General features: G+C 38.9%; 4 protein-coding genes across 5 annotated transcripts in view; 1 reads left to right on the top strand and 3 right to left on the bottom strand.

Annotated features, from left to right (window-relative positions):
- The window catches only part of supt3h (SPT3 homolog, SAGA and STAGA complex component), a 16,686-nt gene extending 8,053 nt beyond the window's left edge, over nucleotides 1-8,633 (top strand). Inside the window, exons 5-12 of the mRNA XM_031316018.2 lie at nucleotides 300-396; nucleotides 750-889; nucleotides 1,031-1,106; nucleotides 1,910-2,022; nucleotides 2,138-2,242; nucleotides 2,355-2,483; nucleotides 8,085-8,174; nucleotides 8,526-8,633. Coding sequence (XP_031171878.1) covers nucleotides 300-396; nucleotides 750-889; nucleotides 1,031-1,106; nucleotides 1,910-2,022; nucleotides 2,138-2,242; nucleotides 2,355-2,483; nucleotides 8,085-8,174; nucleotides 8,526-8,567 — 792 coding nt within the window. The 3' untranslated portion in view covers nucleotides 8,568-8,633. The remainder of the gene's footprint in view (nucleotides 1-299; nucleotides 397-749; nucleotides 890-1,030; nucleotides 1,107-1,909; nucleotides 2,023-2,137; nucleotides 2,243-2,354; nucleotides 2,484-8,084; nucleotides 8,175-8,525) is intronic.
- A 161-nt stretch (nucleotides 8,634-8,794) lies between these two features.
- On the bottom strand, nucleotides 8,795-20,907 carry cdc5l (CDC5 cell division cycle 5-like (S. pombe)). The gene is made up of 19 exons (XM_031316017.2): nucleotides 20,679-20,907; nucleotides 18,147-18,250; nucleotides 17,411-17,572; nucleotides 17,077-17,204; nucleotides 16,626-16,725; nucleotides 16,335-16,461; nucleotides 16,129-16,220; nucleotides 15,694-15,838; nucleotides 15,397-15,588; nucleotides 13,767-13,915; nucleotides 12,995-13,166; nucleotides 12,561-12,725; nucleotides 12,272-12,352; nucleotides 11,266-11,517; nucleotides 10,948-11,055; nucleotides 10,751-10,840; nucleotides 10,250-10,381; nucleotides 9,808-9,888; nucleotides 8,795-9,219 (listed from the first exon to the last, which is right to left on the bottom strand). The coding sequence occupies exons 1-19, from the start codon at nucleotides 20,721-20,723 to the stop codon at nucleotides 9,106-9,108; spliced, it is 2,439 nt and encodes an 812-aa protein (XP_031171877.1). The 5' UTR covers nucleotides 20,724-20,907; the 3' UTR covers nucleotides 8,795-9,105.
- Nucleotides 20,908-22,104: 1,197 nt separating this feature from the next.
- napba (N-ethylmaleimide-sensitive factor attachment protein, beta a) lies at nucleotides 22,105-32,489 on the bottom strand. Of its 2 annotated transcripts, XM_031316113.2 has the most exons (10): nucleotides 32,229-32,489; nucleotides 30,440-30,519; nucleotides 29,115-29,231; nucleotides 26,665-26,711; nucleotides 26,496-26,573; nucleotides 26,325-26,380; nucleotides 24,714-24,798; nucleotides 23,918-24,022; nucleotides 23,735-23,803; nucleotides 22,105-23,296 (listed from the first exon to the last, which is right to left on the bottom strand). In XM_031316113.2, exons 1-10 carry the CDS (start codon nucleotides 32,324-32,326, stop codon nucleotides 23,144-23,146), a joined length of 888 nt encoding a protein of 295 aa, XP_031171973.1. In that variant the 5' UTR covers nucleotides 32,327-32,489; the 3' UTR covers nucleotides 22,105-23,143. The 2 variants fall into 2 exon arrangements, with proteins under 2 accessions (XP_031171973.1, XP_031171974.1); XM_031316114.2 differs by lacking the exons at nucleotides 26,665-26,711; nucleotides 30,440-30,519; nucleotides 32,229-32,489 and having other exon boundaries at nucleotides 29,115-29,222.
- Nucleotides 32,490-39,282: 6,793 nt separating this feature from the next.
- On the bottom strand, nucleotides 39,283-70,741 carry LOC116061747 (1-phosphatidylinositol 4,5-bisphosphate phosphodiesterase beta-1). The gene is made up of 32 exons (XM_031316088.2): nucleotides 70,353-70,741; nucleotides 67,304-67,381; nucleotides 66,828-66,896; nucleotides 65,177-65,317; nucleotides 64,977-65,056; nucleotides 63,318-63,371; nucleotides 61,798-61,873; nucleotides 61,132-61,232; nucleotides 60,069-60,232; nucleotides 58,951-59,097; nucleotides 58,042-58,199; nucleotides 57,375-57,457; nucleotides 57,063-57,147; nucleotides 56,773-56,938; nucleotides 54,371-54,426; nucleotides 52,113-52,209; nucleotides 51,588-51,672; nucleotides 49,996-50,120; nucleotides 48,120-48,274; nucleotides 47,799-47,966; nucleotides 47,603-47,702; nucleotides 46,721-46,825; nucleotides 45,078-45,190; nucleotides 44,858-45,002; nucleotides 44,652-44,705; nucleotides 43,463-43,640; nucleotides 43,097-43,229; nucleotides 42,463-42,539; nucleotides 41,572-41,661; nucleotides 41,331-41,388; nucleotides 40,403-40,489; nucleotides 39,283-39,681 (listed from the first exon to the last, which is right to left on the bottom strand). Exons 1-32 carry the CDS (start codon nucleotides 70,449-70,451, stop codon nucleotides 39,529-39,531), a joined length of 3,480 nt encoding a protein of 1,159 aa, XP_031171948.1. The 5' UTR covers nucleotides 70,452-70,741; the 3' UTR covers nucleotides 39,283-39,528.
- Nucleotides 70,742-71,654: the final 913 nt, after the last annotated feature.

Below are 71,654 nucleotides of genomic sequence, written 5' to 3'. Positions count from 1 at the left end.
TAAAAGGTGGACCTCGCTAATCCTCCTCCTTAATTAATTAATTAATTATTAATATGATATGAATTATCTATATGTAGTTCTCTCACTAATGAAACAACTACAAATCTCTACCAAATTCAAATCACTATCTCTGCTTATTTCTTACTGGTTTGGGTTATTGTCTGCATATCATTTTTGTACTATGTCCCATATATTTGAGTGTGTATTTATATATATATATATATATATATATATATATATAATATTATCTTTCTTATTCTGTTCTTCACTTTCTCTCTCTTTTTCTGTCTGCTAACCAGAGGAAGGTGGCTAGATTGTTAAAATATCTCCAGTTTAGAGATTATAAATCCAAACTACTCAAAACTGTGGAGGATGAAGAAACGCTGCAAGAAACAGGTATGTGCACGCTCACACATACACATCCACGGCAGCTGATGTTGGATTAATCAATCAAAATGTGATGACAAAATGAGATGTTGTTGTGAGCCTTTATTGGAAGAACAGCTTGATAATCAGATGAACATACAGTTTACTGCTTTTACAGCCTTGAAACAATATTCATTTCCCCCGTATTGCTAAGATTTGTGTTTTAATTCATTATGTTGATTCATTATGTTGTCAAACTGCAACCTGACCTCTGATTACTTTGTTTTACAGCACATCTGGTTTCAAATACATGTTTGAGAACCAAATATCAGATTCAAATAAACTTGGCTTTTATTTTATTTTTGTGTCGTGTGTGTTTGCAGACAAATCGGGTATTGCCGGCGGTACCCAGCGGAGGCAGCGATTGGCCCAGGATTTTCTGGTGTGGATGGATCAGACTGGCGAGCTCCTGTCATTGGCTGAGCGACACGAAGTAGATCCAGTCAAACAGGAGCGGATGGAGGTCAGAGGTTATCATGATGTCTTCAGCCATGACACACTGGCAGCACTAATTTGACTGTAGACAACAGTACATTTAACTCATTTTTGGGATTGATGATGATGATGATTTTAATTATTAATTGTTGTGTCTCTGTATCTTCAGCGTTTGGAGCGTCAGACTCGAACTATGGACCAGACTCAGTACTCTGAGTTCTGTGAGAGTAGACAGCTCAGCTTTGGTAAGTTTCTCTCTAATGATCCTAGATTTAGGAAGTTAATAAAGCCAAAGAGATATTGTTTGTAGAGCTAGGCTTTGCCCCATAGATAGGAGTAGGCCTGTCCTAACTGCCTATAATTACCAAATATTATTGTCATTAATTACAATTATACGATTAGTTTCCGGTGCAGATCATTCAAGGAACCAATCAAAAACCATCTCAAGTAATGTTCCTTGTAGCAGAACAGGCACACAGGAGTACAAATACTGAATGTCGAGCCTTTTTTTATTATCTGTTGATTACCTGATTGTTTAGTTTTTAAAATGAAAGACGTTTGAAGAGGAAAAAATGCCCAAATCGTCTTCAAATTACTTTCGTTATCGAATCAGCAGTCCAAAACACAAATATATTCAGTTTCCAATAATATAAAACTGAGTAAAGCAACAAATACTCACATTAGACAAGCTGTAACTGACAAACATTTGTCTTTTTTATTTGCTCATTGACTTTAAAAAAAAATCCATTATCAAAATTGTTCCGTCCCATGGCTAATTGATTAATCGACTATTTGTTTCAGTACAAAACCCAATGAACTTACTGTATTATGAGATATCACATGTCAAGATAAAAATATATAATAAGAAATGTGTCTCTTAAACATGACCCGATGATGAAAATCAATAGGGTAGTTTTATTTTAGTTAAGCATTTCAAAATAGTGCCAAAACTACACAAAGCAAATTCTGTGTGTGTGTGTGTGTGTGTGTGTGTGTGTGTGTGTGTGTGTGTGTGTGTGTGTGTGTGTGTGTGTGTGTGGCCTTCCAGCTAAGAAGGCGTCAAAGTTTCGGGACTGGCTAGACTGCAGCAGTTTAGAGCTGAAACCCAACAGCATCTCCATGGAGATCTTGTCATACCTGGCCTATGAGACTGTTGCCCAGGTAACATGTTGAACCATGACGTCGCACATATCCTGTTAATGTCTTTATTAACTTTCTACGTGTAGTGAAAAACCTCCCAGTGTTATAAAGTGGTTCTGTCATTCTCCTTGTTCAGATTGTGGATTTGTCTCTGTTGGTAAAGCAAGAAATGACTGCGAAAACAAATCCCGTCGGTCGTGTTATTTCTGCCAGCTACATCCACTACAACACACACACTGAGGTATGACACACACTAATGTCACTCTCACATTCTCACAAATGTTATCACCTAAACTGGAGTACTACAGTTATGTTTTAAGTAAGTAAATAACATGTGTCTTCCATCTTTCCAGGTAAAGAAGGATCCAGACTCACCTGAAGCCACTCCCCCTTCCACGCCTAGCTCCTCCCACTCATCAAAATCCCTCCCACAGGGTAACGGCAGTCTGGACGGCCGAGGGAGACAGAGGAAACGCAAAAAGGTGTGTTTGATCTGCAACCCTCTTAAGCGTTTCTGTTTTGTTATACACAGTGTCTGAGTCTAAAATATAGTGTACCAGAAATGTTCAATAAATTTCAATAAAAAAAAAATTCAACATACTATACTTTGAATTTTTTCGACATACTATACTATGACTTTTAATAAACTCTTTTGACATACTATACTATAATTTTTATGACTTTTTTGGAAATACTATACTATGACTTTTTTAATTAATTATTTCGACATACTATGTTATGACTTTTTTTAAATTAATTTTTCCGACATACTATACTGTGACATTTTAATGATTTTTTTTAAAACATACTATGCTATGACTTTTTATGAATTTTTCCAAAATACTATACTCTGACTTTTTTAAGACTTTTTTCGACATACTATACTGACTTTTTCAATATACTATACTATGACTTTTTTATGAATTTTATTGACATACTATACTATGAATTTTTTCCACATACTATGCTATAACTTTTTGATGACTTTTTCGACATACTATACTATGACTTTTTATCACTTTTTTTCTACATACTATACTATGACTTTTTTTATGACTTTTTTCCGACATACTATACTTTGATTTTTTTCGACATACTATACTATGACCTCTTAATGATGTTTTAAAACATACTATAGTATGACTTTTTTATGACTTTTTTCGACATACTATACTAAGACTTCATCATGATTTTTTTAAACGTACTATAATACGACTTTTTAATTATTAATTGTATTTCTTTGACATACTATGCTATGCTTTTTTCGACTTACTATACTATGACTTTTTAATACATTTTTCCAAAATACTATACTATGACTTTTTTATGACTTTTTTCGACATACTATACTGACTTTTTTTAACATACTATACTATGACTTTTTATAAAAAAAAAATGTAAATATACTATAGTATGACTTTTTTATGAATTTTATTGACATACTATACTATGAATTTTTCCGACATTATGCTATGACTTTTTGATGACTTTTTTTGACATACTATACTATGAATTTTTTCGACATACTATACTATGACTTTTTTCTGACTTTCGACATACTATACTATGACTTTTTGATGACTTTTTTTCGAAATACTATGCTATGACTTTTTTTTATTGAATTTTTTCGACATACTATACTATGATTTTTTATAAAAAAAATGTAAATATACTATAGTATGACTTTTTATGACTTTTTGCGACATACTATTCTTCGACCTTTTTCGACATACTATACTATGACTTTTTTATGATTTTTTTTGACATACTATACTATGACTTTTTTATGATTTTTTTCGAAATACTATGCTATGACTTTTTTATTGAATTTTTTCGACATACTATACTATGACTTTTTTATGATTTTTTTTGACATACTATACTATGACTTTTTGCAACATGCTGTTCTATGACCTTTTTGGACATACTATACTATGAATTTTTTCGACATACTATACTATGACTGATGACTTTTTTCAACATACTATACTATGAATTTTTTCGACATACTATACTATGACTTTTTGATGACTTTTTTCGACCTACTATGCTATGACTTTTTTATGACTTTCGACATACTATACTATGACTTTTTGATGACTTTTTTTCGAAATACTATGCTATGACTTTTTTTTAACATACTATACTATGACTTTTTTCTGACTTTCGACATACTATACTATGACTTTTTGATGACTTTTTTTCGAAATACTATGCTATGACTTTTTTTTATTTAATTTTTTCGACATACTATACTATGACTTTTTATAAAAAAATGTAAATATACTATAGTATGACTTTTTATGACTTTTTGCGACATACTATTCTTCGACCTTTTTCGACATACTATACTATGACTTTTTGATGACTTTTTTCGACCTACTATGCTATGACTTTTTTACTATACTTGGATTTTTTTTAACATACTATACTATGACTTTTTTCTGACTCTCGACATACTATACTATGACTTTTTTATGACTTTTTTCGACATACTATACTATGACTTTTTTATGACTTTTTTCGACATACTATACTATGACTTTTTATAAAAAAATGTAAATATACTATAGTATGACTTTTTGCGACATACTATTCTTCGACCTTTTTCGACATACTATACTATGACTATTTTTAACATACTATACTATGACTATTTTTAACATACTATACTATGACTTTTTTTATGAATTTTTTCGACATACTATACTATGACTTTGTTCTGACTTTCGACATACTATACTATGACTTTTTGATGAGTTTTTTTCGAGATACTATGCTATGACTTTTTTATTGAATTTTTTCGACATACTATACTATGATTTTTTATAAAAAAAATGTAAATATACTATAGTATGACTTTTTATGACTTTTTGCGACATACTATTCTTCGACCTTTTTCGACATACTATACTATGACTTTTTTATGATTTTTTTTGACATACTATACTATGACTTTTTGTTGAGTTTTTCGACATACTATTCTATTACCTTTTTCGACATACTATACTATGACTTTTTGATGAGTTTTTTTCGAAATACTATGCTATGACTTTTTTATTGAATTTTTTTGACATACTATACTATGACTTTTTGCAACATGCTGTTCTATGACCTTTTTGGACATACTATACTATGAATTTTTTCGACATACTATACTATGACTGATGACTTTTTTCGACCTACTATGCTATGACTTTTTTACAATACTTGGATTTTTTTTCGACATACTATACTATGACTATTTTTAACATACTATACTATGACTTTTTTTATGACTTTTTCAACATACTATACTATGAATTTTTTCGACATACTATACTATGACTTTTTGATGACTTTTTTCTGACTTTCGACATACTATAACTTTTTTATGACTTTTTTCGACATACTATACTATGACTTTTTATAAAAAAATGTAAATATACTATAGTATGACTTCTTGCGACATACTATTCTATTACCTTTTTTATGAATTTTTCACAACATACTATACTTTGATTTTTTTCGACATACTATGACTTTTTTCAACATACTATACTATGACTTTTTGATGACTTTTTGGATATAGTATACTATGACTTTTTTCAACATACTATTCTATGACCTTTAATCCATCCATCCATCTTCTTCCGCTTATCCGGTAACGGGTCGCGGGGGTAGCAGCTCCAGCAGGGGACCCCAAACTTCCCTTTCCCGAGCCACATTAACCAGCTCCGACTGGGGGATCCCGAGGCGTTCCCAGGCCAGGTTGGAGATATAATCCCTCCACCTAGTCCTGGGTCTTCCCCGAGGCCTCCTCCCAGCTGGACGTGCCTGGAACACCTCCCTAGGGAGGCGCCCAGGGGGCATCCTTACCAGATGCCCGAACCACCTCAACTGGCTCCTTTCGACGCGACCTTTAATGATTTTTTAAAAACATACTATGACTTTTTCTTGACTTTTTTCAACATACTATGACTTTTTATTAAAAAAAATGTGAACATACTATAGTATGACTTTTTGATGAATTTTTGCGACATACTATTTAGGGGTGCACGATATTGACAAAATGTGATATTGCGATATCGATTATGAATATTGGTTTATCTATATTAATTTCGATATTTTTAAACACATGTAAAATTACAAAAGTTACGGGAAAACGCATCAAAATAGATTCATAACAAATTAAACAAGTTTTCTTACAACACAAGGGTTATTTCAACTGACTGTCATATTGACTGGTACAACCTGAAGAAATAAATAAGGACCATGTCTACAGAACAGGACATGTTTTACTGGTTGGACAGGATAAAATATATAAATAAAGAGAACAGGACACAACTTTTCTTTCTCTTCTCTGATTCGTTTCGTTTTGTTGTCTCTATCTATTTCTTCACTTACACTGTCACTCTGTTGAAATATGCACACACGTGGTACGCTCCATAGGGTTTGTCACGTAGTAGACCCGTGCGCTGACGTGCACTAACATGTGCAAGTGGCACGCTAACTGGCCAATGAAACATGATCATTATAGCAGTTCAAGTTGGTTCTAAATCGAACACAACTAAGCCACACAGCCAACGGACGGGACACAGCGCTCCACAAAATAAACTAAATATTGCATACTTATTGCAACACTTTCAATATAATATTGCGCTACGTGATATTGCGATAACGATATTGAGTCGATATATCTTGCACCCCTAATACTATTCTATGACCTTTTTTTTTTACTTTCTTTTTTATGACTTTTTTAACATACTATACTATGACTTTTTATAACGTTTTTTGACATATACTATGACTTTTTTCGACATACTATACTGACTTTTTTCAACATACTATTCTATGACCTTTAATAATTTTTTAAAACATAATATAGTGTGTATATAATATAGTTTTTTTCGACATACTAATCTATGACTTTTTATAAAACAAATGTAAACATACTATAGTATGACTTTTTTAGACATACTATACTATGACTTCATTATAGTTTTTTTAAACATACTACACTAGGACTTTGTAAACAATTTCTTCGACATACTATACTATGCTTTTTTCGACTTCTATACTATGACTTTTTATGAATTCTTCCGACATACTATACTATGAATTTTTTCCACATATTATGCTATTCATTTTTTCGACATACTATACTATGACTTTTTATAATTGTTTTAAACATACTATAGTATGATGTTTTATACATTTTTCGAGATACTATGAATTCTTTCCCGACATACTATACTATGACTTTTTCATGATTTTTATGACATACTATACAATGATCTTCATGAATTTTCTTATGGCATACTGTACTATGACATTCTTTATATACTTTCTTCTTTATTGCTTTTCCATTACAGAAATATCACATACACACAAAAGAGAGGAAAAAAGAACATGACATGATCTGGATTGCCCTTTTTTCACAAAACCCATTTATTCTTGTGGTTCATTCTCTTATGTTGTCGTTGACATCGTCCATTTCTCTCAACATTGCTTATTATAATTAATAATATGTATATATAAAACCCAATGTTTCAGCCATCCATCTTGAGTTGGTGGCTCTGACTTCGTAATGGCCTTCTTACAAGATTTTCAGCAGATATTGGTCTTCTCTTAACAAAGCAAGGACAAAGCCAAATACATGGGAATGGTCTACATTTATTACCCTACATCTTCTTCAACATTGTTGTGCTATAGACAAGTTATAGCTCATAATTTTGGGTGTCATTAAGGATCTAATTACATTCTTCATGTTCTCTCCAAGTATGTAAGGATGTTGTAGACTGTTGTGATCCAAATATGGAACCAATTATCTTCTGCAACTAGGACATTTTCATGACATATTATACTATGCCTTTTCTTATGACGTACGTAGACTTAAGAAAGTCATAAAGTCATAGTATGTCAAAAAAACGCATAGTATGTCGAAAAGTCATCAAAAAGTCATAGTATAGAATGTCGAAAATAGTCAGAAAAAAATCATAGTACAGTATGTCAAAAAATGTGAAAAAGTCATAGTATAGTATGTTGAAAAAAAGTCATAGTATAGTATTTCGTAATCGTTATCAATACAGTATTTGTTTCAGAGTTGTCCGGCTATAGTGGAACCTCCCAGTGGAGCCATCCAGCCCTGTCACATCAGAGAGGCTATTAGAAGATACAACTACAGACACACAGTATGTACACACACAAAATATGTCAACACTGTAAATGACTTTGATCAGGCTTTCACATTTTGGCAGAGGCACACTACAACATTCCATATTTCATGGATTGGTTTGGAGTATTTACAAGTCTCTCAATACAATACTCACATCATATGAAAGTTATTGGTTAAAATCATTCCTAGGCTGAAATAAGTGTGATCACACTGTAAGAGATGGGGAAAACAAATAAGATGTTTCAGCAGTCTAGTTCGCTGGTAGAAAGTTAGTATTTCTACCAGAAACCTCTTTGTATTCCCCCAGTGTTTTAAGTTTGTTGATAGAGGGAGTAGTTTACAACAAATCTCTCCCCCCCTCTCTCAGAGTGCTTATTGGAGAAATGGGATGGCCTTCCTCGCCTGCTGAAGATGCAGCACATTCTTCTTATGTACGTGCATGAATATTTTCCTTTTTTGTTCCATTGTTGTAATATTTTCCTTTTTTGTTCCATTGTTGTAATAAAGACTTTTCAGTAAGCCGGTGTTTTTGAACCATTTTGTTTTTCAGAAACAAAGAGTTAGCACCAGATTTCTTTTTTACACTTGGGTAAAATCTAATCCTCATCTAAAAAAAAAAAAAAAAAGACAACATTGTCATTGTTGAAAAAAAAAAAACTTTTATTGGTCACTAATACAGAAACACAAGAGACTACTGAGCATGCTCAAAACTCAGCTTGTGACGACATAGCAACATGAGACGGGGCTTATCTCTGAAATTACCGCAAATGTTGAAAAAAATGTCAGAATGGTTCATAATACGACGACTCTGAAGGCGGAGGAGCATGAAAACTTGTTTGTGTTTATCGGTGTCTGTTTCTCAGAGCAGCTGTTAGCTTGATATCTCCATGGTGAGTATTTAAGTGTGTGTGTAGCATGTGTGTATGAATGATTAGCATTTGTGTGGCTCAGTATTTCTGAGCACTGTTGAGCAGTGCCTCCCTCTCCATCAGCAGCTCCCCATATCTCTGCTGAAGTTCTCGTTCTCTCTCCATCTGCCTCTCCACGTCCTCCCGCAGGGCCTAAAACACACACAGAAAGATGATAAACAGTCAGGCTCAAAAAAAATCATCTCACACCAACATCCAGAGCTTAGTCTCTTATTTTCCAGGAGTTGCTGAGCGTTGACACAACAGACATCTATAGACTGTGAATGAGGTCAGACACATTGTCATCTACTGGTGGTTTTTATATTTGGGCTACTCAGCCTTCCACACATTTAATTCTCACAAGCTATAGAGCTTTAACAGAATATTTATTATATAGGGGAAAACAATTAATCTTATGAATTAATTGTTCAGTCTATAATAAGTCGGCATTATTGTACATTTTTTTAGTCCCAAGGTAAAGCCTTTAAAGTGTTTTGTCTGAGATTCAATTTAAAATGATATGAAAACAAGCATTTTTTAACATCTGAGGAGCCGAAATCAACAGTTGTTAAATACTTTTAGCTGACCTAAATGATTAATCAGTTATCCAAATTGACCGATTGTTTTAACATTGAAATATTGTAAACTTATTGGTTAATGTGATCAGGGTTAAGGATGTTGGAAACAGCTAACTGAATATACACTTGTACAGTAATCATGTGTGTGTCATAAATGTATTGCCTCTTTTCTCCTGGGAATGGCAGTATCCTCTTGTTTCTTCAGCTGATTGAAGGTCTGGAGCTCTGTGGCTGACTGCTCCACCTGGTGGACACCATGAGTATAACATTATTATAACAAAAAAAAATGCATTAATACAATACTCATTTATTATAATTTCCAAGAATGACAGTGTTTAGGACGCCACTATAATCTACAGTCTGCAGGAGAACTGACTACAAAATAGGGAGCTTATCAGTTCACTCAATTTCGGGTGAATATTTAATATTCACAGATGCATCTTTTAGCTAATTCTTCACTAATAAGCCCTGTTAAATGACAATAAAGACAAGGCATTAATGTCTGGGGACCCAACAACAAATCTATTCTGATTAAATATGACTATGCACTCAATTACGCTAAGAATTTAAGGGGGACTAATATTTAAAACTGTCATGTTCAGTACCTGTTCCCAGAGTTCATTGTGCTGCTTCAGGAGCCCCAGGGCTCTGGACTGAAAGCCTCCCAGCAGGATTTTGAGTTTCTTCTCCAGCTTAGCTGCTCTCCGGGCCTCTGCGGTCATGTGGCCACGGTTCACCTGGAGGCAGACAGACACACGGACCACAGAATTTAGATCAGCGTTTTAAAGCAATACTAAAGCACTTTCCCGCTTCGGTCCCCCTACAGGTTGGAAGCAGAATTGTCCATTATCGCTGTCGTGATGTCTCATTTTGTCTCATTCAAACTACAGATCCGCTACCCGATCTGGCAAACTTGCCCTAAAATTATGATTCCAAAATCGTTTCAGTGGTTCATCAGCGGTAATGGACAATTCCGCGTCCAACCTGTAGGGGGACCGAAGCGGAAAAGTGCTTTAGTGTTACAGAAAGATGTTAAAAAAAGAAGAAAAAATGACCAATTCAGGGTCTAGTTGTATAACTTCCCATGGGTCTGTGTGCTTTCTCACCTCTAGTTTTTTCTCCAGGCTCTCGATACGGTCTTTCTTTGATGCCAGGTTGGCTCTGGTGTACCTGTTCTGAGCGGGTAGATATAACACCTGCAGAAAGAGAGAGGCAGACCAGACGATTCAACAGCTGCTGACCAAAGGCTGGTTTTATGATGAAGGAAGCTGAAGGGAGTCTTCTTAAGGGCTAGGTGACTTACCTGTCCGTAGCATTCCTCCCACACCTGGCTGTAGGCCTCCATGCTGAGATCCCCGTGGCCCATTCCCGCCTTCACCACCTCCATTTCTGCTGCCAGTGCTGCCTTTGCCTGTTAATTAACACACCACGCGGGTGCGCAACATCATTTATAACCACTTCTTATAAACAGAATATCTGCATACAGGTTGTATTGCAACTAGACATCCATCACTGTCAAGATCTCACATACATACCACGTTTTTTTATGACCCAACAAGCAGTCGATTAATATGTTTGACTCCTGAAGTGAAAACAACAGTGTTGGCGCTGTGTGCGTTACCTGCTCCATCTCCTCCGTGCTGATTGGCTTGTAGGAATGTGATTCCAGGTATGTTATATGCGAAGCGTTGTTAGATGTAGAGGTGGGGCCTCTGGTTTTGCCGCGCTGCAGTTGACTGGCTGCGTTGGCTGACGGGTGGTGCAGGCAGTCGTAATGCAGCATGGTAATCATTTCCTGTTTGATCAGCTCCTCGGCCAGCTGGAAGTCCAAGAGAGGCTCCATGGAGGTGGGACGGAGGACGGATTCGTTTACCTGCAGAGACAAACCGTAACCAGCTGAAATCATCCTGCTAATACAAATAATACTTATTCATACTCATCATTAGGGTTGGGTACCGAAACCCGGTTCCACTATGGTTCCTACGCAACCGGTAGGAATCGGACCGGATTAGAACGCAAATTTTGGTTCCTCATTTCGGTTCCACTCAATGTGTTCCCTCTGTCGCTCCGAAACGGACGTAAAATTATCACACTTTCTCTGTAGTCTACCGTTGGCTGGCTACCATAAATGTAGGCTACTTTTAAAATGCCATATTTTCCCTCTGGGCTCACCAAAACGGACGTAAAGGCATATTAACCATTCACTTTTTCAAGAATCGGTTTAGGAATCGGAATTGTTTTAAAAGTACCGTTGGGCATCGGAATCGTAAAAATCCAAACGGTACCCAACGCTACTCATCATCCTCCTGGATTATCCAAATAATGACACATCATCCCACAATGACTTACACTTCATGACGATAAATTAGAGATTTTGAAAGAGCTTTTTATTATTGCCAGCTGAAGTTAAGAGTAAGATTGTTTTTTTTTTACAGTTGACACAAACTTACTTGAGGTGTCAGAAAAACACCAGAAAATCTCTTTAATCATCATCTGATTAATGTCTTTGCAGTTTGGAACTTGAGTTTACACAAGAAAATGAAAAATTATTGTTTCTTTGTCAAAGGGTCAGTGGTGTTAACATTGTCAACTTGATCAAACCCTCAGAAAGTGAGTGTATTTGTTACCTCAGTGGGTCTGGGGAGATTCCTCTGAACAGCAGTGTGTCGCAGCTTCAGCTCCTTCTCTCTTTCTGCATCCCGTATAGCCTGACGCACACACGCACACACACACACACACACACACACACACACACACACACACACACACACACACACAGTGAACCTTTGTTCGACTAGCTTTATTTGAATTACAGGTATAAACCTAGGCACTCACAGAAAGCCTGTTATCCCCTAACCAAAACTCTAAAGTGCCACAGCATTGTGTGTGTGTGTGTGTGTGTGTGTGTGTGCATACCTGCTTGCGTGCCTCTACTTCTGCAGAGTCCTCTATAAATCCCGACTCTGCCTCCGTTTCTTCGAGTTCCATCTCTGCGTTTTCCGGAAGAACAATCTCAAAGTCGTTCTTGGGAACAGGAAGTGACATCAGGCCCTGCTTCAGCTGCTGCAGGCTTTCCCTTTGCTGTGTGACAGAGGAGAGTGAAAGCACTTAACTATCCGTTTTCTCATTTTACTTAAAAAATGCACAACCAGAATGTGACAGTGGTGTCTTTCACAATATTTAATGTTTTTGTTAAAAAAAAAGTAAATTGACAAAGCAGCAGCGGATTTAGTTTTGAACATTTACAACTCACAACATACAGCACGGCATCAGAAAACAGACGTTACAGTTGAAATTCCATATATTCAGAAGTAAGTGTGAGTGTATGTGTACAAGGAGCGTGTCATTACCAGGTGTTTAGAGTATGCGGGGTCAGCCAGTTGCTCCTCACTATTAATGTTCAGTTTGTCTCTCAGCGGAGTGCGCAGAGGGGTCAAACCTGGGGTCACTGCACCGCGCGGGGTCAGCGCTCCTACAGCTTGAGGGGTCATGCCGTCCTGCTCCTGACCCTGTCCTGGAGTTCTGTTAGAGATGCCATCACATTGTGAAGGTTAACATCTACAGTACCAGCTGCTTTGTCCTTTAACCCTTGTGTTGTCTTCCCGTCAACTATGAAGTTGTTTTCCACGTTTTTGTCCTTTAACGCTTTTTTCCCCCACTACCACCAATATATAAACCACTAATACCAACTTGTTCACACGAGTTTTACACTTATTCTTGGAATTCGTGGTCAATAAACCTCATTTATATGAAATTGTATCAAATTTTTGAGTTGATAAAAAGCAAAAATTATGATTTATTTTGACTAGTTAAGATCAGACCAGAGGATGTTGAGTGCATCACAGACTGGTTTATGTGAAAGTTTAGTCAGGATACTATTTTGAAACCATCCTATGAAACTGAATAAAAGACCCAAAATTCAATAAAAGTAGCCATTCATTTTACTTGTGGATAGTGTTGAATGAAACCAACCATCTTATTTTGGGGCAATTTGGTTGATGCAAACCCAAATTTCTGACACGGAAACTTATAATAATAATAATAATAATAATAATTTGACTCGAGGAGAACAGGAGGGTTAAGTGCAGCGTTGTATCAGTACAGAGTCGAGAGCATTGTTACCTGAATGGTGTAGTGAGAACTGTGTTGGGTGTTTGTATCTGCTGTCGCTGAGGCGTCACGCCACTGAAGTCGCTCTCGTGCAGCGGAGTGTTGAGGCCTCCCTTTAGAGGGGTGTCAATGTTGGTCAGAGCCATCAGGTTCTGGGCTTCCTGAAAACACAGACAGACACAGATAGAAAACCTTAAAGAAAGTTTATTTATATCCAAAGATGTGTATGTAGACTGTGTAAGATGGTATATTTCCAACATTTGTATTCGTATGCAATAAAGCAGTTCAGAAAACAAAGAACAAAAATCAAAAGATCAGAGATCTAAAAGTGCCGTTTGGATTGTTTAGTTTATTATCAATACTATTATTTATTATGGCTGTTGGAACAAAATGTGGGAAGTTGAATATAATTTGAATAGTAAAAAAAAATCTCGGCCTTCTTGCTTTGGCCAACCAGCATGTGAAAACAAAATGTAGATGGGTATAATTCAAATATTTTAAAAAAAATCAGAATGAAATTCAAATGGTATAGGAGGAAAATTGATGGCTCTATTATGAATGCATTTATTTTTTGTTTAAATGTCTGTTCATTTCCATGTCTTTGTGCCCCCTTGAAAAAAGAGATGGTTCATCTCGAGGGCTTTATCTTCAACTCAATTTTGAAATAAATCAGTCGATACTAAAAATAATAACACATACACATTTGAGTTGTGACAGAGATACCTTTGTTTTACAGGATAGCCTACATGTATACTGATTCTGCCTTTATGAGCTGTACATACATTTGTAGCTCACATTGTAACTGTTAGTTTAGATCTTATTGATTAATGACAGGTTAGCTTAGCATAACTGTCATGAACCAATTCAATTTAGGAAACATCACTGATAAAATACAATGCACTCAAAAAATCTGAAGTATCCCTTTAAAGTGCTGGTCATCTGACTAGAAACACTTTCACTTGAGAATCTAAAGACTTCAGTGTGTGTGGCATGTCAAGTCTTTAAATAAGTGCTCATGTATTCAGTGTGTGTGTTTAAAGTATCCACATGTTCAGAGTGTGTGTTTGTGTGTGTGCGCTTGTTTAACTATATTCGTGGGGTCCAAAAACCGGGGAATACAGCATACTTGTGGGGTCCGGACAGCTTTGTGGGGCCAAAATGCTGGACCCCACAAGGTTAAAGGGCTGTTTGAGGGTTAAGACTTGGTTTTAGGATTAGGGTTAGAATTAGGTTATGGTTAGGGTGAGGGTTAAGGTTAGGCATTTAGTTGTGATGGTTAAGGTTAGGGTAAGGGGCTAGGGAATGCATTATGTCAATGACGGGTCCCCACAAAGATAGTGAAACGTGTGTGTGTGTCCGTTACCTGCAGTATCCTGTGTGTGTGTGTGTGTTTGTCCATTACCTGCAGTATCCTGCGTGTGAGTATGTGTGTGTGTGTGTTTGTCCGTTACCTGCAGTATCCTGTGTGTGTGTGTGTGTGTGTGTGTGTGTGTGTGTGTGTGTGTGTGTGTGTGTCCGTTACCTGCAGTATCCTGTGTGTATGTGTGTGTGTGTGTGTGTGTGTGTGTGAGTATGTGTGTGTGTGTGTTTGTCCGTTACCTGCAGTATCCTGTGTGTGTGTGTGTGTGTGTGTGTCCGTTACCTGCAGTATCCTGTCCTGGGCAGCAGGGGTGCGTGGGGTACGAAGCCCCGTGGACATGGCGTTGGTGACGCTGTACTCTGACAGGAGGGCAGAGGAGGCCGAGCTCCCGCTTTCGCTCTCCTCGGCAGCTTGACGGGCGACCTCACTGGCGACACCCAATTTGACGACTTCCTCCAGCTCAGCATCACTGATCTATAAAGAAGATCAAATGGGATATGAATGAACATGATGCGTTTTTGAACCAACAACATTGGCGAGAGATTGTTGATTTGCAAGACTTTAAAGTAGCACAGTTACCTGTGGTGTAGGTAAAACCAGTTTGGAGCGTTTCTTGGTGAACTCAGCCACTCCGCTGGTCTGCAGGATGGCAGATGGGAGATCACTCTCTTTCTTCTTCTTGATCTTCTGTTTATCTTTCTTTCTGTCCCTCTCCTCTTGCTCACTACCCACAAACACACACACGAAATGATTTATAAATGAAAACCATAATTTAATTGGGTGTGTCCCCTTATGATGTACAATGTGCATTAATCACATAGCTTTTCACATAGCACAAGTTTTTCTGTTTAACCTTTAACATTGTATTCATGAAGTTGAACAGTACTAACGCGACTGTGTTTTTTAAAAAGTTATGGTTTGTATTTATCGTACTTTTGTATTTGTGTAAGCCTCGTGTGTGTTCCTGTGTTATCCAAACTGTGTGTATAAAATATGGTGTATACTGTTACTGACTTGCGTAGTTCTCCGTCCAAGTGCTGTTGTCGGAGTCGTTTGAAGTTGGGCTCCAGAGGGTTGTACTGCTCCATGCTGGTGTCATAGAAACCCTTAAAGTGAACACAATTAACAATTCATAAATGACAAGCTTAAGCTGAGCCCAAACGCTGTCCTGGAGTTGTGAGTTCGGTTTAAAATGGACAGAAACAATCAACAGTCATTACCGATGCCGGTTTCTTTTCAAATGGGATTTCAGCGTTGTAGTCTACTCCTCTCTTCTTCTTCCTCTTCTTCTGAACATCGATTCCTGCCGCCCTGAGCTCTCTGCGCTTCTGCAGAGCAGCCAACCGCCTGCAGCAGAAAGTGAGGGACACATTAAATGATATAATTGTGTACAACTAAGATCATCAGGCATTCAAAACTGATATTTCAATTTAAGTTAAAAATGTTGAATAAAGAAATGATAACCCAGTATTTGTAAATACTGTGTGTGTGTGTGTTTGTGTGTATCTAACCTGGCTTCCTCCAGCTGTTTCTCTCTGGCCTTCCTCTTGGCTTTCTTGCCCTGGGTATTGGCCAGTCGAGCCCTGGCCTCTGACAGCATCTCCAGCTCATCTGCAGACAGTGACACAGACAGACACTCGCAATTAATTGATTTTGTTAGGACATTATGATGCTGTTGTTAAGTTTAAAATGCTGTCTCCTACAGACACAAACAGAAGAAGTTGGTTTTTATTTATTTGAAATGATAAAACCTTCCAGATGGTGACTGCAGCAAGAATAGCTACTAAATTCTTCTTAAAAGAGAAATGAAAGATATAACAATCACTACAAGAAATGTAAAAGACAAGAAAAAAAGACAGAGCACATAAGTAGAAATGCTGTCCCTTGAAACGGATTACGTTCCATCAAAGGTTTCTGGGAAAAGTCAGTCCCTCCGTCATTGTCTGAGGTGTGTTGACATACCTTCGTCCATGTCCACAGGGTCGGGTCTGGCAGGTTTAGTTTCAGGATTAGGGTCGATCTCTCCTGGTTTTAACTTCCTGGGGTCGTCTCCCACTTCTTCCTCGTTGTCTCTTTGTGCTGCCTTGTCTCTAAACACACACACGTGTACAAATATACATAAAGTATTAATCAACAACATTTGCAATAATCGTAATACACTTAATTAAAATGCTCCAGACATTGTGTTGCAAAGTATCCTACAATCAAGGTCAAGGATCTGGGAGAGTCTAATATTAGTACAATATAATTTTAAATGTGAAGCATAAGTAGAGTATAAAAGGGTTTAAAATCGTACAGCAGGTATTCATAGTGTTCCAGGCACTGGGCAGCAGTGCGTCCTATGATAGGAGCAATGGTCCTCCACTGAGTGGGCATCAGCTTGGCCAAATGGAGCAACTTCTCCTCCTCTTCTCTGGACCATTCTGTTTTCTTGATGCTGGGGTCCAACCACTCGTACCTGCAGACAGACACAAAACCCAAGGTATAGAACCGTTATTTAAACAGGAAATCTAATGAGGATGAAATATCTCAGAGATAGGATATCTACAGAGATAGGATGCACAACAAAACAGCCAGTTACAACAACAATTACATCAGAAACATTCACTGACATCTTTAAAAGTTCCAAAATTACCGGTTTAAATTCATCCAACGGGAGTTTTACAATCCTCTGTAGTTGATTCCATTAATATAGTGTGTTCCCAAGTGCAGGGCTGTTAATACAGATAATATCTACTTCTACAAGTCCTGCCATCACCTTGAAAACTCAATAAAATCCAATAATATCCTAATAACTCCCATCACTAGTGATGGCCAAATGAAGCCTCGTGAGCCATCTTCTTTATTTTCTGAGCCCACTAGATGGCGCTCTCTGTTCAACAAAGGGTTGAGAATACACTGAATTGCAATGCCTTAGGCCTTTCTCTTAAAACCAAGAGCGCCATCTAGTGGGCTCAGAAAATAAAGAAGATGGCTCACGAGGCTTCATTTGGCCATCACTACCAATCACACGTCTTTGTATCAAGACTCACCATCGGGCTTTACACTGTTTGGCAGACTTGCGGTGCAGCAGGGAGGCAATACGAGACCACTGGTTCTTCCCATATTTCATCACCGCTGCCTTGAGGATCTCATCCTGGAAAAATGGGCAGATTAGAAAAGTGACATTTAACATTTATAAAACACTCTGTTGTTGATCACAGTGATCAACAACAGATACCGTCCAGTATCACCACAATACAAGAGGCTCTTCCTGCCATCTGTACAACCAGGCTGTGTCAGGACAGGAGGGGTCGGGACATGAAGCTTTGCCCTAACGGACTGGACTGATACGAACACTCTCACCCTGGACTAATACATCTTGCACCATCATATTTACACTACTAGTATTCATATATTTTTTTTATTATTACACTACACATTTGTAATGTATGCATCTTGTCTTGGATTTTGTTCTCTACCTGTTTTTGTATTCGGGCTAGGGCTGGGCGATATGGAGAAAATCAAATATCGCGATATTTTTGACCAAATACCTCGATATCGATACTGCAACGATATTGTAATGTTGACTATTGATGCTTTCACAATGAGATTTTTGATAAATAATCATCAGTAATGTGGATATCATGACTAAGTGGGTAAAGGCAAATAATAGAACAGCTAGAACAGTCTGGTGTGTTCAGAAAATGACATCACTTTACTGTCATGCAGCCTTTAAAACCAGGAAAAGACAACACGTATGCCATATTACGATATCCAAAATCTAAGACGATATCTAGTCTCATATCACGATATCGATATAATATCGATATATTGCCCAGCTCTAATTCGGGCTGGGTGGTATATCGACTTTTTAAATTATATCGATATATTTTCAAACCAGACATGAGTTGAGACAATTCCGTTTATATTGATATAGTTTGATACTGCATTACATGACCCATTTCTTACTTAAAGTGCAACTCATAACAGGGTCCAATATAAGGATGCCCCAGAGCCAGTTAATAATCAGCCAGTTGCCCGATCAGGCCAGAGCTTGAAAAAGTGAGAAAGCGAGCGGTGTGTGTCTGCTCTACCCTCCGAGACTTCTCTCTGCTCTCAGTGCAAAGACAGACAGACGTGCTTGTTTACTTCATAAATGAAATCACGCTCAATCCTAAGACAACATACAAGGTGAAACACAAAATAACATTCATTGTGTCTTACGAGACAAAAACACGACTGGATTAAGAAAGTCAACTTGTGTTATAAAAGTAACATAGCTCCTTTGGGGAATGGCTCAGTGTGTAGCCAGAGAGAGAGCCAGTGAGAGTTGGTGGATGCGCTCAGAGCAGACAGCTGTTGACTATTGAAGCAGCGGAATATTTAACAGTCAAGTTGTAATTGTACAGTGTAGGTTTCAATGTTAAGCAGGAGAGGAAAACCTGTTATTGGACTCAAGTCAGTTATTGTTAGAGAAAACAACTGAATGAGCATTCACAGAGACAGGTCTGTTTTTATTTAATACAGGCTATTTGTTTTAGATCATTTTTCATTTACAAATATGTATATTTTCAAACAGGGAAGTAAACAACGTATTTGCATGGTATTTGATTAAAGTTGTTTTAAGTGCTTGTGACATTTCACGTGGCTTAGACTTACAACTGAACATTTAGCCCACTTTGTAGAAAAAAACTGATATATATATTGCCATTCAGCCTAAAAAAAATGACAGACGATTTGTGGTACATATCGCCCATCCCTATTTTGTATCTTGTTGTTTGCACCATATGTTCATTCATTAATTTGTTTTTTGCACCAAGACCAGGTTAACACAATGACGATAAAGTCTCTCTTGTCTTATCTTTCATCCTCTTTCAATAATCTGATCCATTGCTGTCCTATAACTTTACAGTATACTTTGCATTTAATTTGACACTAGACACCGACATATTCATGTTATTGTTGATAAGTATTGTATAGTTTTTTGCTCGTGATTTGATACATTGCGTATTGTTGAACAGTTTGATTTGCTCTTTTGATTTTATCTGTCTTTTTTGCATTAAGCTGTTGTAACAGTGACCCGCTGTGATTAGTAAACTACGCATTCATCTATCTATATCTATCTCCCTATCCATCTATCTATCTATCTATCTATCTATCATCGCCCTATCCACCTAACGTAATCCATTATCTATCTATCTATCTATCTATCTATCTATCTATCTATCCCTCCATCCATGTCTCTATCTCTGACACATTACTATTGCTAACAAGCAGCCTTACTGCTAATCTCACTTAATGTTAGCTTACTTGATCACATTTGCAAACTCTTGCAGGCTGCAGTCATGCTTGCTAATGCCGTAGCCATGTTTTCTGACAAAATACGTTACAATTTACAAAATATCACACAAGCAGCGACGTTAGTAAACTTTTTCGACATAGTTGGCAGCAACACAAATAAACTAAACTTGCTACATGGGATAAATCCCGTTAAATGAGCAGCTAGCTTCGTGCTAACTCCGACTCGCGTTTCTATTAGTGGTTAGCATTATGCTAACGTAGCTAGCCATGTAAACACGTACCTCCGTGTTGCGCCAGACGCCTCCTTTAATCATAATTCGCGGCATCTTGGCGGCTTGTTGCTCTCTCCTTCTTCAGTAAAACTGTTATAACTGTTTCTCAAGCAGTTATGGAAAAACTTCACAATTTACACTCAAACTAAATACAATGCGAGGGAGCAACGAACGTGCATCACACAACACACCGGAAACTTGTATGTGTGGGTCCGCCGAAATGTATTGTGGGTATTATTGTACAGGTGTTGCGTCGAAATCGTCCCCTCCAGCGATTCATGTTTCTCCTTTACCACATCCTGAGTCTGCCATGCTTAAACCACAGACTGTAAATAGTAACAGTTTATGGCTTAAACTAAACCTTACTTTTAACCCAACTGTTAACCCAGGCCCTAGTAACTGTTCTGGGGACATTATTCGAACGGGAAACTTATTTTGCCGTTACACCAGAGACGAATCTTTGCTTGCACTAATTAAAATCAATCTGTACCTCGTTTTCAAGCTTTTTTTAAATGCAAACATAGAGAGTGCTACACCTGCAAATGTACAAACCAGATAGTGAATTACAAAAACCTTGCTCCTGTTTGGTGTTGACAAATATTAGGCCTAGTGAATGCACAATCATGATATATTTAAGAAATAGGCCGAACCCATGCTCATAGTTTAATAGTGTCCTATGCTACTGGTCGTGTTGTTGTAGCCTACTAGTAACAAAATACAGGACTTAGCCTAACTATGGCCATTTATCATATTGTTTATGTAATTATCCTAATGTAATATTCAGTAGCACTCATTAGGACACATTTATGTTATTCATAGCTGAGGTTATTCAGCATAATTTGTTAAATGTAATAGCACCCCCATGTGGTTGGGGGATACTGGTACTTGCAGATAACATATTTGCTTGGAGCTACGCAGGATAAAAAAAATCCAGATACACAAAATATTTAGACCAAAGATGGGCATCATGTGCCTTGGACTGCTGAGTCTGCAGGATTTCATTTAAACAAAAGACTCTACCTGCTGTCACCACATGCAGGCACGCCATAAACAATCACATTATTTGGTTACCAAAGGCACGAGACTAACCCTAAACTCCCCATCTATACAGGCTAACCCTAAACCCCATTTAAATGGTATCAAAAAGTGAATGGAATAAGTCATTTTAGGGGTTAAAAAAGATTTAAATGTTTATTTTGTCCCAAAGTCAAGCACTGATTTTGTCCAGACTGATGTAGTTTGGGAACAGTCATTGCTGCAGAATGACATCATAGCCTGCCAGTTGTTGCCTTAAACAAAGCACGTTCAGTGCTACAGTCATGCTGTGACCTTGGCTTTACAACCAGTCATTGCTTTATACCCGCAAGCAAGATCCAACCACATACTTATATTCATACTAAATGCCTGAAAATACACCAAAAAGTACTATTAGATATCTATAGTGATGATGTTTTTATTTCAACTCGGTATCAGAGGTACATATTTACTGATTTCACACAAATGATACCAGGCTACATGTATGTTCTTCACACGGTAGCACGACACGGAGAACACTTACATCAACATGACAAAAAGACATGCACAAACGAGGCAGCGGTGGTAAACACTGTTGGCTAACTGCACCGACTGACCGTTGGCCAGAACACAAGGAAGCAACCGATCACAATGGGTGATATCACTGACTTTGACGATGTGTAGGGGTGAGGAGAGGATGAGGGGAGACGGAGGAGGAGGAGGAGGAGGAGGAGGAGGAGGAGGAAGAACAGATAAGGGACAGGAGAATAAGAAGAAAGGAGAAGGGCTAATACCTAAAATATTAAGACAAATCGTAACACTGAGTACCATAACAAACATAAATAATATTTTCAGTATTGACAATAAATATCAGTTATCTCATAAATAACATTATTATCCCTTTGTAATAACATATATCCTTAAATCTGATATGGCCTGCACACTTTCCCATCAAATAGTGTATAATTTACCTTACTGCAGTGGACGGACACACAAACACACAAACACACAAACAAACACACACACACACACACACACACACACACACACACACACACACACTCTCTCTCTCTCTTTCACGCACACACCTTTTATTTCTTTCTCTTTAAGTACAATTCTGTCCAGTGTTACGGGAGCAATACTGTAGGACCAGGGACACAGGGTCATCTAAAGGGGGTTTAAAGGTAATGCTTAGCTATTTTGGGGTCACATGCAGACTGATATGTACAACTGTAAACTCCCTCAGTCCCACCCTCCCTCCCTTTTACCCCCCTTCATATGTCTGTCTCTTTGCATCTCTTCTTGTAGACCTTTCTTCCACCAAAACACATCTTTACACTGCCCGTCATTCTCCCTTCCTTTGATTTAGTTACTAATTTCCTCTATCCTGATAATTCTTCTCTCTTTACCCCCCTCCCTTTTCCCTTGTCTCGCCCTGACTCCCCACTCTGTAAACATGTCTATTTCAGGTCCCCAGCGTCTCCCTGGATGGTCTTTTTGATGCGGAGCAGCATCGTGGTCAACCACTGGTCCAGACGAGACACCGAGTCAAACTCCTTAACGGCCTCCGTGAACGCCTCGCTGTTCTGCTCCTCGTGGGCATCTAGGAGTTTCTGTGGCAACACAACATGAGACTTTTCTAACACCAAGGGATAGTGAGCGATAGTGTGTGAACAGAAAAACGCAAACACAGAGTTTTAAACCCTCATGATTTAGCTATATTTCTGTAAATTACTTAGATGACCTCCAATTTTGCTATGACATGGAAGTTCTCAAATGTTTAATCAAATGTTGAATAACTGAATTTTTGTCAGACCAGTTGTCTATATTATTGTTAATATAACTAATAATTAAAACTTGCATGGGCTGCTGATAACAGTAGCAAACATGACCTTAAATACGATATGTATGGACACTCATAAAAAAAAAATTGTCTTTTTAATGACATAATAAAAACTCTTAATGAGTATTTGACTAATCAAAATCATATTTTAATATGAGTATTATGTAAGAAATGGAGAGAAAGAGATTAAAAAAGAAAAGAAATATACCTTTAAGAGTTTGAGCTCTCTGGAGTCTGAGAAGGCTGGAAACATCTCCTCGTACTTTTCTATGGCCAACTGCAACACACACAAAGAAATCATTGTGTGAGTGTGTGTGTGTGTGTGTGTGTGTGCGCGTGTGTGTGTGTGTGTGTGTGTGTGTGTGTGTTTGCGTGTACAGGTGTGTGTTACCTTGGCGTTCAGTTCATCCACTATGAAGTGACAGAGTGAAGCCTTGAAGAAATACTCTTTAGCGTTGTACTTCAACAGAGGATTGTCCATGGTGTTCATAGCAACCTGAAAAACAGGTGTACACACACGGACACACACACGCACACACACACACACACACACACACACACACATAAACACAAAAAAAACCCAGCAGAAACACACTAAATTATTGACTTTAAGGCAGAATGTGATCAGATGGAACATTAAAAAAAATCCTATGGACTTTCACATTTGTTTTTACTGCGTGTACATTTTTGTATGGTTGTTTGTTTGTTGTTTTAATTTTTGTTGTTTTACTTGTGATTGCTGCTATCGTTTGAAAGTTTGCTTTACACTGAAAAGTTCTACATAAATAGCTAATGTTTATTTCATATTATGGAAGTTTTAACTATCCCACTACACCTCACAGTTGAATGCAATCAAATAAACAACATCACAAACTACAGTCCCTGACAACAAAAACGTAATAAAAAACAGAACATTTTATTATTTTCCAATGTAAAACGTCATTTTCAATTGTTTAGAGTCATTTCACTTATTTCCTGGCCCTTGCATTTGGCTTGTTTTGTGTGTTTCTTGGTTCACTGATTGTTATTTTAAATTGTTAATTGTTTATCTTTTTTGGACCATAGAAGACTAGCGACCACTTTGTGCAAGCTAATGGGTATCCAAATAAAGAATTTGCATCACCATATACATGTGTGCTGATAATTTTTTATAAAGACTTTAGAAACTGTGTGCACTCAGCGGTTACCTGTTCATAGATTTCAATAGCTTTCGGGTACAGCTCCAGCTGAGCGCTGTAGTGTCCCACCTTCAGAAGACATTTGTTGGCTGAGCTGAAACACACACAAACACAGAAACCCAGAGTTAACGGCTAAAATGTGTATCACCATTGTTTCCACCAGTGGTGTAGTCTACATGATACGCAGGTATACGCAGTATACTCAGTAAGAAAGCTCCAGGATTTCCATATACACACTTAAAAATGCACAATGACCCACAACAACATACTTTCCATTATATTTTTGACATATTTTAAATTGTCATCTGTGTTTTTTTTCGTTGCTTAGGCTAATAATAAATGTATTTTAGCTGTGAATTGCTGCATACAAGTGTATCAAAATTCAGGAAATGAAGTCTTTGACGCTGGAAATTTCCCTGGGGAAGGGCACCCAGACCCCACCCCGCCAAACATATACATATACAGTACAGTATACCCACTACAATACATTAGACTACACCACTGGTTTTCACCATTATGCTCACAGCTAGTGGAAGTATAAGGAGTGATATTTTCCAGGCCGAGATTTTGTAGAGAAGTCTCATCTAGATGATGGATGATGTGTTGCCCTACTGTAAAGGCCATCGGGCTTCGCTGTAATAACTCCGTTGGAGTGGGAGTCAGCATCGTTCATGGACCACCTCATCATATTGTTACAGGGCTGCACCTTTTATTGTGACTCACTGCCACGCTGTCAACAACATTTAGTGCACTGTTACCGGCAAATTTCAACGCAAGACTATTCTACATATTCTATGTATGAACAAAAGTAAGCTACATAGTGAAAGTATTTATTCTTACACTCAGACTCAAACTTTTGCAATGAATCAGTTCAGAAAACAAAGAAAAAAAATCTAAAGTTTAGAGATTAAGCTGTGCTGTTTGTTTTGTATTTATAATCATTACTATTATTTATGGATTTCTTTGTTTAAATGTTTTGTGCCTGAGGAGGACCTCCTTAAAAACAAGATGGTGCATTTAAAGAAGTTTATCCTCAAATTAAAATGCGAAATAAATCAGTCAATACTGAAAATACTTGTAAAATACTTGCTAATAAACACATTTCTTTTAGAAATTTAGCTGAATTTGGTTATGAAAGAGTTCTTTTGAAGAATATGCTGTAAATTAGTTTTTTGCATGAGCCTACAGGTATATTGTAAATACACATGTGATCATATACTTTTTGAGATTTTCTTATCGCAAATCTTTCTATTTTATATTCCTGATTCTTGACTTTTGTAGTAGGCTACTTGTTCTTTTCTTTTATAGTGATGCACCAACCTACCAATGGAAATTCCTTGGCAATAAACCTGATTCTGATTCTGAAAATTATTTTCTTAATTATACAAACATTTTTGGAAAAAAGTGAAAGATGATCTACACAATTTCCCAGAGTCCAAAAGAACATCTGAAAATATATTTTTTGTGTTCAATGTTCAAATGTTTTGCTAACAAATGGACTCACAAACGATAAGTATATTATCAAAATAGCTGCAGAGTGATGTTCCGTTGACATTGATTAATCCACTAAACGTTCCCGCTCCATTCATGTGTGTGTTAGTTTCAGCACATATACTGTACCTGTTAGATTCTTCTCCCTTGTAGTAGTCTGCTGCCTGCTCATAGTGGGCAATGGCCTGAAAGCAAAACAACAGAACAAGCAGTTTAGCACAGAATATCATAATGTATATTCAACAAAAACATAATAACAAACCTAAAAGAAACTGAAAATCATTATCCCCCATCACATACCTTCTCAATATCAACCAGCTCTGCCTCATAAACCTCCGCTATAGTGATGTGATGTTTGGCTGCGATGGTAAAACGACCCTGTAACCAACACACACACACACATACGAGGTATTACTCAGATAAGAGTGATTGTCACAGGGAGCTGTTCAATGGTTGAGGCACAGCTTACCATGTCAGTGTAGATGTCAATGGCTTGATTTAGACAGTTGATGGCCTCTGGAAGGAGACAGATTAGAGCGAAAGAAGATATGTTATAAATACAAGGAAACTAGAAAGCGTCTGCTGAAGCCTTCTGAGCCTGCTCAGTGAAATTAAGACTCCTTCAGTTTCCTCCCTCTGTGACTACTAACCTGCTAACCCATAGCATTTTATTAAGCTTCCTCACAAGGGGGCTGTTGCAGCATAACCCAGATATCAATTTTCCTAGAGCAACCCAGAGACCCAGTTTAATCCTCCAATAATACCACCTCAAGGTCCTGACTCCGACTGTGATACAGAGGCTTCCCCTTTCATCATGGCAAGTAGTAATACCTCAGTGTAGAAATACTCTGCTACAAGTAAAAGTCCTCGTTCAAAGTGTTTTTAAGTTAAAGTACAAAAGTATTAGCATCAAAATATACTTAAAGGAGACCATGTTTCAGGTCCATACTGGTATTTTCTACTAGAACATGTTTGCACGCTTTAATGTTCAAAAAACACTTTATTTTTCTCATATTGCCCACGGCTGCTGCACCTGCATTCACCCTCTGTCTGAGAGCGCCTGTCTTTTTAACCCTTGTGTTGTCCTCGGGTCAAATTTGACCCGTTTTCATAGTTTTTTTATATCAGAAATATGGGTTTCTTACAACCAAATTGCCCCCAAATAACGTGGATGCATGCATGTACATTGTATGGAACCTATACAATATTCTTCGCAAGTAAAATAAATGAATACTTCCATTGTCATTGCCATTTCAGAGCATTTGAAAAACATAGGTATGAAATGAAATTCCATTGAAATCGTTGTTGAAATTTCAACATTGTTTCAATATTCCTGATAATTGAAATACCATTGAAATTCCATTGATCTATGGACAGGATTTCAACATTGTATCAATATTAAAACATTGTGCAAAATGATGTAGAATCAACATCAGAGTTCGATGTTGATTCAATGACTTAATATTGACAAGGGAATGTTGATTTAACATAGTTTCAATGACTGTTTGCTATCTGGGCTCTGATTGGTCAACGTTTCCGGGTCTCCGCATCTGTGCTCCACCCATGGATGCATATTAAAAAATGGATATCGGATCCCAAAATGGCTCCTCTTTTATTCAATGAATTTGCTCGCCCAGCGCATATGCAAAAAAAAAATCCCCCTGGGTTTCTCTCTTTTACAAAGGAGCATGGTGGAAAATCCTTTTTGGGCCGCAGGTGGAATTTACGCTGCAATACCACAAGTGGCAACTGGAAACATCACATTAGAAGTAAAAAGTGCAGAAATGCAGTAGAAGTATGAAGTAGAAGAAAATGAAAATACCCAAAAAATTGTACTTTAGTACAGCATGTTAAAGCCCTCTGCTTTAAAACAGATGGAGTGGCAAAAATGTGGCTTGAAAAGTAGATTAACACACCATCTGAGAGAAGAATCCTGTTTGTTACTACATCTGAGATTACTGTAAACAAAGAATTAAAACTGGCGTTAGATAAAGTGAAACAAATACTCATTAAAACTAAATCAACAGTGACTATGATCAACATCCTTGATATGTTCTGGCGTATATCCCGGGTTCACTCCACACTTTTCAGCCACAATATAGTTCTAAACCACAGACCTCAAACCTCTCATATTACTCAAAAATGATATGAAAACAAGACTGCCAAAGAATTTACATCTGACTTTAAGCATCGCCAAAGTTGGGAACAGGCCTGAAGACCACTGACACTTTCAAAGACCAACACAGCACACATAAAGAGGTTTTCTTCTTTAGAGGAAAGACAGCACAACGAATGACAAGTAGACCACAATTAGAGATGTGCTGAACACCAAATCCAGCAGGACGAAACTAATTCTCACATGTGCTTGTACCAAATCAGATATGGGCATCCATTGATAAACACTTTACCTTGTTCATCTATGCCATAATTTGTGAGAAAATTATGTAGACACTGAAGAAAAGAAAGCAAATTTGGGTGAAATGGTGGATGGAGAATTTGTATTATGAAAATGATCCTACAGGAACCACTGGTCTGGATCGGAAGGCAAATTAATTAAACAACACACAAACATATTATTTTTGCTCCCAGATGATATGAATCTGCCAAGAACTCACAAAGTCCAACTAGGTCTGATAAGATGTATCAGAACAATAAGCCCAATTATACACTCATTAAACACTAATGCCTGATGTTTCATGTTTTACGTCAAGTACCAATGGTGCTATTTGGGAAGGAAGAGAAACAATAGATATATAGACTCTTTTACATCTTAGATGAGATACTGTGTGTGTGTGTGTGTGTGTGTGTGTATGTGTGTGTGTGTGTGTGTGTGTGTGTGTGTGTGTGTGTGTGTGTATGTGTGCGTGTGTGTGTGTGTGTGTGTGTGTGTGTGTGTGTGTGAAAGACAGCAGTGCTCACCCTGTGGGTCTGCCTTCTTGTAGGCGTTGCCGGCATCGACAAAGCTGGTGGCGGAGTCCAGTTTGTTCTGCAGCTGCATGTGGAGCCGAGCGGCCTGACAGAAAGCATTCCCCGCAGCTAGAAGCAAACACAAACACACACACACACACACACACACACACACACACACACACACACACACACACACACACAAGCATACACACGTGCACACGCACACACACAGTCACAGTTTGAATGGGACACAAGTTCAGTGAATGCAAATGTAATCCAAATTCAGTTTCTAGTTGCCCTAAACATGCCTTTGACCAAACACTCCTCATTTTTTAATTTGAACTATGTGACTGTGTTAACGATTCCGTCTGTCTGTTTGCTTTGTTATGAAGATAAAGGTTTAAAACAGTATCTCTGCATCTCTGCTCCTTTCTAACAAGACTGGTTACTCAACTATGAATCAAATTGAAAAGTATAAGACTAAATAGGCTTAAATATATTTTTTTTATGGTTTTATTTTGTGTTGTGGTTATTTATATCTTAGGTTTTCTGTAATCAGAGCTGGTCTTTTAGAATGGAGCTCTGTAATTTCCATGATTTTATGGATGAATAAATTGAATAAGGACTGCTAATAATATTTTCATTATCGATCAATCTGCAGATTATTTTCTCAATTAATTGTTTGCAATGTCAGAAAAAGGTTAAAAAATGTCTCAAGGTGAGATCTTCAGATATCTTGTTTCGTCCCCCAACAACCCAACAACCTAACATTAACATAATGACATTAAACAAAGAAAAGCAACACAACAAAAGCTGTAAATGGGTAATGAATGAATGCAAATGTAATTTAAATTCAGTTTCTAGTTGCACTAAACATGCCTTTGACACTCCTCATTTATTAATTTGCACTGCGTGACTGTGTTTACGATTCACTCTGTCGACCCACATCAGGCAGCAGAACCATCACAACACACATCTAAACAGCCAAATACTGCATGAGCTATTATCAGCACATCATCTGTTCTTTCTAGGACACACACTGGTTTCTGCAGCCTGAAACGTCTCACTCATTTGTCCAAACTGAAATTTCATATATGAATCCAATGTTTACATGAAAGCTCTTATGTGGCAATACAGTATAACTCTCTCTGCAGGCTGTTGAATCATGTATATCCTGTTAAAATGTGTGTGTGGGGGTGTTTAGTGTGGGAGTTTGGTTATTCATGCACACACATTTTTTTGTTTTGTTTATTATGCAGTATGAGTATGTGACATATATATGTGTGTGTGTGTGTGTGTGTGTGTGTGTGTGTGTGTGTGTGTCTGTCACCTACCACTCCAGTTCTTTGCCATCTTAAACATGTTGGCTGCTCTGGCGTATATTTCACAGGCATCCTCCACCTTATGGTTCCCCCTATAACACACACACACACACACACACACACACACACACACACACACACAAAATTAATCATTTCCTTTTCTTTTTTTCTAATTTTATTTCGACTCCATGACTTTTGCATATGCATTTTAAATTACAGTATTTACTTTAATGTTGCAAACCGTCACTCTGACTTTGTCCTCCGATATAAAAGAGTATTTTAAACTAGCATGCAGTGTTGTCCAGCTGAATAATAATAAACTTTATTAATACTAAACTTTATTTATATAGCACAATTCATAACACATAGTGCTTAGCATTAAAACAATCATAACATTTATGTTTAATAAAAACATCAAATTAAAAGGCAGAAAATGATAAGAGCAGAATGATGTCATTGTGGAGGTCATTCACCCTGGCGCTCAAACTCTCTTAAATTTAATATTTTCTGGCATGAATCTGATGTTTTTTTTAATGCAGTATGAACAGAGATAAAACATAAATGGACTGTCAGAAAAGGTTCATAAATGCCCCAAGGTTACATCTTCAAATATCTTGTTTTGTCCACCATATTATTCTGTTTATAATCACATTAGACAAAGGAAAGCAAAAAATTAAAAGCTGTAAATGGGTACCGCTTGTTATATAAATGACTTAGGTGTTCAATAGTTGCCAATTCATTTTCTGTAGATCGAGTAATCAGTTAATCAACTAATCACTTCAGCTCTAGCCTCTAAGTTGAGTTTTGTATCTTGTACTTTGGTACAGTTTTTAGATACTGAATATTTCCTTTGTTATATCTACATTGTGTGACTTTTACATCCACTACATTTATATAAAACTGCTCTACATGCAACATTTAAAACACATTGCCAATGCTATAATATATAAGGCTTTACTATTGAAACTACTCAACATAATGATCAAATAGATGCACTCTCAATTCAATAATGTATTTCCATAATCTATCTATCTATCTATCTATCTATCTATCTATCTATCTATCTATCTATCTATCTATCTATCCTATGTCAGGTTACATCATTTCTATTCCAGTGTTTCCATTTGACATGTAAACATCCGCCCCTCCCATCCACGCGCGCGCGCGCGCGCGCACACACACACACACACACACACACACACACACACACACACACACACACTAAACAACCCCCGCATCACCACCGACTGATTCCTCGCACACCGTCCTGACTGCGCTGCTCTCACCGCCCTCCTGCGTCTCTTGCCCGGCCTCACGCTCCGTGCGATCCCGCTCACATCCCGCTGTAGCAGCAGCATCGATGTGACACATTTACATTTATCTTGCGCGTGACAGGCCACGTCACGCAGGCCACATTAGCTGCGATGACAGCTCATATTTTCGGCATGCAACAGCTGATTAAAAAAAGGCGCTATGACAATCTTTGGATACCCTACATCTTTCAGAAGGACACAATGTCACAGTGAACGTTATCATCTCCTATAGGGATGTAAAGAGTAGGCCTAGATTATAGATTATAGGAATAGCCTATAAAATACAACAATAATACAACAATAGGGTTGATTACGCCTCTACAGCTGAGAAGCACAGAGAAGCAGTAGGGCTATTCTTACAATATTAGAAGGTTTCTCAGTCAAGGAAAGCAGAAGCAATTAACAGGCTTTGATAGGCCCCGCGTGCAGAGATCTCTAACCCATACCAAAACGAGAGAGAGGTAAACAGAGAATGAGAGCCTTTTTACCCGAACATCCCCCCGAGGAAGGATCCGGACGCTTTGACTTTCTTGTCGGCTTCAGCCATCAGCTGCATGGCCTCCTTCTCTTTGCCGGAGTTGTCCATGGCGAGCTGGGTCTGCCGCTGGCGGAGGGATTGATGGAGAACAGGCCGATGTTCCGCAGTGGACGGAGAGGAGGAGAGCACAGATCGGAGGAGGGAGACGTCTGGTGCTGATGCTGAGAAGCTGTAGCTCTTCTTCTACGGCGAGAGATAAAGCCCACTTGCGGCTCAGTCTCGCCATCTGCTGGACACAGTATGAACTGCAACGGTCTTGCTCACGTAGAAGTAGAAAACAAACTAATAAAAAATGTATATTTTCTCACTTAGCCTACCTTTAGTAAGCTATCTAGCAGTGGTGGAAGAACTTTTTTACTTAAAGTAAAGCAATATCACACTGTAGAAATACTCAACTTAATGCAGGACTTTGACCTACATTGTGTAATTTTTTGAGTTGATTCTTAGCAAAAAACCCTTTGTTCTTTCACAAATATGTGCTCATTCATGTGTAATTACTTCCTCCAATTAATCAAAGTATTCTTGTAAGTGTAGAATCTGCCATTCAGAATCATTCAGAATACATACGAGCGACTCGCTCGAATGATGGCCGCCATGTAGCGCCTCCATCTTTAGAATACATTAGCCAAAGAGGGACATACCTCCGCATTTCGCCCTCTTACACCTATGGCACCATGACGAATTCAAGGGGGAGATTACTCGCCAGGGAAGCGAAAAAGAGAATTAAAACGACAACGCGACAGGCAACGCAACAAGACCAACGTTAATATTAGCTTTAGAAATTAGGCTAGAAAGTAATATTCAGTTGGTTGTCATATACAATTTCACCGCTAGGGAGAAATTCTTACACAATGTAGCTTTAACTAAATGTTAAAGGTCCTATGACATGCTGCTTTTTGGATGCTTTTATATAGGCCTTAGTGGTCCCTTGGTGCAGAATTACAGCCACTAGAGCCAGTCCCACAATGAGCTTTCCTTAGGATGTGCCATTTCTGTGTCTGTAGCTTTAAATGCTATTGAGGAGGAGAGAGGGGGGGGGGCAAGGTGGAGGGTGGGGGTGTGGCCTTGACCAACTGCCACTTTGCTCCTTTGCAAGCCATGATGTCTCTCTCTTTCTCATGGGCGGGCCAAATTCTCTGGGCGGGCAAAGCAGAGAAAGGGGAGGTAACCTTGCTCCTTATGACGTCATAAGGAGGAGATTCCAGATCGGTCCATCTGAGCTTTCATTTTCTCAAAGGCAGAGCAGGATACCCAGGGCTCGGTTTACACCTATCACCATTTCTAGCCACTGGGGGACCAAAGGCAGGCTGGGGGAACTCATATTAATGTTAAAAAACCTCATAAAGTGAAATGTTCATGCCATGGGACCTTTAAGTCAAAGTCCTGCATTTAAACTTACAAGCCTAAAAGTACAATAGCCTAAAAGTATTTAAAGTAGCCTATCAAAAGTAAAAGTACTCATTAAGCAGCAGAATGGCCGCTGTCATTGTAATGCCACTCCATCATATAAAGTATAATCCTTGTAGTCTAGTACTTTAACTTTAGGCTAGTATTTATGTTTAACAATATTTCATTTTAGAAACTCATTACAGGTTTTTAAATTTTAATCTGAGAAGTAACCATTGCAGTCAGATAATATAATAGTAGAATAGCTAAAATGGAAATACTCCTACAAATAGATCTATATTGTATTTAAGTATAGGACTTGAGTAAATGTACCCTACTTAGTTACTTTACACCTCTGGTATCTCATGCAGATGTTGATGTTTGTTTTTCTAGTTTTTATGTTTCCAGGTTGTGAGATATCGGACTCGTAGATTTAGCCTCCACTGAATTTTGTTTGTGGTGCACATCAAAATGTCAGCAACACCTCTTTCCAAAAACATTGCTCCAGTTACTCTGGGTTATCACAGACCTCATTATGAACAGGTTTATAATATGAACAATTTCTTCTGTATAAAGTAAAAGTTATATTATATTATAAAGTGTAAAAGTTATCAAATTTCTTGAACTAACCTTTAAAAGCAAATAATAAGCTTGAACAGTTGAGCATACAATTTTAATCTATAAAATACCACAATTTTTTAAATTTATTTATAAATCTCTGACATATCACCTTAAAGTAGCAAAAGAAATTATAGTAACAATGGATAACATGATTACTTGGGTGGTGATGGCGCATGGACATGACACATGCCTTTGGTGTGGGAGATCTGGGTTCAATTCCCACTGTGATACACCAACCAATGTGTCCCTGAGCAAGACGCTTAACCAATAGTTGCTCCAGAGGCATGCGTCCTCTGATATATATATATATAGCAATTGGAAGTCACTTTGGATAAAAGCATCAGCTAAATGACATGTAATGTACTTGCTTGTGAAAGGGGACTCTTGCATTGTTTTGGTTTTCTGGCCCACAACTTTACTGTTTTGGTTCCCTCTCACTACTCATCATCATCATCAGCATCATTTTTAGTCACAGCAGGCAGCTGTTTTCTGTGACAAAGCTCTAAAAAGCCCACTGTACACTACCTGCTCTTCACTAACCAGAAGACAGACAGACACAGTTAGAGACTAGCTGGTGAAGAAAGTGAAACATCTAGCAGCTAAAGAGCCAGATATTCCCCTCAGGATTTACTCTAAAAGACCAAAAAACAGAGCTAAAAGAGAGTAAATACTGGACGGATAATATGTCAGTGTTGTGTTTACAGCTTGTCTCTGCTGCCCCCAAGTGGCCGTTTGGTAATTCCATCAACCCTCTTCAACTGAATCGGAATAACAGTGAATGTGCAGTAAAACCAAAACAATGAACTAAAAGAGGCTAAAAAATGTGGATCTGCAGAGGTGGTGATAACGTTCTGTGGGGATGAGGGAACCCTTTCACATTACACAGAGTTATTGATCCGTTGTTAATAAGAAAAATATTGATTCCTGGATGCAATTTCCTATTGGCTGTACCGTCACATTAGATTTACAAAATTGCACAAAAAAAGTTAATATGCATAACTGTATAGCTTAACTTACCATAACATATCTGCTACCTTTGGAAACATTGTGGCCATGAGTAGAAATGAGCAAGTAAAATGGACTTTTTATAGAAAATATGAAAGATAGTGAGAATAAAGCAAATACCATAACAAAACAAAGGTAACACATTGTGCAAGATGGATTGTACTGACAAGGTAAATACATAGACAAAAAAATAAGCCACCCGTAATAAAAAAGAATGAAAATCTTAGATGGCATATATACATATAACAATTCATTAAATTTCCATACTGTCAGTGATGTCGACAGGCAGAAACTTCATCATCAAACAAAATAATGACAGACCATCTCTCAGCTTGAAAACCCTCCTCCACGTTCCTCCCCCATGACGCCTACAGTTCACTGCCTCCCTGTGAAAGCCCACATCACCGTGCTCAAACACAAAATGATGGCAGAGTTTTGTGCATTGCAGTGGGTTTGTCTTGATGTGGATGACAACAATAATTACCTCCTCTCATTCGCCTCATCAGTGCATCTTCTCTAAAAGGTTAATACAGCTGCGATGTTGGACTATAACATCCGGAATATAAACTGATAACACCTCAGTTTTAGATCAAATATTTTTAATTTTCAATTGATCTTAAAATAGCATTCAGTAAAACCAAGAAACTATTAATCTGGTGGAGAAATCCAAGACAATAAAGCATGCTCAGTTTAATCACTAAAGCAAGGGTGCGTTCAACAAGGCATTTTGTTGGAGAACCACTTTGCAGACTTTAAACATGTTTTAAACACATACTTTTAAGTGGTAACATAATTGTGAGGTACTTTAATGTTTGCAGCTGAGTCTAAAATCTTGCCATTAAAATTGCAGTGTAGGCTACCTTTACGAAGTCAAGTACAGGCCGTGGCCAAGATTGTTTAATCTTAAAGCTATAGTGCGTAGTTTCTGTCGCCCCCATGAGGAATTCTAAGTAATGACAAAACTGTCGGCGCGTCCACATGATGCAAGCCTTCCGTGATCGTGCACCACCCCCACATCCTCCTCCACGCAGTTGCTAGTAGCCAAGGAGGACATGGAGGATTAAAAAAACATGATGGACTCTTCAGAAGAGGTTATTATCTTCACTTGAGTTTTTGCGTGGGAAAGTCGCCAGACGACACAATCTTCTGAACATAGCCACACTGAGAAATACAGAGAGAGTTGTGTGGAGCTGATAGTCTTGATTAGCTTTGTAGCAACTCATTTTGCAATGGCTTGAATGTAACGGACGTTCATTAATATCAAAAAGTTACGCACTAAAGCTTTAATCAACAGCGGCTTAAATTTTAAGGAACGGTTCCCTGCAAAAAGTTTGTTGAACACAGCTGAAGCCTTAGCGCAGAGGAAAAGCAAAACATGGAAAGTGTTCCAACAAATATTTTTGGGAAGATCACTGTACAAAGAGAGACAAGCTCCATTCATTTTACATTTTTTTTTACAAATGGTTTATGTTCTTGATCCCTAATTATAAGGAAAATAACAATAAATAAAGAAATAGCATATCAGAATGATAACTGTGCTAACACTGTTTTCACATCAAATCAAATAAATCATGCAGCGGCAGTAGACTTTGAGGCTCTTCCACCTCTAACAGGACATCCAGCTGTCAGTCGATTAGGGTAGCAGTCGGAAGGAACTGATGGGACGTTGCTGCTCAGAAAACTGATAATTTTTTTAAAGAAATAAAAAAACAAAACATACTTATCCCGAAATGTTTCTGTGCAAATCCTCTTCCTTCGATTAAACATTATTAAAATTAAAGTCCATTGGTTCATAAATGTCTCAGGCTAACGGTCATGCTATGATGTATAATTTTAATAACCTAACAGAAATTGCTATTGTGATTAATTCTTCTCCCAAAATGTCATGAATAAATAAATAAATAAGTAAGTAAGTAAATATATGCATAATCAAAGTATTTGAGGACTCAATAAATGATCCAGTGGTTGTCTAGGCATAAATCTTGTAAAATACAAAGTACAGATAGTTATTTACTGAGCCTTTTTCTTTATCAAATTAAACTAGTTCAGATGATTTCCTCACTCAAAATTAAGTGTCAACATACTCATTAAAGGGATAGTTTGGATTTTTTGAAGTGTGGTTGTATGAGCTACTTCTCCATAGTCAGTATGTTAAGGCGCTGACACACCAACCCGACAATCAGCCGTCAGACAGTCTGGCAAGGTCGGTGACTCGAGTCTGTTCGGTGTGTTCCGTGCCATCGTCAGTCGGAGGAGCTGTCGGCGTTCATTTGGGCCGATTTGACTTGTTGACTCGGCCAGTGGGCAGTCGGACTCAATGACCAATTACCGGAAATGACGCGCGGGATGAGCGTGACGAACGCTCTTTTAAAATCTTTTAAACTGACCTTTGTCGATCTGAAATGAAGACAGATTCAGCAACTGCATGTCCTATTTCTTGCTTAAAATGTTTTCAGAAACACGTTTGGTGAACTATTTTCGTAAAATACGAGATTGTATTCCAAACGAGCTGCCATTATGGTCGGTTTTGAAATTCGGGAGAAGCCAGACCCACGTGACGCATTCGTCCAAACCAGTCGGTTTAAATTTTTTGAGGTGACAATACAGAATAGCACCGCCTGCTGTTATGGAGACGTATTACGTCTCACGCACGCGCAGAATGTACGTGCTTTGGTGTGTTCCGAGGCACTTTTTTGACCAACTCGGGGAGACTGATCAGTCCGACTGCCTTTAGGCAGGAGTACCGACATGGAAGCTAAGCTATGTCCTGCTGTGGACGTATTTTAGACACCTAAAAATAATCTATATCAGTTTAAGTGTTCTACTATAGTCATGATATTTTTACAACTTTACCTTTCAGACGGGGAACTGAAACCGTTGTCTCTGCTCTCTTCAAAGCCACCGGACTCCTTTGACAAAAACAGTTACCGCTGCCTCCTTTGGTTAGTCTGTTTGTGTTATTGTGTGACTTTGATGTTTTAAAAGGGTTAAAACTAACTGCTAGCTAATGTTTAGCTGCCGCTGTAGGTAATACACTGACAATTATTTGTAATAATCTGTACAATAATCTGTAACTATTTATTTGCTTGCTTTGTTTTTATTGTCTTTGGAATATAATTTCTTTTAAATTGGTATTATTATCTCAAACTATTTATTTGGTTGTTTTTTGTGCGCATTATTTGTCTTTTACTTGTAATGTTAATGTTGCTTTAATATTCTTTATGTATTTTTCACCCCTGTAAAGCACTTTGAATTGCTTCATGTCTGAATGGTGCCATATAAATAAAATTGCCTTGCCTTGCCTAAGGATAAGTACCCTTACTTCAAAATATCCAAACTATCCCTTTAATATTCTGAATATGGGCTTCATCCCTGTTAAGGTCTTACTTGTAACGTGGATGAACAATCATCACCCCCAAAAAACGCCACATAATACGCACTTGAAATATTACATGACATTAGATGCAGTGAGATTGATGTAACATAAAATAACATTAAAATCGCTGTGTGTATTTTCCCATATCCTGAAAAGTATACAGTTTTCACATTACACGATGGTATGTGTGTGTTATCTTATGCTGCTGTGCACATCATCCTGGGTTGTTATAATAATAATAATAATAATAATAATACATCATTTCTTATTTTCTCGATTTTCAAGATATATCTGCATGGGGAAAAGTGAAAGAAGAGCATGTGCATCTCACTCATTACTATCACCAAAGTGCTCTTGAGCAAAGTAAAATAACCTCCAGCTGCTGTTTATAAGTGCATTATTATTGCAGTTTTTGATTCTGACCATTGTAAAAGTTGTCATGGCCATAGCTGCTTGGAATTGACTAAAAACACTGCTGAAGTGATTGTGTTATATTGTAAAACATCTCTCCATGTGCATATAAAATAATATGTTCACGGCACAAACTGTCAGATAGATGGATAGATGGATAGATAGATAGATAGATAGATAGATAGACAGATAGATAGATAGATAGATAGATAGATAGATAGATAGATAGATAGATAGATAGATAGATAGATAGACAACAAAGTGCATGCTTGAATGGAATTAAAAAATAAACCAATAAAGCATTCTTCCATTAAAAAGAAAAGAAACAGTCTTCATAATCTTAAAATCTCCTCTCACTTCCCTTTCCTCAACGTTTCCCTCTTACTTCCTCTACTTCCACTGATTCATCGACTCTTCATCTTCATCACTCCTGGTCACATGTTCTTCTTCCTCAGTCCTCCTCTGACAGCGTTTCGTGTGGGGTCGAAGGTCGGGACTTGCTGTGTCCTCTAACCTCCGTCTTCCTGTCCTGCAGGAAGTCTTGAATCTCTCCGGGCAAACACTGGAACTTATCCTGAAACTCCGCCTCCACGGCCCCTTGCAGCTGCAGAAACACAAGAGAATTATAATTCACGTTGATTACAGATTGCTTTCGGATGGATTCTTTCACCATGATTAGCCACTGCTGCAAACCAAACTGAGATTATGTAAACACAGAATCAGTGGGCGCCCAGATAGCTCAGTTGGGAGAACGGGCGCCCATATATAGAGGTTTACTCCTCGACGCAGCGGGCCCGGGTTTGACTCCGACCTGTGGCCCTTTGCTGCATGTCATTCCCCCCTCTCTCCCCTTTCATTTCTTCAACTGTCCTGTCAATAAAGGCCTAAAAATGCCCCAAAAATAATCTTTAAAAAAAAACCACACAGAATCAGTGAAGTCAAAAACAGCACAGAAATATTCCTTGTTTATTTCGTACTGTTGAGACAGATGGGTTGTACGTTAACAAAATATGCAAGCAGCTGTTTTCAGCCATTACTGCTTAAAGTTGAGCAGCTCCAATATGGCTGCCAAAGGGCATGTTACATCACTCAAACGCCCCGCGTTGACATCAGTACTCTTCCTCAACTGTGTGGGTTTGGAGCCACAGACAGCAGCAGCAGCTTGGAGTCCTGTGAAGAGGACATTTCTTGCTATGTGGCGCATTCAAGCGTGAAGTATAAGAAGGGCTAGGAGGTGCATTACACTGAGGCAAGACAAGTACCCAAAGGAGCTTCATAAGGAACGGCAGTTATGGGAGAAAGACAATTTACATATTGTATTTTACCTTTGGTTTCTGGTCTTGTATCTCCTGCAGGAGCTCAGTGTGCTGTTCCACCAGCTGATCGTGGCGCTTTGTCTGAGTCTCCTCAAGCTGGAGACAGAAAAACAGACAGTCAAATGAAGTCTTATGAAGCGCTTCATGACTGCAGAGAGACTGAGCTACAGCTAAGCAGAGAGTTAGTGTTGCAAACAACATTTTCATCATCATTTCTGCGGCTTTTATAGACTATAGAAAACATTTTAAAGTGCCCATATTATGAAAAAAGCACTTTTTCTGGGATTTGGGGTGTTATGTTGTGTCTCTGGTGCTTCCACACACATACAAACTTTGAAAAAAATACATCCATGCTGTTTAGAGTGAGATAGAGTTTCTGAATGTGTCCTGCCTTCAGTCTCTGGGTGAGCTGTTCAAAATTGGCACGGCTTGTGACGTCACAAGCCGAAACGAGCATGCTAACGCTAGCATGCTAACTCGTTCGCAATAGCAAAGCACTGCTACAACACACACAAGTTCACCATAATCTACAAAAGAACTACTTCCATGTGCGCCCTCATTTAGAAGTCTCCCAGCTAATCCTGCCTTGTAACTGACCGAAGTTGTAGAAACAGCCTTTTTACTGTCTATGGAGCTAGCTAGCTGACATGATCTACATCTGAGCTACTGGGCATGTGCAGTGCAATCAAAGATAGTACAGAAGAAGAAGAAGAAGAAAAGAGGTCTCACTCTGTAGCTAAAACAGAGACCAGCTGAAAGAGGATCTGCAGCAGTGAGAGAGAGCACTGCAGTACAACACAAATATGGTGTTTTTTGAAGATTAAACCATGTAAACCTATTCTGGTACAACCTTAAAATACAATTATGAACCTGAAAATGAGCATAATATGGCTGCTTTAAAAAATCCTGTAACCCAAATTCTTCATCCTCTGCTCACCCGTTTTATATTCTGGACGACTTCATTGACGTAGGACTTATTGATCTCATTCTTCTCCCTGGAAACACACATGCAGATGAGTTCGAGCTAAACATTGTTTCTCTTCTGACAAAACCAGCTCAATGGATCAGTGTATGAAATAGTTGAGGGAGCTATAGCGGGGAGGTACAGTAGATTAAAATGTGTCTGTGTGTGTGTGTGTGTGTGTGTGTGTGTGTGTGTGTGTGTTTATGGATCGTACTCTTCAGCCAGATGTTTCTCTTTGGTCTTTGCTTGGTTGATCTTCTCTGTTCTTCTTCGATCCATCTGTCTCTTCAACTCTTTTTTCTCCCTACGGCACCAAGAAAAACATTAGAGCTAATAGTGGGAGGGTTCGGTGAAAAAAAACAACTGAAAAAGTGGTTCAAAATATACAATTGATTCAATTGCTCTTTATTCTGATGTAATTGATTTATTATCCAGGTTAACGTATATAATTATCTTGTATAATAGCTGGGTGAGAGAGGGTGAGCAAGCAGTCTGTATCTGTGTACTTGTAGTGTATGTTTGTTATGTAATGCTGCTCTGTTTGTATGAGTTTTATAATTTTGTATTTGTGTTTATAGAACACCCTTGAAAATGAGATGCTACATCTCAAGGGGCTATCCTTTCAATAAATTCAAATACAAACATTTGGGGTTGAAAATGGTTGTATCTGCAGCAGGCAGTGGTTTTAAAAAGTGGCAAAAGATGCTCACTGGCTAAGATGTTTTACGAGGGATCGCCCCAAAATATCAAACATAAGGCATCGTATTGAGCAGATTAAAAAGGCCACCTCTTGTAGTAAAAGCATACCAGATTATAGCATAATTTTATAATGTAATATGAATACAAACTGACTACATAAACAAACTTTCTGAAATCCTTTTCTCCGATCTCCGCTTTTGAGCAAAATTGAAATTTTGAGCATATCAAACACTTAATTTCCTGCCTTTTGGTGAATTTTTCTGCAACAATTTGTGCCTTTTCTGCATCAATTTCTGGTGTAAATTTCTTTCATTATGTTAAGTTATGTTAGGCAGTTTTGATTATTGGGGGGTTGTAACCCCCCCCCCCCCTGTAAATTACGCCTATGTCCAGATTTGTAACTCACTTGTCACAGATGTCTTTGAGTTTCTTCATCTGGCTGTTGTGACTCTCCTCAGCCAGACTGCTCAGTCGCTCTGTCAGCTGGAGAAAACAGAAACATTGGTTCACATATAAATTGTTCAAAGCACGCCTGGCCAACGTAACACAGGGCCTGGCCAACGTAGAACTATTTACTACAGAACCTGGACCATTGGTGTGGAACTTGACTATAAATCCTAAATGTACAACATACCATAAAACCGAATTTGAGAGCACAGAATTATTTTTTTGTGGAAATCTTTTATTTTGTTATTTATATTGTGTTACATCCACCATTCAAAGACAGTTATTAATTTGTATTTGCAGTTTGAATTTCCTGTCTGCAACAGAAAGGGAGCTTTAAATTAGTTCATCCAAATATAGATAGATAGATAGATAGATAGATAGATAGATAGATAGATAGATAGATAGATAGATAGGTAGATAGATAGATAGATAGATAGATAGATAGGTAGATAGATAGATAGATAGATAGATAGATAGATAGATAGATAGATAGATAGGTAGATAGATAGATAGATAGATAGATAGATAGAAAACTTTAGAGACATCGACTAGGGTTAGGGTCAGCAGTAGCAGTTGGTTTTGTTAGACTTTACCGTTTTAATATGTTCTCTCTGTAGATATTTCTGACTGTAGTACTGTTCCTGCCTCAGAGCCAGAAGCTGCTGCTCTTGCTCATCTCTCAGCTGCTGGAGGCGCTCATCTTTCTCACCGTCCGAACACGAAGCCCTGATGAACGTATACACATTTGAAAATGAATACAGATGTGCATTATACAAAACACAGAAAACATTCTCGACTACTGATAAGTTCTAGACTTTGACGTTACAATAATTAAGTATATTTCACTTTACACAGAACAAGACAGGGGTAATGATAATTTTAGTTAGGCGACAATGAAATTATATTTTTGGCTCGATATTAAAGTAATAAGATGAGAAGGGGACTTTATGTGTGTGTACCTGCTCTTGCTGCACTGTCTGGCCACTTTCTTGTGCTTGTTGTTGAACTCTCGGAGGAGCTCGGAGGTTTTCTTCTGGTGCCTCCTCACTAACTCCTTCAGCTCTTTAAACTGACGCCTCTGCTCCTTCTGGTAAACCTTTGACTGCTGAAGACTCTCTATGGTGCACACTTGAACATCTGTCACCACAAGGGATAACACAGCATTGTTATTGAAGCTTATTCTTTCTCTGGTGTATTTTTCTCTCTCTCTATGTTATTTCTGTTGAAGCTTGGACAATGGAAGTTTTTTTATCATATAATTTATGATACGTTTTTAATGTCATTTGTAGTCAATCACCACAAAAAAAGTTCTGTTAAAGCTTTAGTGCGTAACTTTTTGATATTAATGAACGTACATTCAAGCCATTGCCAAATGAGTTGCTACAAAGCTAATTAAGACTATCAGCTCCACACAACTCTCTGTATTTCTCAGTATGGCTGTGTTTAGAAATTGGTGTCTTCCGGCGAATTTCGCGCGCAGAAACTCGAGTGAAGATAATGACCTCTTCTGAAGAGTCCATCATGTTTTTTTAATCCTCCATGTCCTCCTTGGCTACCAGCAACTGTGTGGGGGAGGGGTGAGGGTGAAGCACGTTCACGGAAGGCTTGTATCATGTGGATGCACTGACAGAATTGTTGTCATTACTTTGAATTCCTCATGGGGGCGACAGAAACTACGCACTATAGCTTTAAATAAGCCTTTCCAAGATGTCCTGCTACAAGAAGAATACTTTTTTTATTATATAGATGGATTGTAACATCAGCACATATTAACTGTGTCCCCCCGAGTTACTGCAGTGGGGCCACCAAATTATTGTTTGATCATTTCTTGATAGTCTTTTCTTTCTCCCAAAAGTTAAAATATGTCTGAAAATATAAATAAACATGAATCCAACATATTATTAGCAAAGATAAATCTGCCCATTTGTGATTTTTTCGTAATCATTATTTACACAACAATGATGATAGGCTTACTGTCCTGTAGGTAAGATCCAAAAGCTTAAGTATTTACTGTGCCACATGTATGTTTAACAGGAAAACATGATGTATAAATATGTGAATATGTCAATAATTATTAATTTAGTATTTGTATGCACCATAAAAAGGTATGTGGATAGTTTTTCCAAAAATGATTAGAAAGCAGCTGACCTATCAAAACACTTAAAACCAGATCTTCACTCTTTGCTGCTGGTTTGGCTGCTTCTAAAATGCAGAAAAGACATAATCAATATCAATAACAACAATAAAATGAATAGCACTTTAAGTGCTACAGCTAAAATGATCAATACTAGCATATTTAGGATGCACTTTACACATTCTCTGAATGAGTGCCTTTGTTTGTAGGTGGATGCTACCTGTGGCAGCTGCTTGCTGATTGGCTGCGGAGGCTTTGGGCGTCATGGGGGCGTGGCCTGCAGGACCAGGGGCGGGACTGAGCCCATTCTCCAGAGGAGCTGATTTAACATCGTTCTTACGTTCTGCACAGCTGTCCGTCTCATCCTAAAAAAACCCACATCAACCAGAATTACAGTTCTGCTTTCAAGACAGAAACATAAAAACAGCGGGGGGACGGACCTCAGTCTGTGTGTCCTCCTCCACGTCCTCCAGAGTCAGAGCCGCCAGCTGTTTGGACCGCTGCTCCAGGAGGTTGACGTATCGAATAGGGTTGGACAAAGCCTCTATCACATCTACAGAGGAAATATATAGAAACAGATAAATACAGAGCTGCCAGTTGTGCTTCAGAGGGTCCGAAGACATAGCTAGTCTCGTGGACTTACTGACAAACAGGGTAGATAGGCTAGGCTACGTACGTTTGTACAAGTTGTAGTGCAGCAGTAGTTGAACTGTTTGTAGATGGTGGCTCAAAAACTGAGAGACTGAAAGTATAAAGTCTAAAGCAGTGGTAAAAGGTAACTGAGTACATTTACATGAGTACTGCACTTAAAGGTGCACTATGAGTACCTGCATGACGTCACTTCTTTTGACGTTCCAAGTAAATTCCAAACAAAACAGAGCAAGCACGCCCCTCCCCCATGTTTCCGTAACTGTCATGACTAACTGACTAACTCCCACCCCCTCCCCCAACCATCTTGTCCGTGATTGGCTGGAGTGATTTGTTGTATTTTGGTGCACAGCCTGTGCACCGAGACCGGGCTGTTTCACAGTGTGTTCAGGGGGCAGGCAGCTAGCGGATAAAGGAGAGATGCCCACGATTTGAGACAAAAATGAAATCGCGCTGAAACCATGCAGGAACTCATAGTGCACCTTTAAATGCAATTTTGAGGTACTTGTACTTAATTTTCTGCTACTTTATACTTCTACCTAACTACATTTCAGAGGCAAATATTGTCCTTTTTACGCCACCACATTTATTTGATAACTTTAGTTACTTAGCAGATTTAGATTAATAATACAGAATATAATCTACAAATAAATGATAAACATTATACTTCACAAGCCACCCAGCAGTATATAAAGTCATTAAAATTATATCCACCTTTACCAGCTGCAACATTAAAGTTATGAACACATTAACGCATTATTATCCAATAATATAAAAAAAAATTGTAAAATGGGCCATTCTGCATAACGACTACTTTTAGTTTTGGTACTTTATGTATATTTTGATGCTAATACTTTTGTACTTTTACTCAAGTAGAATGTTGAATGCAGGGCTTTTACTTGTAACAAAGTTTTAAGTACTTCTTTCACCACGGGTCTAAAGTCTCCCTTGAAGCTGATATCTAGGATAGAGTCATCAAAATCAGGAAAAGTATGTTCTATTGAGATCATAAACGTGCCCAGGAAACCTCTTAGTATTCTGTGTATACTTCACCGGCCGAACAAGTGCTTAAACACTCAAGAAACCTGTGAGAAGTATAACTTCTGTGTATTATTTATCCTGTGGTGGGGGAGCTGGGGAGCATGAATGTGCTCAATACATTTAACAGCAACCTGCACATTTGACATTTAGATTTCTTTTGGCGATGATGCAACAGGTCAGAGGTCAGAAAAAAATCATCCTTGCATGACAGTGCAGCAAATCTCTTGGAGGCTTTAAATGTCCTTTTTTCATGTTATTTTATGTCTTACTGTTTACGTTGCACCATGTTTTGTTTTGTTTAAATAAAGAACATTTTAAATCATGGAAAGGGGCCATTAAAGACCGAAGTGTTGGGAGAAAGTGGGGGAAAGTGTGACTTGACAGAAAGTCGTACCTGCAAAGGTGTCTGGGACGTAATCTTTGACCTCAATGTAGACGAACACAGCTGGTAGAATCAGAGACTGGTTTTTCTCATTCCTCAAGCTGATGTAACGATAACCTAAAGGAAACATTTACCAACACAGAGTCGGATATTACATCATTTGAGTTATTTAGGGTGAACAATAATGTAGGAATCTGGCAAGAAAGTTAGAAAATAGAGATGTGTGCAGTTGAGTTCACACCAAACATCAGTCATGAACATTCATGTAAGGACAAAATCACAAGACAAAGAATATCATTCTAAGTGGTGAATGACATTTTTCAAACCAGCAGCATGTCTCTGCAAACGGTTTCAAATGGGTTTTAAAACAGTGGGAGCCAGGAGGTAAGGTAAGTAGGAACGACCGGCAGTTTCTGAATAATGTGACAAATACATTAGTGGATTTAGAGTCTACACAGCCATTAAAGGCAAAAGAAAATGAAGTTTGAATGTAATAATCTTTCAAGTTGGAGGCATTTGCATGTAAAGACATTTCCATTGTTCTACTTAATACTTCTTTTTTGACATAATACAATAGGACATTATCATAATTTCAGTTCAGGAAAGTTTTAAACAATAATTATCTGGCATAGTGCTGCATTTCAAAAAGAAAAGGCCAATTTTTTTTAATAAATAGAGAAAAAAAAAATGAATGTAGGGAGGTGAAAAAGGTTAAAATATATGACATATGATAAATAGATGAAGACACCACACTGACTGGATTTCCTGGACACGACAGCAGCAAGCCATTTGCACTAAATATATAAAAAAAAAACAACATCTCACAGATGACCAATTCAAAGTTTCACAGTAGACAGAGAGAAAGTTAAGGATACATGTGACTAAAGTAACTACCTGGTCTTATGGCAGATACTGGAATAATCCGATGACCAATAAACTTCCCTCCTTCCTCAAAAGCAGCGATTCTCAGAGAGGCCAGAGTTGGAAGAATCACCTGTCAGAGAGTTGAATTCCCACCATTAAGAGACAGATTGGACAGAGGTGGTATAGGATTACAGTCCGTCCCTCCTATCTCTCTGCCGCGTCTCACCTTTTTGAAGACAATCGGCTCTTCGTCCCACACTGGGTTGATGGCGTTGTTGTTCTGGGAGGTTTTGGTCTTCAGCGCTTTCCTCCTGGTGTCTGCAGGAAGTCCAAACATGTCCACCTCCACATACACACCCACCCGCCGCTCAGTCAGGAACTGGCCTGAAATCACCTACAACACGCAGAGACATAAACAGACAGATTCAAACATATGTCAGTGAACAAATATATACTGCTGTAGGGACAGTTTACATAATATATAAAGCAATGTGTATCTACAGTACATGTAGAGGCTTTAATAAAAAAGAAGGTACTGCAGTTGTACCTTCACAGAGAGGGTGTTGGCTACGATGCCATCCACTGTGTTTTCTGTGAAGGGGTCAAAGTGTTTGTCCGGCCGTCTCATGAACTCAGGCTTCAGTCTGTAGCCACTCCGACCGTTGTACTCGAACATGAAGAGATTCAGCTGCATGGACAAATCTGAAACAAACAGCTCATATTAAGTTTAGGGCAACAAAGTACAAACAATTTAGTTTAGTTTATTTGCACAAAGATATACATAGTACATACAATAGATTAAGAAAAAAAATAATTTCAGTGCAGGAGAGGAAAGCAGCCTCAAAGTCCTTCCAGGATTCCTGGTCCTCCCTGGAACTTTTTTGCCATACCACCTTGCAATCTATAGCGCTTTGAATTAATGAAATATATTCTCAGCTTCAATCAATTCACTTTTAGATTTTGGATGAATTTTAGGTATGTCTAACTAACTATGTTAGCTTTGTTAACTACTATGTGTTTATAATATATAATAATATAAATATGTATAACTGGCCAGAATATAACAATTTTAGCATTGAATCATCCAGGAGAGTCTTGTGTTCTATTTTTGAGGAAAACAGAGGTAACATTAAAATGCCCCCTGCATTACTCTGTTAGGTAAAGGTTAACCCCCAAGCATTGCAAAATAAATCTGGGGGTTGTGAGGTGACGCGTTGATAAGCTTTCTTTTAATATTACCGGTGATAGCGAAAATACTCACCACTGTATCCTCTGGTATCTGTGTATCTTTAAAGCCCTGGTCGGAAAATTACCATCATATATTAAATCTATGTTGCACTGAAACCATGGTCCACTTTTAATTCGCTCCAGTGACTGCTTCTTCAGGTGCCTCGTGCCAAGTCTGAACTTGGAAAGACTGCTTTTAGTAAGTGTAAGTGCAGCAGACTCATTAAATCTCTTGCAACTTGACCTAAAACTGAATACTTTTATATCACTTGCACGCTTTAAGACAGTGGTTCCCAACCTGGGGTCTGGGGACCCCTCAGGGGGGCGGCAAAGATCACAGGGGGGGCGCAAGTCTTTATCTGGTTTGAGGTTGAGGTAAAAAAAAAATATTTGCATGTTAAATAAATTATGATAATACACTAGAATATATAATGTATACAAAAGTCTGTAAAAACTATATATTTTTGTTCTCGCTTAAAATTGTAGGCAGGCTACTTACAGGCCAAACCTCCGGGACCTCTTAACCTGGGACCCTGCTGTCATCAGGTCAGCTGCTAGCTGCTATCATCCTCATTTTTCCTGCCGCCACAGCATCACTATTTTATGAACGAAACATGGCGGAGAAACGTAGAAGTGCTGATAACTCCTCTGTATCAAAAAAGAAAGTAAGGCTCTATCTCGAGAGTTACCTCAACTTCGGTTTCGGAGGGGGGGCTCAGCTTTTCTTAGACATAAGTAGGGGGGGCGCCAAGGAAAAAAGGTTGGGAACCACTGCTTTAAGACAGTACTTAATAACGTCCACTATTGGCCTGTAACAGTTTAAACAGATATTGTTTGTTGTTCTGTATGAGTGTATTTTTAATTTAACTGGTTTGCTTATTGATTGTTTGTCTGATGTCTTGGCATCATTGAAAATGAGGTACTCCCTTAATTGATTACCCCAGTCTTAAATGAAGGTTTGAAATTAAATGAAAATGTGTCTTCTTTTCTTGTGAGTGAGTGGATCATTTTAGATCTTTATCCCTCTACAACTGTTCAAATAAAACAACCTGTGAAGGAAGAATCACGCTGTGGTTGAACTGGTCACAATCTAGAGATACATGCAACCTATAAGAAGCTTTGATTTAAGGGGTCACAAGCCAAAACGGGTTGAGCATCGCGGCTCTGTTGCATAAAATGTTGACATTGCTACTCACCTATAGTTTGGTAGTTGAGAGCCACCAGTTGACAGCCAGCGTTCCAAAAGAGTTGAGGCATGAAGTTGGATGAGTCAACTCTGGTTCCTTTCGGATAGATACGACTCAACTGGGATTTATTATATCTGGTTAATGTAAGGTTAAGAACAATTATGTTGTGCCAAACATTTGCCGAAACACTGCTGTATTTCAAAGATAAAAAATACAGCAAGACATCTTCCAGTCGCACATGTACAAAACCAAAATACCATAACTCAAAAAAATATAAAAATGTTTTTTACTGCAACTGCTACGACTATGGCGCTTCTAACTACAACTACTAATACACTTGTTACTACACTTATTACATCATCATGTATATTCAAGTAAAATGTATTATACCTAGGGTTGGGTATCGTTTGGGCTTTTTCCAATACCGGTGCTAAAATTATACTTTAAAAACAGTGCCTAAACGGTGCTTGAACCGATACTACACGACAGTCGGTGACTAAAGAATGGCTTGTTAATTGCTAAGGCCATATGGTCACATTTAAATTATTTATTTAAAAAATCTAACAACTATAGCTTATTTCACCAGTCAACTATTTAAACAACAGAAAGAACAACCAATAGATGGCAGAATGGTATTTTACAACAACAGCTTGAGATTCTCGAGGTGCACTTGAATGCACCATGAGATTACAAGGTGCACTTAAATTCATAATTTCTGACAACAACAGTGGCCATAGTGTCTCAAAAAGTGCAGCCAGTCTACTCTGTGTCTTTAGCTGCAGACTGTTAATCGTCCCAGTGTTTGAATCCTTGGCAGTGAAATACAGCCACACATTAGAGCGCTTCATTTTCAGCATTTTAACCGTGTTTAAGCCAGGTACTAGCTAATAGTAGGCTAACGTAACCTGCTGCCAAGTGTAGTGTTAACTTGTGATACGTGCAGTGAGGCTTCTGTTGCCTGATACTTCTGTTTCTGAGCACTAGGGAGCAGCACATGGCATTTAAGTGGCACCACCCAGGAAAACAAACCGCTATTCAAAGTCCTTTATTCCTTCTGCTATCAGACTTTTAAATCTAGACAATAGTCTCTGGGACGAGCATCCTGTTTTGTTTTCCTGAGGTGTCTTTAACTTGTTTGGGAACCTAATTTATGTCATTTCTCGCCTCAAACAGGGCTACACTCGCTGCCTGTCCCTTGTATTTTGTTTCTGACAATCTGCTGTCTGTTGTGTATGCGTTTATGTGTAAATGTTTTTGTTATTTGGGTCTGAAGACTGCTGGAAATGGAATTTCCCTTTTGGGATAAATAAAGTTGTTTGAATTGAATTGAAATCTGCGTTGTCATTAGGTCCAGTAGATACCGGTTGTTTAGGAACCGGTGCCAATATGGGCAATATGGGTTTGGGAACCCAACCCTAATTAAACCTGGTGCACACTGGTTTATATAGAGAGATACAGGAAAGACAGTCACTTACTGTAGTGACTAAGACAGATTTTTTATGGTTTATACACACAAAGCATCAAAAAGAGGAAGTGGGACACAAAGTATAGAAGCAGTTGCCATGGTGGGGGGTAGCTGCGGTAACTGTTGCCAAGGATACTCTACAAACTCCACTGGTGACTTTGTGAGATGCTCCAAAGCTTTGGTCTCCACAAAAGACGACATGTGGTAACAGCGGGCTGCCTCTACAAACAGACATTTTTCAGCAATTAACTTGGTTTCAACACGATTCTCACATCATCTTCAGATAATAATTCCAATAACTTTCTACATTTTAGTCTTTTTTATGCTTCTGTGGACCCAAACTTTGCATGCCTTGTGTTATCACATGATAAAGGTCAAAATCACAATTCAGATTAGATCAGAGCTTGTTTGTTATTTCAAGAAACAAAGAGATTCATCACAAAATGTTTTTCATCAGAAACAAGATACATTTTTTATCAGAGATTATCCTCAAGACATTAAATAATAATCCTTGTGCAGATAGAGCTGAGGCATGAAATGAAATTGAAGGATTTGTGGGAGTACTGTTCCAAGAACTGTCCTACAGAGAGAGAGAAATATAAAACAATGAGAGTGTGTATCAGAATGTCAAAGTGTCGGGTTTGGATCTGTGATTTCTTACTCTTGGAGGCTTCGAAGGAGTTGAACTTGGTTGGCTGGACATAGTTTACCAGAGTTGACATTTCCTCTGTAGCCACTGCCTCTCGCTCTGCTGAGCCCTGAATTAAATGACAACGGGAATAAAGTTTTAGAGTAAAGATTCACATATTGAAATCAATGGTTTTAAGGTCTGATGCCAGCATGAAATGGGGAAATGCTGGGAGGGAACAGGTTCAACAGATACACAGTTTTTATTGTTTCAGTCCTGTACTCTAACAAACTGTAGTAAGGGAGTTTTCAGCACTTGGTAACAAAAAAACAGTAGCATCACCTGACAGTGAGCAGTAATACAAACGTAACAACGAGAGTAAACAGCAAACCAATTTCTACAAGACATCCGTGTACACTCTTTAAACACAAATACACACACACGTGCAAACACACTAACCTTCTCTCATAACTGATCTCACAGCAGGCCTAGTTTTCTTGTTATTGTTTGCATTTGTTTTTGTTCTTTCTTCTCTTCTCTACAGCGAATTGTGTTTCAACACAGAAAACATTTTTATCAGGAGTTTGCGTCTTTGTTTTACCAGATTGTGTCTCTTCTTGTTTTTCCCCCAAATGTTTGTGAAGATAAATTTAAAGGGGAACTCTGCCTATTAGAAAAATTGTATAAAGCCTTTTGTGTCTTCAGAGGCAGCTGCACATAATCTGATAAATTAAGTCCTGTCCTCCCCTGAAAAACACCCACATAAGTCATTTGTTTAAGCAGCAAATAAAGCTTTAGTGAGTAACTTTTTTATATTAATGGACGTCCGTTACATTCAAGCGATTGCCAAATAACTTGCTAATTAAGACTATCAGCTCCACAAAACTCTCTTTATTTCTCAGTATGGCTATGTTCAGAAACTGCTGTCGTTTGGCGACTTTAGAGCACAGAAAATCGAGCAAAGATAATAACCTCTTCTGAAGAGTCCATCATGTTTTTTTTTTAATCCTCCGTGTCCTCCTTGGCTACTAGCAACTGTGTGGCGGAGGAGAAGGCTTGTATCATGCAGACGCGCCGACAGTGTTGTTGTCATTATTTAGAATTCCTCATGGGTGAGACTGTGCACTATAGCTTTAAGACTCATATTTACATTTATAGTGGCGCTACCCTCTAGTTGCCGTAGTAATTATGACAGGAGCAAAGCAGGAAGCAAGGCGAGTGTAAAGCCGCCTACACATGATCCGCGGTAAAACCGCAAGGTAGGGCACAAAGCAGGTATACGTTCTGGAATTGGTTCTCTTGAATTGGTCTTGAAAGGTCAGCGGCAACGTCAAATTTGGAATAATTTGAACTTTGATCGCAGCGCTCAGTGGCAATTCCCCATAGGAAAACAATGGAACGTCCAGCGCAGAGCGGTTTTACCGTGGATCGTGTGTAGGCGGCTTAGGAGCGGAAAACGCTACTGTGGTGTATTTCCTGCCACCGCTAGGGCCGGCAGTTTATGAAATGCTCCTACAGGTCATTTTAGAGGGTAGGAATAAATTACTTATATTGTTGTATGGAGGACTTGGATAAATTGCCTAAGGTGTCACTTGAGCCAGCGTCGGTGGGGCTGGAGACTTTTAATAATGAAATAAATCTGGGGGTGTGGAGTTAGAAAGAAGTAAGCTTACCTCAGACCTCTGTGCCCGCTCATCATCTTTGAATTGCTTGAGGGTACATTAGCCCCTACTAGCATAATAACGCAACCGAATCTCTGACCTAACTGTCTGCGGTCAAGTTGCATTGTGGGTAATGTAGGCTACAGGTATTGACAAGGAAGAAGAATGCACAGAATAAAAGAGACGATATCTGCAGCGATTCTCATCTTTTTTTTTAACTATCATGAGTCTGACAATTATATAGGAGAGCAATGATTGGTGGAGTACTGTTTAATAAAACCAGTAAACAGTTAGCCTTCATTGCTTGTATGGCTACAGCTCCTGACAGCTCAGGCCCACTGTGACCACTAAGGATAAGAAAACAACAAAAGCAACAACAGTACACATTCAGAATAAACAACGACAGCGAGAGGACTAAACAGCAACACACCGCAGAGACAAATTAAAGCACAAACGACAAAAAAAAAGCAGTGTTAACACAGCAGTAACACTTAGATTACATAACGAGATAAACAAAGACAATGGCATAAACAATAAACAACAAAACAATGGGAAAAAAACAACACGTTAACAAATGGCGACAGCAGTGAGGGCGACCGCCCCTCAGCTTTGTGTGATGTCACCACTGACCTTTTTACCATCATCATCTTCATCATCATCATCTTCCTCACTCTCAGCCTCCATCTCTGTTAAAATTAAAGTTAAACAAGTCTTCATCCTCATCGTCTCTTCACCCCTTCTTCCTCTTTTTTTTTTTTTCTTTCTTCCAAATATCAAACACCAGTATAAAACTTGACCCTGTGTGTTCAGCTGACACTGTGTACACAACATAACTGATTACACGTCGGATTACAAGGTTTGTATTCTCACTGCAAATACAACACCATCATACAAACACTTCAGTTTAAAGGTCCTATGACATGCTGCTTTTTGGATGCTTTTATATAGGCCTTAGTGGTCCCCTAATACTGTATCTGAAGTCTCTTTTATATAGACCTTAGTGGTCCCCTAATACTGTATCTGAAGTCTCTTTTATATAGTCCTTAGTGGTCCCCTAATACTGTATCTGAAGTCTCTTTTATATAGACCTTAGTGGTCCCCTAATACTGTATCTGAAGTCTCTTTTATATAGACCTTAGTGGTCCCCTAATACTGTATCTGAAGTCTCTTTTATATAGGCCTTAGTGGTCCCCTAATACTGTATCTGAAGTCTCTTTCCCAAAATTCAGCCTGGGTGTATAATTACAGCCACTAGAGCCAGTCCCACAATGAGCTTTCCTTAGGATGTGCCATTTCTGTGTCTGTAGCTTTAAATGCTATTCAGAAGGAGAGAGGGGGGGCAAGGTGGAGGGTGGGGGTGTGGCCTTGACCAAGTGCCACTTTGCTTGTTTGCAAGCCATGATGTCTCTCTCTTTCTCATGGGCGTGCCAAATTCTCTGGGCGGGCAAAGCAGAGAAAGGGGAGGTAACCTTCCTCCTAATGACCTCATAAGGAGAAGATTCCAGATCGGCCCATCTGAGCTTTCATTTTCTCAAAGGCAGAGCAGGATACCCAGGGCTCGGTTTACACCTATCACCATTTCTAGCCACTGGGGGACCATAGGCAGGCTGGGTGAACTCACATTAATGTTAAAAAAAACCTCATAAATTGAAATTTTCATGCCATGGGACCTTTAATGAGAGTAACCCTAACGCTGGTGACAAGTCCTGAATCTGGGTTGGAAAAAAAAAACATTCTATGGGAGAAATGTACCATCCAGACCCTACACGGCAATACGGTAAATAACTGTTTGCTTCCTTGTTTTCAAGTGTACTTTGTAGAAATGTATGACACTTTCAATCTGTCAGTCTGCAAGAATGACATAGTTTTGCTTTTGGCATACATTACAATCACACCAAAAATAAATGACCCACCACAAATATCTGAATAATGCACGACAAACTCGGCACAAAATCTATGCTACAATTCAAGTAGAAAACACACAAAATATCAGATTTCAAACCAAACAGATGCCTATAGGTTTGTAAACAGCTTCTCTGCAGGTGATTATTCAGCCCACTCAGGCATTCACAGACTAAAGGTTCATGGCCAGTGTATGAGTATGTACTTCAGCACGGCTACTCTCTTTGTGTACGTCTGGGCTCTCAGTCCCAGAGCTGTTTTCAGGATTTGCACACCAGACGTGTCAATACAGCTCTCTGATTTCCCATTGCACTGCTGTTTAATTGCTGTTCTGAGCTTCCGACCTCTTCTGGGATGTCCTGCTCATTACTGAGACATCCCTGATGAGGTGCAGAGGACTGCAGAAAAAAACCCCAGTGTGAGCAGGAGGAGCAGATTTGTCACTTTGGCCAAAGTCGTGATGAAAATGATTTTCTTTTTAAACACTGTGTAGTGTCCTCTGACGAAGGGGCTTTTAAGGATACTCTGAATCCAGTAAATATGAACAGAATTTTGTGTGATAATTATCATGTTTTAACTTCTTTTGAACACGCAGTTGTATAAGCTACAGTCACATAAACTCTGTAACAGCCATGCTTATGCAAACTGTGTTATAAATAAATGTCATATCATAAATGTGATATTTGTCACATTTTGCCCTCTTTTCTCCAAATCCTTCTTGTCTTTTTCTCCTGTGGTGTGTTCAATAAATATGTAAAAATATATACGTGGCTGTCTGAATCTCTATAAACCAATCATCGGTGGCAGCGCTGGAGCTACAGCGCCATCATTGTACCTTTTTTCAAACTGAAGCTAATTTGGTGGTGACTCATATTTGTGAGGACGCATGTCTGCAGCATTTGGAAACAGTACCAACAAAAATCTTGACATTAATGCTACTAAATTAAAGCCTGAACACTCTTTGGTATTAATATTCTCCAGCCATATGCAGTTATTGTAGCCTGAGAAAGCAACGGTCATTACAGGCTGTTTTGTGTTTTGATAAAAAAAAGACTGTCAGTGTGTCACAGCTGAACACATTTCACATGAATTTCTAGGCTGAAAAAAGTCCTTTTGTCTTTGTGTCTTACCTCCTGTGTTGTTGCTAAGAGACACTGGTTCATTGCTCTGATTGGCAGGTTGGTCCGCCAGTCTTTTGGTGTCTGTGTTATTGGAGGGTTTGTGGGATTTCTTGTTCTTGATGAGAATTTTTCCCATCAGCTCCTGAGGACTGGGCAGGGGGACACCCGCCTCCAGCTACAAACACACACAATGGAGATCACAGCACAATCGTGGGGTGTGTGTGTGTGTGTGTGTGTGTGTGTGTGTGTGTGTGTGTGTGTGTGTGTGTGTGTGTGTGTGTGCGTGTTAGCCTACTTACAGGGTATTTTTCCAGAGGGTCAATCAACAGCGCTTCTCCAAAAATAGATTGACAATATTCAGCCATTTTCGCCTGCTGCTTCAAACTGATAGATAGATAGATAGATAGATAGATTGATCGATAGGTAGATAGATAGATAGATCGATAGATAGATAGATCGATAGATCGTTAGATCGATAGATAGATAAAAAGATAGATAGATCGATAGATAGATCGATAGATAGATAGATAGATAAACATCTACATTATAAACCATCCATACAGATCAATCAACACATAAATCAACAAATAAATAATGACAGAGGTTCTCACGAGTCAACGTGGTTTTCAAAGGAGAGTATGACGGGGAAAGGTGAGGTCTTGAAGGCGCACTCTGCAATAGCTTCAATCACTTCCTGGGAAATAAAAAACAAAATGACACCAGCAATAAGAAAAGTAGTAAGCAAGGGAAAGCCAAGCAAAGCATATTTCACACACAAAAAACCCACAGAACTAATCAAATCTCCACTGTTTTCAGTCTGCCTTTAAACAATACTCATTTTTGAGCACATCCAATACAAAGTGGTTAAATATTCAGGACCATAAAAACCAAAAGCAGCATCACCGACTTAGGATTTGATGATGACCTATAAGGTTTGTAGACAATAAGTCATTTTTGTAATGTTTTGTTTAGGGCAGTTTATTAGAATTGACAGGAGAGACCAAGATCCCTGGAGCCTTGGAGCCTTAAACCCATAGGGCCCCAGAGTGCATCTCTTAGCCCCCTTAGTACAGTGATTCCCAACCACCGATCATATGATAAGTTTAGAGTATAAATCACTCTTTGGTGGAACTGCTAGCGAGTCATAAACAACTGAAATGTGATAAATGGGTCCCAACTTCCCTGCTTTGTTGTGAGAGATTAAAACATGGTACATTCTGTCAAGCTACACTATGACTACATATTAACAGGAAGCTTAACTACAATGTGCACACACACCTTAAAAGGGATTTCCGATGTCATGGTGAACCCGTGTGTGATGACAGGTTCCTCCTCAGCAGTTCGCCCTTTCCACACATCTAACTCCACACAGCGGCATCCAGCCAGAAGAACCTGCCTGTACATCTCCACCGAGGAGCTCCCCGCCAGCTGGCCCGCTGAAACACAAGTTAGACATTATGACAGATTCAACTACAGTGATTAAGCACTTTAATGCATTAGGATTTTTTGGGAATGATTGTATGCTTTTATTTGATAGTGGAGAGAGGCAGGTGATATGTGTGTGTGTGTGTGTGTGTGTGTGTGTGTGTGTGTGTGTGTGTGTGTGTGTGTGTGTGAAAAGAGAGTAGGAGAATGTCATGCAGCAAAGAGTCCGTCGAGCCAGGAATTGAACTGCGGACTCACTGCTCAGGACATTTGCGTCCTAAGCACTCAGCTATCAGGTCAAGAAAGAGTCCCTTTCTAACCGCTACAAATGCCCATCAGGTGGTTAGTGGAGGTGATTTTCTGAGACGTTGAGTTCAGTGTCACTCTGAAGAACTATATTGGCTTACAGAGTGGAGCTTTATGTTCCCCTGACACTCTGCTTTATTCACAGAATTCAAACTGTCATCTTGTTCAGAGATTTTTAGATGTGTTGGTGTGAGTCACAACAAATAAAACATTCTAATCGTTTAAAATGAACTAAATAAATGAATAGCTAAGCACTAAAATCACAATCCAGACTGCGTTTTTTTTGTTGTTGCCCACAGTTCATTTTCTTGGATGGATGTCAACAACCACCCTCTCACACCTTTACATCCTTGAGTTTGTTGTTGTGTCCTGACAGCCATTGACTGCATCAGTGTTTTAATGCAAAGTAATGATTCACTACTGGTAGTGTGTGTGTGTTTGCGCGTGCGTGCATACCTGTCAGGTATGTATTATGGGATGAGTTGATGATGTAGTGAGACAGGGGGAAGCTCATGTCTTCAGACTGATCCAGTTTTTCTGGTGGGATAATTCCGTTCTCGTCACTGGAGATATAACTGGAGAACGCCTGGAGAGAGATAACGCCTACGTAACGCACACACACGCACACACACACACACACACACACACACGCACACACACAGATATATTTAAGGATATAAAAGTGAGAAACACATTTCTTCATTATAAATATTTTATGCACCCTGCAGCGTCTCTATAAGATCTGAAAATGTAGCCTATTAAGCTTGACAGAAAAGTTCAGCCATACCCAACATGTCCTAATATCTAAACAACATGTCCTTCTAAACCTTTATGAGTATGTATTGTGTTCTATGGTTACATAAACCCAATTGGTACATATTAGAGATAAAAAACGTGCTTCCTGCTTTGCTACTGAATACAAACATAAGCTATTTGAACAAATGAAAAATGATGTGGTTTTTCTGCACACTCTTTATGCCTATTTAAACATTTTCATCAACGCTTATCGTTTGTTTGACAGTAAAATCATATTGGGGAGATTTACTGAAAAGTAGTGAATCTTGACACACCATTTTACTGTCTAAATTAAAACCAAATAGCATTTCCGAAACCAGATCTGTTGCAAGTCGGTTTGCCAAAAAATAACAGCTTTATTTTGACTTCATACTGTATGTATGCAAAAATCTCTCTACTCGATCTCACAGATCATGCAAGAGGTGGTGCTGGATTTGATGTAGGTGCCAGATTTTCTTCTGGCAGAATCCAGACAAATGTGAGTACCTCAAGTGCTTAATTTAGCAGTTTACACTCTGTGGATATGTGGGTGGGTTGGAAGAGTATTTTGGTAACCACCCATGCGCACATACAAAAGTACACGTTGTTAACAATTGCAGCTGACTAGCTAACGACATCTTAAGCTATTTAGGAATGCAGTGGAAAAATACCAAATATCCTCCAGTGTGTGTGTGTGTGTGTGTGTGTGTGTGTGTGTGTGTGTGTGTGTGTGTGTGTGTGTGTGTGTGTGTGTGTGTGTGTGTGTGTGTGTGTGTGTGTGTGTGTGTGTGTGTGTGTACCTTGCTTCAGCTGTGTCTGGTCATTTTGGTACCGCTCCATCAGAGAGTGTGTCTGTGCAGGACGGAGAGGCGGGTAGAGGATTTCATTCAGCCTTGGGTCTCTCTGCTTGTTGTTAATGAACTCGGTCATCTGATCGAGTGACAGCATGTTGTCATCCCATCCTCTGCAGAACAGAATGGGGTCAGGACGGACGTTACAGGGCACTACAGGATGTCTACACATCTACACATCTCACACGATCCTTTAAAAGTGGTGAAATATATGAGGTCCAATACAGTTGCAATATGTCCACATGTTATTTTCACATAATTGTGTCTACTTTACTAAAGTACATGTAACTCAAATTAGTGCAAGCTAAGTAAAATGAACCTGATACACATGTTTCAATAAATAAAAAGACCTAGTTCATTACCCTAGAGAAAAAATTGTTTCTTATTGAATTAAAAACTTGCAGCTTTTCAAAAAATCTCAGAAAAATCTCAGTTTTTTTCACTGTTGTTCAGACAAATTGATGGAAGATGGAGTGGAAGATGAAGATTTAGCTCATCAATTTTTTTGGGGGGGGCTTTTCCCTTTCTTTATTTTGTAGTGACAGTGGATAGACCAGAAAGGGGGAGAGAGATGGGGGATGACACGCAGCAAAGGGCAGCAGGCCGGATTTGAACCTGCGCCGCTGCAAAGGACTCAGCCTACATGGGGCCCACGCTCTTACTGGGTGAGCTAGAGGCCGCCCCATTTTCTGACATTTTATAGACAAATGAATGGGAATTAAATGATTGATTAATCAATAATGACAATAATTCGCTGAACACAATAACAGCTAATACTGTGAATAACACTCCAAAGTTAAAGACACAGCCTCTCTCTTTAATCCCCCTCTGTGTACAAGTGGGACAGAAGATGAATCATTATTCATCATCCTTCCCATATCAAAGAAATTGGCCTGAAACAAATAAGAACACACTTAAAAAGTAGACTAGCTTGTTTAACATGAATAAGTCTTTGAGCTGATCAGGGGTCAGCGACTGTAGCTGTATACCAGGAGATTTTCTAAATACTTACTGCAGTTTAAAGATGTTGCTGAGCTCAGGACGGGGACACAGAAAGTCCAAAAAGCTCCTGTATACTTCAAGTGTGAAGTCCTCCAGTTTGATACTGTCACCCTGTCAGATATATAGGACATGGTGATGAATTAGCAAAAACTGGAACTGTCGGTGTCAAAGACACTGTATCAGCTACCAGCACCTTCCTGTGTTTTATCCTCTTCCTACTTACTGTAAGAGAGTTTTTTTTTTTTTTTTTTTTTTTTTAAACCTTGTAAATAATCAAACATTTTCTCCTCATCTTTGATTTATTTCCCCAACTCCAACTCCAACTCCATTAAAAAGACGCTTTCTGTGCTCACAGGAATATTAAATGTGAGATTCAGTGTGAGCAGGGACTTTAGTTCTTTTCACTGGTTGCTTCGAAACTTGATGACCCAGATATTTGAGCTCATTCCAAGCCCTCCGTGCACTGTGACTCATTCTGGACAAAAAGCATCAGATAAAAGCCTCAACAGAAAATAGAAAAATGGAGGGAAAAAAGAGGGATAAACTTGAAAAAAGAATGTGTGTGTCTTATATATACTGTAGTTATCCAAAGGAAAGGCCACAGCTTTTCAAAGCATGTATTCATGACATATTTTAAACTATAAACTCTCATGTACATCTACTATTCAGTTTTTACCCGTCCGTAGGGCAGTCTGCAGTTCTCCAGAGCAGTCTCTACTCTCTTTCTGTCTGATGAAAACAGTCGAACAAAGCTGAAAAAGACAATGACATCACAGCATTATCACCTCACTCTTAACCACAACATGTCACCAATTCGAAAACCTACATTTTGACTTCTTAAAATATCCCCTCCCTCTAATGAACGACCCCAAATTCACTCCTCTAACTCCCCCAAATGTCCTCTCGTCTTACTCCACCAAACTTACTTTACCTTCTACGAACCTCCTGGTCTCCCAAAATGTCACTTAAATAAATTTGACCCTGACAACATGACTGTAAGAGCCAGGTATAGTCTATTGTTGTTGAACACCTTTTTGGTCACTTACGGTAAGTGGGTCATGTGGTGTTGGTGGAGGATGCTAGTTCACCTGTTTAGCTTTTGTGAAGATGGGGGAAGTCTTATTTTTTGCTGGCCGCTGTTTAACGCTGTTTATCGTATGGCTTTCGGAAACCTTTTGTACGCCTTTGAAACACTTATGGAATGTCTTTTATACACAACCTCATCTGTTTCTCCTGCAAATAAACATACAAAAGTCCATCATTGGATCCGTGAGTCATTGCATCAACAGCGTCAGGCAGGTCAGTTTCCCCTCAGTGTTTCCTCTTAGTTTCAAATTGTCGCCTATAATGACCTTGCAGGGTTTCCCCCAAAAAAGCTGTTTAGCCCAGTGGCAAGTGTCTTTTTTTGTGACGAGGGCCCGGCTGGGGGCCATTCACAGACAGATGGCAGCACTAATGTAGAGCCCAATAGTTTCTGTGAGAACAGAACCATGGAATCGCAAAATTAATAATTAAAAAAGCTATAACACAGATTCCATAGGTCCCTGCATTAAGTCAGTGCTAAAAGCTAACTGGACATTTGGAAAAAATGACTATGTCTAAGTTTCCAACTGAGCCGTAAAAAAAAATTTAGTTTTAAAAAACGTCTTAAAATACTTTCAAAAAATATTTCCCAGTGGCTTAGGCCTGGTGGGGGGCAACGTAGGCCAAGTGGGCCACCAGGCTTGCAATACACTGGGGGAAACACTGCCTTGCTTCTCAACATCCCCCAAACCCGCTCCTTCAACTCCCTGAACTTTCAAGTCATCCTGGCATTCTTATAACTTCACCTCTCCGCCATTGACTTCAAAATATATCAACTGACCCTAATTCTGCTCTTGCTTTGCTTCTAAAAGACAGCTTTCTTTCATAACTGTATTATCCCATCTCATGCTCTGGCAGTGGTTGATTACCAGGTCAGTGCTGAATTAGGCACCTTCATGAATCCTGTCCCTGTTTTTGCTTTCCCAAGTGCACATGGAATTAAGTTTATTTTTGGAAGCAAGGGACAGGAAAGAGCAAAGTTTTGCATGTCTCTACAGATTTCGTCGGGCTATTTTCTCACATCCTCTACACCATCTACTGTAACACGTGTCTCAAAGTTAACACAGAATCATTGATTAAAGATTAGGACGGTAATAATAATCAGGAGCATACTTCTTGACAGGAATTCTCCCCTCTGCGTTCGGCTGGAGAGTTAACCTGACATACCTGAAACAAAGAGAGTACAAAAGTTTAGAGCTTAGTATCACAAGGTTTTTTTCCTTGATCAAAGTGAGTACCAAGCAAAATTATCGTGAACACAGACTTCAATGAGTCTCCTTCGATCTCCCCACCTGCTGTTCAGACAGACAGCAACATTTGTTGGAGGTCTTGAGCAAAAAAGCTCACTTTGAAAAATGGCGGTCTGTGGTTTAAGACATTCTTTTGGTGTCCACTAGTTTAGTCATTACTTTAAGCTAACTATTTCTCCAATGTATTCCTTATTTTTAGCTGCCTGTTTAAAGGTCCCATGGCATGAAAATGTCACTTTATGAGGTTTTTTAACATTAATATGCATTCCCCCAGCCTGCCTTTGGTCCCCCAGTGGCTAGAAATGGTGATAGGTGTAAACCGAGCCCTGGGTATCCTGCTCTGCCTTTGAGAAAATGAAAGCTCAGATGGGCCGATCTGGAATCTCCTCCTTATGACGTCATAAGGAGGAAGGTTACCTCCCCTTTCTCTGCTTTGCCCGCCCAGAGAATTTGGCCCGCCCATGAGAAAGAGAGAGACATCATGGCTTTCAAAGGAGCGAAGTGGCAGTTGGTCAAGGCCACACCCCCACCCTTCACCTTGCCCCCCCTCTCTCCTCCTCAATAGCATTTAAAGCTACAGACACAGAAATGGCACATCCTAAGGAAAGCTCATTGTGGGACTGGCTCTAGTGGCTGTAATTCTGCACCAAGGGACCACTAAGGCCTATATAAAAGCATCCAAAAAGCAGCATGTCATAGGACCTTTAACATTTAGTTATATAAAAGAGACTTCAGATACAGTATTAGGGGACCACTAAGGTCTATATAAAAGAGACTTCAGATACAGTATTAGGGGACCACTAAGGTCTATATAAAAGAGACTTCAGATACAGTATTAGGGGACCACTAAGGTCTATATAAAAGAGACTTCAGATACAGTATTAGGGGACCACTAAGGTCTATATAAAAGAGACTTCAGATACAGTATTAGGGGACCACTAAGGTCTATATAAAAGAGACTTCAGATACAGTATTAGGGGACCACTAAGGTCTATATAAAAGAGACTTCAGATACAGTATTAGGGGACCACTAAGGTCTATATAAAGAGACTTCAGATACAGTATTAGGGGACCACTAAGGTCTATATAAAAGAGACTTCAGATACAGTATTAGGGGACCACTAAGGCCTATTTAAAAGAGACTTGAGATACAGTATTAGGGGACCACTAAGGCCTATATAAAAGCATCCAAAGAGCACCATGTCATAGGACCTTTAAACTTGTTAGTTTTACTAGTTTTCACGCACTCTTACATAACTGCAACATGTAGCTGATATATTCTTTTAATCAAATCATAATGTAATTTTTTTGAAATTAGTTAAGCTGCTCCACAATGTTTCCATGTACTCCCTGGCAACAGCAAAAGTACCCCTGGGGTACAAGGCTACACCTGGTTGGGTATCACTGCTCTATGGCACAGAGGAAGAATATATAACAGGTGTGCGTTGTGTGTGTGTTGTTAGTGTGTGTGTGTGTGTGTGTGTGTGTGTGCGTGCATGCGTGCGTGTGTGTGTACACTCACGCTTTCAACAGACTCTGGTCTCTGTTGAGATTGTGGCTCAACAGGTTGGAAGACAGAGAAAACAGTTCCACACACCACACCTACCAAAATCAGACACTCCATCATCATCATCATCATCATCATCATCATCATCATCATCATCATCATCATCATCATCATCATCATCAGTGACATCATCACTGTGAGTGATATTTCCGTACCTTAGCTTCCTCCTCCTGTGAGGCGATGAAGTTGAGCTGGTTGACGTTCACAAGGTCTGAAGCCGTAACCACGGTAACCATGCGATTCTCAAGCCGGCCAACCAGGTTTCCCACTTCCATCAGCTCGCGCAGCTTGGCCTCCTATAGGAAATATTAAGTGAAATATTAAGGGGTTAAACATAATCACGTTTTGTAAATAGGCTTTGAATGTCTTTTTTTATTTACGTTTTTCCTTCATTGCCTCTTAGATTTGTTATTTGCTTTTTTATTATATTGTTATTAACTTATATTTGAATATGTCCCTTACATTTTTCACTTACTGTTTTTATTTAATGGAGCCTCTCAGCATAAGCTGTTCACGTTTGTCCTAACCGGCATAACAATGAAAATCGTGAAAACATCCTTTTAACCTGCTGTGTGTTTGGGTCTTTTAAGACAGGACAATCGTTTCTTAAAAATTAAACAACAAACAATAATTTGGCGGCCCCCCCTGGAGTAACTCTGAGGACCCCCTAAGGGTCGCGGACCCCCTGTTGTAGATCTCTGGTCTAAGAGATATGTGTTAAATATGTTGTTTACCATGGTACATAGGGTACTTTGCTTCTCGCCTGAAAAAGGTGTCACTTTAAGTTGGCACAAGTGGCATGTGCCATTTCATGTGGAAAATCTGCTGATCCCGTGCAAACGCCAATGTGTTGGGTTTTGGAGCGCACATAGGCTTGGCTCTGCACCATCCATTATGCTCAATACACATTTATTTAGTCATGAATGTAGAAAACAATGTCAGGCACCTTTGATCCAATAATACATCATAAAATGTAATCAAAATGAAGTGTAACGGAACAAATGCCACAAATATCATCATGAAAGAACAATGAAATAAAAAGAGTTGTGTTAAATTAGCCATAAATTAGTCACATTCTAAGCCTGCCTTTTAATATCACTTTTATTAGTGAACCTAACCGAATTCAGTACTGAAGTTAAGACAGACCCCCCACATATGTACACACAGTAATCCATTGCAGTGTCTGGCTTCACCTCATCTTTTACGGTTTTCTTAATGTATTTCTTTATGAATTTGGGTGCGATCACAATAAGTTTAATTCCTTCCCTGCCCAAACTGAAAAGACTTAGTGAGGAGGAATCCACCAGCTTTTAAGGAGCTTTTCGTCTGCTACAGCAAACAATGTTATAATATGAACATCAATTTCTGGATGACAAAATAAATGCGGAGGTAGTGAAAGGAACAGAGGGAGAAGATAATTGGAAATTTGTGAAGCAGCCACTGTAATCATGATTTAAAATCATTCGAGAATCCCACTCAGTGGTGTTAATAATGGCTGCCATTGAACAATATATATCATATTCTTGGCTATTCACAGAGTGCTTTTAAAGCGACATACACAAAAAGCTTTCCAGAGGAAGGAAGATTAAACACAACGAAAGGACGTTCAAAGCATTAAATACAACATATGATCATAAAAAATATAGATATAAATAAAAATTGAAAATCTCATATAAAACAGAATAAAACATACATATAAGAGAGGGTATAGCTGTAGAGAAATGCAAAACGCACTATCAAAGAATAACAACAAAAGAGAATTATACTGGAAATAGAATGATTAAAACAGTTGATCAGCGATGGTACCTTGGGAGTTTTGGTGCTTCTCCCTGTTCTGACATCTTTTACGAGGGTCAGGTCCAACAACTCTGTCTCCTAAAGACACACACACACACACACACACACACACACACACACACAGTCAGCTGGAGCTAAATGCTTCATCCTGTTTCCTGCTAAGCATTTAAGCCCACCTGGAGAAAGTGTGTATGTGTGTGTGTGTGTGTGTGTGTGTGTGTGTGTGTGTGTGGGTGTGTGTGTGACAATTATTGATCTCATGCTGTCTATTTGCTTTTGCAATACCTTAATAAACTAGTTTCTACAACCTTGCATTGTGGTATATCTGTACAGCTCTTATACAGATATATCTATAGTAATACTATTACTAATAATAGTAGTACTATAATTTAATACTAAATTTGTTTCTCGTCATCTGGCTCATTAACAATATAAGAGTACAGGTAGAGGCGATTCAAGACAGTGTATGCGTCTGTGTGCCTAACCTTATTTTGGTCGGTCCAGTAGAGGTAAAATCCATGTGGGTCCACGTGTAGAATCACTGGAGTCACCGTAGACAGATCCTAAAGAGAAAGACCAGAGACCACAATTAAATAAGCCTTCAGACGTTATTGTGTTTTTATCCACGGTGAGTGTTAATGTCAGCCTGATTACTGCTGTGCAGTGTTATATGTGTGTTTTTTTAAATCATCAAATAAGTTAAAAATAGAAATAAAAAAATCAAGTCAAAGACAGGCGGACACGGTGAAGAAACAGACAACAAACAGCTTTCAAATAGCAAATATTTAACCACAGGCATATAATGCTTAAAAAAATGTCCACAATACAACAAAAGAAAATAGTGCCCAGAGAAATAATAATTCAAGCTATAAAATCATATCTTACCATGGACAAAAAATGTTTTTAGTAAAAAAGGTGGAGTTGCTGTTCTGCAACACTACACCTGTCAGTGGTGCAAAAAATGATAATGATTCACCACAGAGCCAACTTTGAAATGTGCTTATTATTAAACAGGGGACATCAAGTTACTTTCGGACACAGAATCTAACAAACTAAAGTTCTGTTCAGTTGTCATGACATCCAACTATTGTCCCTGTTGCCATAGTAACCCACCATGACAGTTTTCTAATGGGTTCCAGATGAAATCAGGCAGCGCAGCTGTCCTATGTTTTGCTGTTTGAAAAGCGTTATGAAACATATCCTTCAGAGGACTAGTTCATGTGGCTACTTACTGGGGAGAAGTTAAAAAAAATATTTTATGACTAAAGACAGACCATCGGGTAATGAATGCACACAAGGTATTAGATGAAGTATTAACTGGGGTTAAACTGCGTCATCCCTAAAATTATTTAATTAAAGAGATAGTTTGGATATTTTGAAGTGGTATGTGGTACTTCTCCATAGTCAGTGTGTTAGCTACAGTAGATGGCGGTCTGCACGCCCCCAGTTTTGGAGAAGCAGGCAGGAGTACCGACACGGAAGCTTAGCTAAAAAAATTTAAAAGTAGAAATAACTTTCCATGTGTTAAAAACTAAATCAAAGGTGATGAGGCATGGGTCATATTTGTGCAGGATATGCTTTTGTAACTGACAAATCTGATCACCATTTGGCGATATATGCATTTTTGTTGAATTGCACACCAGCATATGGATGGATGGATGGATGGATGGATGGATGGATGGATGGATACAATCTTCTTCTTATCTAAATGACAAAATAGGTCATTTCTAGTGCATCATTCTGATCCTCTGAGTTTAAGGTTAAGTACTGGGATAATACATTGATTGATTAATGTCAGGGGAAGATAATTGTCATGATAAATGAATAACTGTTAAGGTATAGTTAAGGTTTTCCATCTAACACACCTGGTAAAGGTTACTGAAGGGAGAAGGGATGGGAGCCCAGGTCTCTTTGGATAACCACCACTTTATTTTTCACTGTGCAATAAGACTCTACTTTCCATTTCAGCAGCGATTACAAACAAGTTTCAATGTTTTAAGATGCTGGAACAATTAATCAATCCTGTCATATTTCTGGAGGGGACAGTGTCATTAAAAACATTCCAAGTTTAGAGAACAGAGTTCCACGTAAAATTCAGTTTCTACTCTGTGGAGAAGAAAATTCAGTTTTCAATTAGCTTTGGGATTATTTAGAAATTAGAAATATATCTACAGACGTAAAAAAGCACATGACAAATTGTAGATTTGGTGACCAGCTTTAGGCAGGATCTCTTCTAGAGAAACAGTCTGCTAAAATATGTGTATAGATGTTAGAGCTTACAAAGTTCTGTATATTTCTTTGCGTGTTTTTTTTTAAAAGGTCGTAGATTCTGCTGTCGGAGCTGCTTTCCTCATAAATAGTGCAACCTACATCCAAAAGAAGAAAAAGCTCAGAAGATGGTTTACTAGATCCCTGGTTGTCACACGTTGGCATGGCAACCAATTCTATTTTTTATAAAGCCCAGCTCTACTCTACGGATATTCAAATACAACAAAACACACACACACACACACACACACACACACACACACACACACACACACACACACACACACACACACACACACACACACACACACACACACCACATCAACCATGGTGAATAGATTTAAGAGTCTATTGGATTATTTGTTCCGTAAGTATGATTCATGATATTATATGGCTCAGTGCATTGATTTACACACACACACACACACACACACACACACACACACACACACACACACACACACACATCAATTCTTTCTCAAACACGGCAGATCTGTTTAGGTGGTGGTAGCCATGCCAGTTACCATGGTAACCGGACAGCACGTTTCTCATTGTCAGGGTTCTGTACTTCAGCATACCAACACACACGCGCACACACGTGCACCTGTGCAAGCACTTGACTGTGCAAATGACTGCCTTTGAGGAGATCTCCATGTGTGTTTTCAAACACACACAGAGACACACACACACACAGTAATTTCATAATAATGGCTTTCATACCAACAGATGACAATAAAAAAAGCTGACCACAATTGTGCTTCTCACTCACTCACTCACTCACTCACTCACTCACTCACTCACTCACACACTCACTCACTCACTCACACACTCACACACTCACACACTCACACACTCACTCACTCACTCACTCACTCACTCACTCACTCACTCACTCACTCACTCACACACACACACACACACACACACACACACACACACACACACACACACTTCTGTCTGTCTTGCTGGCGTGTAATCCACAGGTACTTACTGCCAAAGCTCAATCAACAAATGAATAGTAAACACATCTGACAACATGGCACATTTCCTCCTCTTCCTCCTCCTTTTCTCTCACTCCAATTCAATTCAACTTGGTTCGATGATTCAAGTGGGCACAATAAGGATAATATTCTGACATTGCCAAAATCTATGTAGGCTACATGTTACAAAAATAAAGATAAACCCCCAAAATGTAAGCCGAAAATAATAAAGATCTTTGGCTTGCGCTTCTGTATTTATGTACTTCAGGAGAATCAGTGTCCTTACCTCATCCCATTTAATGAAGTTGCTTCCGTTCCTCAGTGTTTGAGAGACGGAGGGAGGCTGGAGTTTCAATGCATGGACCCCTGGCTGAGCACTCGCCATGGCTTCACACACATCAACACACACACAAACTGGAAGATATTCAGGCTCAGACACTTGGATGCTGCATCTCCGTCATGTCCGAGCCCAAACTCCTCAGAAGTCAGGCAGAGACGCTCAGCTGTAGTAGCATCCTCTCCTCTTCAGATTGTGTCCTGTCTTACCTGCACTCTTCACTCTTTTTTTTTTTTTTAAATTTCAGTCCTTCTCTCACCTCTTTCTCTCTGCTCTGTGTCTGCTTCCTCTCTCCTCTCTTTTCTTATCCCTCTCTCTTCTTTTCTTCCTCCCTCCCTCTGTTGGTCTCCCCCTCTCTCCTCTGTTGGTGCTGCATCTCACAGAGAGACAGACTGAAACAGATGCCTTCGTGGGAGACAGGATACGCGCGTGTCTGTGTGTGTGTGCGTGCGTGCACAGCCTCCACAAATTGACTCATCGGCGACATGCGCACAGCGGCAGCTTCCCACAGATGGGGGAGGGACAAGAGAGGGAGAGCAAGAGCGACAGGGAGGGAGCGATAAAGAGAAAGAAAGAAGAGAGTGGGAGAGTGGGAGAGATGGAGAGAAATTAAGAGAGAAGAAGTGGAAGGAGGGTAAAGAAGAGGAGAGAGAGAGAGAGAGAGAGAGAGAAAGAGAGAGAGAGAGAGAGCTAGTGGGAGAAAAGGGAAAGAGAGTGGGCGATTTAGAGGTGGTTGAATCAAACCAAACTAGGACTACAGTCAAATGAGGCCACTCTTGAATATACACTACATTGCCAAAAGTATGTGGACACCGAACATTACACCCATATGTGACTCTCATTCCTGAACCATGGGCATCAGTCTGCTGCTATCAACAACCTCCACTCTCCTGGTTTCAGACTTTCATTCAGATTTTGGGAGGTGGCTGCAGGGGTTTGCTCCTGGCCAGCATTAGTGAGATTTGGCACAGATATTGGCTGATAAAGCCTGGCTTAGTGTCAGCGTTGGTGTTAGGAGGGGGTGGGGGAGGGTGGTTGAGGTCAGGGCTCTGTGCTGGCCAGTGAAGTTCTTCCACACTGAACAAGGAAAAAGGTTTCATCTCTTTGGAGTTGTTGGGATGATACTAATAAAGCTGAACCTTGTTGTGGGTATCGATACTATCATCAGGATCTGTACCAAAAAAAAAAAAATCAATCCCATGTTAGATCATTCGGGATCTCTTTGCTTCTCTGATTCGGTTGCCTTGTTAG

Source organism: Sander lucioperca, chromosome 15, assembly GCF_008315115.2.
Source record: "Sander lucioperca isolate FBNREF2018 chromosome 15, SLUC_FBN_1.2, whole genome shotgun sequence".
Classification (NCBI taxonomy): domain Eukaryota; kingdom Metazoa; phylum Chordata; class Actinopteri; order Perciformes; family Percidae; genus Sander; species Sander lucioperca.
This window is presented reverse-complemented; position numbering and strand designations above follow the sequence as displayed.

What these genes read in the sequence shown, in the direction of transcription:
- cdc5l (XM_031316017.2), bottom strand. Translation starts at nt 20,723, where the DNA reads ATGCCGCGAATTATGATTAAAGGAGGCGTCTGGCGCAACACGGAG. An exon ending in TGGTTTTACCTACACCACAG is followed by an intron (nt 15,589 to 15,693) that starts GTAACTGTGCTA and finishes TCTTCTTTATAG; the next exon opens with ATCAGTGATGCTGAGCTGGA. An exon ending in CCATTCCCAGGAGAAAAGAG is followed by an intron (nt 9,220 to 9,807) that starts GCAATACATTTA and finishes TGTGTGTTTTAG; the next exon opens with GCCCTGCGGGAGGACGTGGA.
- napba (XM_031316113.2), bottom strand. Translation starts at nt 32,326, where the DNA reads ATGGACAACTCCGGCAAAGAGAAGGAGGCCATGCAGCTGATGGCTGAA. An exon ending in TTGACATCTACACTGACATG is followed by an intron (nt 26,574 to 26,664) that starts GTAAGCTGTGCC and finishes TGTTGGTTACAG; the next exon opens with GGTCGTTTTACCATCGCAGC. An exon ending in AAGGGAGAAGAATCTAACAG is followed by an intron (nt 24,799 to 26,324) that starts GTACAGTATATG and finishes TGTGTGTTTCAG; the next exon opens with CTCAGCCAACAAATGTCTTC.
- LOC116061747 (XM_031316088.2), bottom strand. Translation starts at nt 70,451, where the DNA reads ATGGCGAGTGCTCAGCCAGGGGTCCATGCATTGAAACTCCAGCCTCCC. An exon ending in AGCAACATCTTTAAACTGCA is followed by an intron (nt 60,233 to 61,131) that starts GTAAGTATTTAG and finishes TCTGTTCTGCAG; the next exon opens with AGGATGGGATGACAACATGC. An exon ending in TCAGCAAGCAGCTGCCACAG is followed by an intron (nt 44,706 to 44,857) that starts GTAGCATCCACC and finishes TCTGCATTTTAG; the next exon opens with AAGCAGCCAAACCAGCAGCA.